The 60,948-nt window shown below is 31.7% G+C and overlaps 1 protein-coding gene across 2 annotated transcripts; it reads right to left on the bottom strand.

The window, feature by feature from the left end:
* Window positions 1-381: 381 nt before the first annotated feature.
* LOC118186948 (ornithine decarboxylase-like) lies at window positions 382-32,284 on the bottom strand. 2 transcript variants are annotated; one of them, XM_035357127.2, is made up of 12 exons: window positions 32,150-32,284; window positions 14,998-15,107; window positions 11,096-11,263; window positions 9,515-9,611; window positions 9,331-9,407; window positions 9,073-9,245; window positions 7,457-7,591; window positions 7,148-7,313; window positions 5,725-5,875; window positions 4,841-4,941; window positions 3,151-3,362; window positions 382-1,090 (listed from the first exon to the last, which is right to left on the bottom strand). In XM_035357127.2, the coding sequence occupies exons 3-12, from the start codon at window positions 11,180-11,182 to the stop codon at window positions 931-933; spliced, it is 1,359 nt and encodes a 452-aa protein (XP_035213018.2). In that variant the 5' UTR covers window positions 11,183-11,263; window positions 14,998-15,107; window positions 32,150-32,284; the 3' UTR covers window positions 382-930. The 2 variants fall into 2 exon arrangements, with proteins under 2 accessions (XP_035213018.2, XP_035213019.2); XM_035357128.2 differs by lacking the exon at window positions 32,150-32,284 and adding an exon at window positions 19,360-19,527.
* Between the last annotated feature and the right edge of the window lie 28,664 nt (window positions 32,285-60,948).

Below are 60,948 nucleotides of genomic sequence, written 5' to 3'. Positions count from 1 at the left end.
TCAAAATCATAAAGTGCTACAAGATGCTTTATTAATAAACCCTACTACTGTTCAGCATATTAAAAACTAAAAATATTATTAAAATCTAATTTTGAACAAAAAAGAGGAAAGTGACCAATACCTATTGAATAAATTGAAATTCACATTAAAAGTATACTTTGATCTTCAGCCAACTTCAATTTATGTCCTTTAATGCCATACTAAAAAAAATGGTATTGCTTTTTTTTTTTTTTTTTGCATTGAATTTCCATGAAATTTTTTGTTTTAATACAATTCAGAAGCAGAAATAACAATTCTTCCTTTATAATTATATTAATATATATGATATGTGATAATATAACTACACAGTTCTCACTGTCTAGTTAGTAATAAAGACAAAACTTTTGCATCAACAGCCTTAAATACTTTATTCAGCTTATTTAAGAGTACAGAACAAAGTGTGATGCTTTATAAATACACATAAAATTTATTTAAATAATGTACAAGTTCTTTGAAAAACAATAAGCAGTTTTGTGCCAGCCGCATTTGTCAAAAAAACATTTCCTGGAAACTTCCAAATGTTCTTTCCCATAAATCCCTAACCAGCACTTTTAAAAATAAAATTAGAAAGTTAATATGGAATGTTAAAAAACCTCAGGCTAGAGACCTACAACTTTAAAACTACACAATGTAAAGCCCCCATATAATTTGAGCTACCACCTCTGTAGGGAAATATTAAAAAAAAAAATGAAAGAAAGGATAACTTTATGTACAAATATCACCAAATGTAGCATTGAATAAATAATTCAGAAACAAAAAACTTATGGAGCAATTTTTAACATGACACATAAAAAATGTAAATTTAACAATGGGAAGCTAAGAAGATGTCAACAATTTAGCATATGTATTTGATAAGGTGGTAGCTAGAGGTATAAAATAACATGGGCCTAGTCAGGCAGACACAGATTCTGGATGAGGCAAGAGACAGATATCATTTCCATTGGTGATGTTCTCACAATCAGTGCTGATATTGGCATTGGAAAAATCAAGCACTTCATCCCCAAAAGCTTCCAGTAAATTGGACCAAGTTGGAAGTTGTTGTAAGTATGTCCTATAAGAAAGAAATTAAAACATTATTTCTGAAAATGAATTTTTAATAAAGTAAAAAGACAAAAAAATTTTTGTAAATCATTTCATGAAATAAACTGAACATTCATACGATGAACTCAGGAAATATAGAAAAAAATTGACATAGGATATTTAAACATAGGCTGCTTTTTAAAAAATGATATTTAAACATAGGCTGCTTTTTAAAAAATTTGAGATCTTGAATTTTAGACGGCATGCGTGTGAAGAAAGTGATGTTTAATAAATAAAGTTAAAAAGACAAATTAAAGTCAGTAGGAGCAAGAGCAGAGATTGTTAAACTGCAAGCTTAGAGAATAAAAATCCTTAACAAATACTCTGGTCTCCTTCCATTATTTATTTTATTTATTTATTTTTATATATTTATAAAATTTTCTTGTGCAGAATATTTAAGCTTCTCAGAAAGTAACTGATTCAAATTATTAAGTGCATTCATATTACCACAGTGATTTGAAAACTACCTCTGGAAATACGTTTCATGTACAATTCTAAAAATGAGGAAATTCATGTCAAGAAAGAAAAGCGCCTCCTACACTACGCTTCTGTTTCAGAATATTACGATTATGATGATTATTATTTTTACTTTTACATACTTTAAACTGACTGCTTAAACATTTAAAGATAATGAAATGAATATTAGTGTTATAGCTATTCTAAAATATGAAGCATATGAGGCAAAATTTGACAGCCACTGATTTAGTAATTAACTTTTAATTAACATTTCAGTGAATAATGTTCATCATGGATAAGGCAGCAGTGTTCCCAGATATAAATCAGTATTTATTTATCAACAACATAATTAGAAACAAAATTTCTTTTGTAAATTGCATGTCTCCTAATCACAATTCATGTTTAAACCACACTAGCCTAATTACAAGTTGCATTATAACAACAACTTACAAGACAGGAAAAAAAAAATCAGCTTTTTCAATATCTAAGAATTCCATTACTTTTAAATATAGCCAATATACATATGATGACTTGTTCTGCCTGAATTGATACTTTAAAGTATGGATTTAACATGGCCATAATATCCAGTAATTTACATATGGAGAACTTTTAATTCAAAATTTAACAAAAACCTTAAAAACAATATTTTAACAGTAATTAGATTACATTTAAAAATGTATACAACTTTAAACAAAAATATAATTTTGGCTTTTTCTTAGAAACATGCTACTACTTAATGCTATTTAAATATTTTATTAAAAAGTTAATACTTTCCATGGCCATTCCAAGTTATCAATTTTTAATGCTAATATTTAAATTACACAAAAGTACTAAGTACTAATAAACATATAACCTCATTATATGAAGTGAAATACTATAGGTGGCGATGACGCACCAAAAGAGTTTGTTAGGCCTTGTAACTCATCGTGAGCAGACACATATCTTGAAGCGACGAAAGGGCTAAAATCCTATGGCCCCACTCTTGAATATGCATACAGTATTGTGTATTATCATCATAATAAACAAATGTTGTGTGTGAACTTCGCGTTATCCTTGAAAAGTTACCGACCACAAAAGCATCTGGCAACTACACCTCTGGACACTTGGAGCTTTCATGATCGCTCACCTACACCTCAAAAGAACAGCTTTTTTTTTCTTTCTATAATATGATTTTAACACTTTTTTAATACAACATCTTTTCTTGAGGACTAACATTAGCAGGCATCAGAAAGCATAAATTAAAATTTCTTAAAAATCCAACTCCAAGTAATTTTACTTATGCAAAGTTTTCACTAAGTATAAATGTTTTAACCAGTTGCCTACCAAGTTTTTAAACTTAACTAATAAAGGATTTTGGTTTCCTTGAAAAAATTATTACATTGTTAAATTTTTTAATTTGGTGTCAAAAAATTGTTCCGCTACTATAGATATTGACTAGCATACTTGTCCATGACATGAAATGGAGAAATTTAATGGCGAGTACACTCATCCACAGTGGTCCATATGTTAAGGGACTGTAACAGAACTTAAAATTTAAAGGAAAATAATGGGCACTTTTTTTTAACCATAACTTACAAGACATGAACAGGAAGGATGCACTTCATGACAGGCTTCTGGAAACCATTGAAAGTTGATGCTGCACATATTGTATAAGCACCCATGTTCTCAAACATTAACCATTCTCCAACATTCATCAATGGCAAATGGCATGTCTCCAAGATACGATCCATACTATCACAAGTCGGTCCCCACAGACTGCTTTTCTTAATTGGTCGATTTTCAGAATCCTAAAATGGCACAAAACAATCAGTTAATTTCAGCAATGTATGTAATTTTTTTTTATAAATAAAACAATAAGGAAAAAATTTCACATTAAAAACCATACACATCTCATCTGAAGACCTCTAATTTTTATATTTTAACTTGAAAATTTTGGTTAGTCTTCAAAAGGTGCATGAAACAAAAGATAAAACATAAAACCACGATATATTTTTATTAAATTGATCAGCAAAAGTTTTTTTAGTCTTTGCTTCAGTTTGTTTTTAATATGAAGTTGAAAGCATGTTACATATTAGGCTCAAATTCTTAAATCGATGCTCTAAATCAGGTATAATGGGGAAACAAATACAAATAGTCTATATTATTAAACAATGGAAAATGTGTATATAGAGAGAAAACATTATTAAATGTGAAATATATATATATATACACACACACAAGTGCACAAAAGGCACTTGAGGAAGAGTACAATCTAGAGCATAGCAGAATATACTGATACGTTTACTAGCATTCACATGTCTAGTAAATAATTTTCTTAAACATGACATATCAAGTTAATTTTTGCTTATCAACCGAGTAGCTTTTATGTTTCCTGAAATATACATTAGATACAGTCTATTCTTGACATTTTATAACAAATAATACTGAGCATAAGATGTGTCATTCGAAAGAAAGTTACGTACACAATAAAGTTAATTACAATAACTACTATGCAGCAAATGCTTCAGTTTATTTTTATATGAATTTGAAAGCATGTTACGTATTAGGCTCAAATTCTTAAATCAATGCTCTAATCAGGTATAACAGGGAAACAAATACAAATAGTCTATATTATTAATTAATGGAAAATGTGTATATATAGAGAAAGCATTATTAAATGCGAAAACATATACAGAGAGAGAGAGACTGCATGTTAGTCCTCTATCTGAACATGTGCACTTTAAAGCCAAAATTTTAAATTTGCATTAATTTCATATTTTCTGCAAATATAATGACTTTTTGATTAATAAACACAGTGATTTAAAAAATCTATTGCCACTCAGTAAAGTGTAAGGATGTCTTAAATTTAATCAAGAAACTCAAAGGTTTAAAAGTTGTGGCACACAGCCTGAAATTAAAATGCTTTTAACCTGCACATGACAGTATGCTGCCATTCTGCAAAGTATAAGATTATTTTGTTTTTCTCTCAAATTTAATCTTTGTTATTGCACAGCTTATTAGAGACTTGAAAAGCAATAAATGCAGCTCTTTATCTGTTTTTTTAATTAGCAGTTGGACTCATTAAAATCATTATATATTTTTTCTTTTATATAATATTTTAAGCAGCTGGCCACATGAGTGGCAAGTAATAGGAAGTATTCAGAAAGAAGTACATATTTCATATCTACTGTACATACTTATGACTAAATAGAATAATATATTTTGCATAAACTAGAAATATTTACCTTTACTACATATGATACATTGAAAAGTATGATAAACTTACAATTAGAGGAATAGGCTGGACTTCAGCATGATCAAATATCAGGCAGTTGAAAGAGCCATACACGCCATCATTCACATAATACATGCAGGTAGGCTCATTAGCTAAAAAAAAAAAAAAAAAAAAATTATCCCTTATTATATTTCCCATTAGATATCTATAATTAAAACAAATCAAAGAATATGAAAATATGGTATAATTCAATAAGCTTCAGTAATTATTTAGATTTAAATATCATCAAGCTGATGTTTAAGTCTTTAAAAAATATTGAAATGACTTAATTTAAATGAATGACAAACTATTTTAATGCATTGCCTACTCCCGAACAGAAGTTCAAAATTTGCCTGCTACAAATCAGTATTCCTTTAACTATACCTGTAGCTTAAAAAAAGTCAGGATCCTCCCCTACAATGTATGAATATTTATATCTAATGCCTTATTACAATTTGATTTTCCATAAAGAAAATGGAAACTCATTAAATTATAATTAATCACTTAAAATCAGTTAAGAAGTCCACTAGATATGAAAACACACATATTACTGCTAAAATAATGTACATGATTTACTTTTACTGAAAAATTTTGATATATTAGGTTTCAAACTATGCTTAAAACTCTGATTTCTGGCAGTCTGAAAAGTTTTATATTATCAAATAAATAGAATTAAACAAAACCCTTTCTACTCAGATTAAAATAATTACAAAAATACATACAAGGGTATCTTCCTAAATTACAGGGAGGGAGGGGGAGAATGCTTACAATAAGCTACAGAATAAAAATATATCAATTATTTTCACAAATTTTAGACTTTCTTAATCTCATCAATAAAGAGCTTTATTTAAAGAACTAAGAGTTTAAAATAAAAGCATAGCTTCAGAAATACTTACTCTCTTCAGAGATAACTTCTCTTTTTGCAATGATGTTGGTACACAAGGTGAAGGCAGATGCAACAAAGTATCGACCTGGCTCAGCAATGATCCTGACGCCACATTCTGGTGGGAAATGCTCATCTAATGCTTGGTTTACAACAGCAGAAATCTGAGAAAGGAAAAAAAATATATATATAATAAAGACATGAATTATTCTCACAAAGAAATTAATACTGCATATACAGAGAATGAAACTAAGAAATAGCTAACATTAATTTTGCAATCTTTATAAAATTAGAAGCAAGCTGCTTATTAAACTCCAGAAATCAATGAAACCTCATACAATAATCAATAATACACATGCGTTGCATATGATAATCTACAACTAAAAAGAAAATGCTCATGATGTTTAAAGAGATAGCCATCTAAAATACCATGTTATAAAAACAAATTAAGATTCAAAATAACCCCTTAATAATAAATTAAGATTCAAAATAACCCCTTTTAACATAATAAAGGAGGCCCCGGAATATGTTGAAGCATAAATAAAAAAAAGGTTATGAATATAAGAAAAACGTCCTTTCGTGTACATTAAAAGAAGCTTACATTTAAATAACACATACTTGCAATATACTCTACATTATTTCTAAAACGATCGACAACTGAAATGATTTCACATTATGGGATTTTTATTTTAAAAATTTTAAGGAATTGTAAGTATGAAAGATTCTATGGCATAAAAAGTTGCATGCATACCAGTTCATAATACATTGAATGCACAAGTTTAATAATAGGCAAATAAAATTTATTCTTATCACAAGAAATAGAACACTGGATTTTTCCTCAAAGATATTCATACAATTTTACACAATATAATCAGTAGTTACACTTTAAACTACTAAAACATTAAGTAGAACACAATCCACAGCATAGAGAAAGCTAATCCGATCAACAATATAGCAGGCTAAGTAAACAACTGAGCTGAGATGTTTCTCACAGGCTTTTTAAAGCTTTCAATCGGCCACAAGAGAATTCTAGTAATTCCTTTACTTCTCATTATTTCTCGAAAGCAAAAGCGTAGAATTACAAGTTAAAGCTTACGGAGTAGTTAATTGCATTTATTCAATTTCAATATAAATTACGAGATGTCTATTAAATGCACGTGCTCGAATATTTTTACTTTTCCAGCATAGCTTTCTCTTAAAATAGGCCTTGTGTTTCATTGTAAGAGGAAATAAAAATTTTAATTATAATTCTACTAACATTAAGCTATCTAAATACAAAATTTGTAACAATATTAAATATTTTTAAATCTACACCTTGATCAACTTAGGATTTGTTTGAAATATGAACACTCAGCTTTTGATGATGACAATTTTATTACCTACAAATGGAGAAGTTTTACAGCACAAACGTTTCATATCAATATTGTGAAACTTACTTCCTCAAAAGAAATAAAGGGTCCTTTGGTTCCAGGAAAGCCACCACCAATATCCAAAAGCTCCATATTATACCCAATATCTGCTGCAATGTCAAACACATGTCTGCAAGAAGCAATTGCTGTTCTATATGCTGATGCATCTTGGCACCCACTTCCAACATGAAAACTAAGAAAACAAACAAAAATAAAATGTAGCTATCTAAAACTGTCCATAAATACAAGCTTGACACTAAAGACATCTGATACTGAATTTCATATTTTAATCCGATTTTTACAAAATTTATTAAAATGTAATATTTGGCATCATACCTTACACCTACAACATTCAGATCTAATTGTTTTGCAACTCCAAGAAGATGGGGAACTTCCTCGATATTACATCCAAACTTTTGCCCTAATTGGCATATGGCGCTGCTGTCATCCACCCTAATACGAATGACTAGTCTGAAAAAAAAAAAATAATAATAATAATAATAATAAATAAATAAAATAAAATGCTGCAAAATATCACATTAATATTAGAATTAAGAAATTTTCTCTATTAACTGCAAGTAAAGATTTCACAGCATTTAACAAACATTTATGAATATCAGAATGACTTAGATAAATCCTTCAGTAGCTTAAAAATTTGCCTCTTAAATCTAAAAGAATAACTAACCTATCTGATCATTACATAAAAGCAGGATATTTTAATATAAATTCTAATACTCTACCATTTTCCAAATTATTATATAATTACAAAGGCTATGTTCTGTGAACATTATTAAACGTTCTCTAATAGAAAGATTGCTGCTGTCCCCATTCAGGAAAAAACCTTAAATACAAAGTAGTAAATAGGAAAATTTCTAGAGAGACTGTCCCCCCCCCCAAAAAAATCAACTTATTATCAAAACAACTTAAGATTATCTCACATTTTAAATGTATTATACAAGCTGCATAGGAAATTTTAACCTGAAAATTGACGCAACCTACACAAGTGAGGTAACGGTATAGTAAACAGATTATGTCCGACCTAATGCAAACGACAACAATACCCCTAGTGGCGAAATTTGGAAGATAGGCATTGCAAATCAAAAAGAGCAAAATTTACAATTAGAAAGATTTAAAGCATCAGTTAATTAGTATGAAACGATATTTGGTCTATACGGATAAGATAAATTGTCGCCTGTATACCCGAAAATGTCTGCAATTGCTGCGAGACGATTCTACTCTGCATATTCAAATTTCGGAAATGTAGCAATGCGCAATCGCAGATTTTATCGCTGTATCGTACTCTGTTGTAACGTCTGCAAAAATTTAATTTCCAATGCATTTAAAATTTTCGTTTAAAAAGTACTGGCTCTCGCTTCATACAAACAGCATAATCTCAATGGCAGATGGTAACATTAACTTGATATCACTGTATGACAGTTTGCTTTTGCATTTTTTTTTTTTTTGTGTGTGTGTGTGATGTTATCAAACTGTATTGACATAAGCATGTATTTTATGCAGTAAAAAGGTGCATATTTCTTAATACCTATGGCTATTCTTTCAAATGTTTACACAAAATAAAACGCATTAACTGCGGACATCTTTGGGTATTAGGCAAGAATTTATCTTATCCGTATGAACCAAATCTCATTTCACACTAATTAACTGATGCTCTAAAATTTTTTAATTACAAATTTTACTCTATCTGCTTTCGTTTTGCAATGCCCACTTTCCAAATTTCACCACTGGAGGTGCTGCTGTTGTTTGCAACAGATCGGGCGTAGTCACTAGACAGCTGTAGCTCTATCCATTCGGAAGAATTTTCAGGTTAAAGGGATTTTCCTATACAACTTATATATACTGCCTTTATTAAATATATTGAGGCCATTATTTAATGAAAAACTGACGTTTTAAGCATAATCTATAATATCTTCACATATTTATATAAAACTTACTTGGCATTTGGATGGCGAACTTTAACTTTAGGCAGCTCCATTTCATTATCGAATGTCATCAGATCAACACCAACACTGGCTGCATACTTGATATAAGCACTAGTTTTGCAAGGATTGGCGTAAATGATTCGAGATGATTCTACTCCAATACTCAAAACACTTTCAATTTCAGCCTACAATATAAATTATGTTAGATATTTAATTTTGACAGAAGGAAATATAACTGCTGCTGAGAATAACAAAATACTGAAAACTTACTTTGCTAGCACAATCAAAGCCAGTACCCAGGGCAGCCAGCAGATGAAGCACTGCAGGAGCTTCATTGCATTTGACAGCTGAAAAAGGTACATTTTGTAAATATACAGAATGAGCTACAAGTTTTGAGACAGACAAGTAGAATATCACATGCATACACACATACATAAAGCAAATAAATTCTTACCATAAAAAGGCTCAATTCTAGGCATTTTTAGTTTCCAGAGTTTGTATTTGTAAACAATATCTGCCAGATCTGTCACAAAGAAGGGTTCCTCTTGATCCTAAAAGAAAAAAGTAAACATTAAATAAATGTCAGATGATTTGATGTATACACAGAAGCAGATACATAATTCTATATAGAATGAATTACTGCACTAGGAGGAAAAAATTTTCGGATTAAAAAAATTTCCATTGATAGCTTAACAATTATAGGATGTATCTGATGATATTTCAGAATTTTTTTAAGAAACTAACCATTATGATATGATTTTATTTGAATCCTATTACAAAGCAACTGAATGACCGAGGATTACAGCACGTGCTTGTAAAAGAATACACTAACACTTGCTAGTTAATTTTATTAACAAATCAACTATTTTACCTATACAAAAACACCATTTATTGAAACTAACTTTGATTAAAACAAGATAATTATTCTTTCAGTATTGCTTAATTTACTTTTTCTGTAAACTGAATGTACCTATTTGTATTAAAATTATATTTATGATTTCTAGACTAACAAAATAAAAAGGTTAAGCACATTGTTCAAAACATGTAATGCTACTTTATATTCTACAATTAAAACCCTTAACAAGTTACTATACTTCTTCTACATGGATGAGGAGAAATAAGAAATGTTTTTCAAATAACTATGGATAACACAAGTTGGCAACATTGCCTCGAGATAAATGTCATGTAGCAGCTGCAATTTTTGCTACTATTTTGCTAAGTTTATTTATGATTATTTGAATATAACCTGTTGACAGCAATTTATTGCTATGAAAAGCTTTCCTTAGTAAAGGCTAAAAATTAAAAACCCAGATATTTAGTGATCTACCGAGAGACAGGATGAAAAACCTGGAGTCTCCTGGTTACACTGCGAGAACTGGCAGCTATAAATTTAGTAAAAAAGAAGGGAAAAATGGAAGAGAGAAAAAGTTTGGGAAATCCTTGTATTGAACACATGAGGGAGAAAAGCCAACATGTGCCAATAAGGTACTGAAAATATATGGCATGGCTTTTAACAAGAAAGTACCATACCTTACTTCTGATACAAATTCTCTCACAATACAATATGGTGCCATGACATGATCATCATGTTTCCCAAACACTGTAGGTATATCAACTTTCTAATTTAAAGTACTATACAGTCCATAAGATTATGAGGATAATGTTACAGTGAGTAATGATACACTTCAGAGTAATGATGCACTTGAGAAAGTAATTCCAACAATGTATACAATGACTATCCTTTGAAAAACATTTTCAAGTTGTGAGAATCAACACAAAAATAAATAGTATGTAGATAAAAACTCCAAAAATTCATTAACAAAATGACTAGTCTAATTTCATTTCCCCCCTCCCCAACAAAAAAAAAAATCAAGTTTCTGCTTAGTTTCATACTATATGAAAAATTAAAGAACAATGGGCCTCTATAAATCTCAACTGAAAAAATTTAATATTCACAATTACATAAAATAGATTTCCAACTAAATCATATGCAAAATTTACCTTAAATTTTATGAGTAAAACTCTGGATACTTACTGTATGATTGACAATTTCTGTCACTACATCGAAGGCATTTTTGTCGGTGACGATTTCGACAGATGGGGTTCCCAAAGGAGATTTCATTTTTAATACACAGGAAAATTCACTTGAGAAGATACAGAAAATGCAGTAAAGTAATGGAAGATTCCAGGAAATGCTTTAAAGCTGTTGTGAATAAAATTTTTAAAATATGTAATGGAATGTTAAACATTACATATTACAAACTTATCTTTTTATCCAAAATTATTACAGCAAAAACTATGTAATTTTTTTAAAATTTCAACCTCTTTTTAATACTACATGGTAAGCATGTGCATGATATGTTACTAAAGAGAAAAACTTTTATTATATAGAATGCATTTTTAAATCAAAAAACAGAAAAAGGTCTAATATTTGAAGTTTTCAAAAGATCACATTTTAGAAGGTTTGTAGAAATCTTTAAAAACTAAAACTACTTATTCATAAATATAATAAATTTGCACCATTAAAAAAAGATGGCACAGAACATGCATCATGTTAAAAATCTGAATATGTACTGAAATTTTCTTAATGACGTACTAATTTAAATAATAGTCTACTCAGTTAAGATTGAGGGAATGAATAACTCTTGATATTAGAATCTTCACGGAGGAAAATATAAAAAAGACAGTCAAATCCTGATTACAAAATAGTCTTGTTTCAATTCCTCTTCATGATAAATCTGAACCATGAAGTCAGTACCAAATTGATCCAAATTTGAATGGAAATGAAATTCAATGACCATGAAGTCTGCTCCAAATTAATCCTAATTTAGTCCTGGATTTTCACTATTTTGCATTAATGTGCAAAAACATATGTAGGTCTCATCTAAGGCTAAAATAGCATTTTCCTCCAATTTCTACTTTTAACCTTTTTAATAGCAATTCATGTGCATATTATTGGTTCTCGTACGGCTGAAAAAATTTATCTAGAACAAATAGCGAAAGTGGAATCAAATGATTCTGAAGGGAGATGCAGTAAATGATATAGTAACCTCTGTTGAACAAATATAGATATGCAACATGCTCTCACCAAATAAAAAAAAAAAATCTTATGTGAGGCTTAGTACATTTACTTGTCATGTAAAAAGGTGTTTAAAATTTTAAAGAACTAGATATTTGAAATTTACTAAAAATTAATATCTTGTAATATATGAAGTTTAAACGGGATAAGTGTTAATGAAACCAACAACCAAAATTAATGGTTTGATTCAAAAAGCAAGTTTGATTCAAAAAGCAATCAGCCAAATATTGTGCCATTTACAAGTGCCTATAGTGCAAAAAGACTAATAAAATCAAATATTTTTATATGAGATTTAATAAATTTCATTGAAATTACTACTTTGTTTGTTTAATCAATTTATTTTTGAATTTTGATACTGTTGGTCTCTACAGGCAGACATGGTCCAAATGGAAAGTTCACTGTCGGACACCATGCTCAACTTCTTTCCTTTATTACTAAAGTAACAACTCTAACTTGGAAATTCACTAATTGGAAAACTTTTTTCACCCTTCAACATCATGATATAGCCTAAACATGGCTTCATATTTCATAAAAACTTTAATAATCACTTACGTTACATTATGGACTGGATGTTTATTTGGTATGTCTACTATTGTTTGTGCACTTATTAATTTGAATGTATCTGTCACCAATTTCCTTGCTTCTGCATATGATATATTTTTAGTTACTTTTACTGCCTGCAATTCCTTTCCTGATTTCAATTTAGGATACAGGTGATGATGTTTCCGATTTGGAAGATATAGATGACGTACTGGAAAATATCATTGCAATTGACATTCCAGGTTCATTAGAAAAACATGAAGGGAGGTGTTAATAAACAGGCTACGATCCCAAAGAAAAAGAAATTTAAAAAGGGAAAAAATTCATATCGAAGTGGAATAGAAAACATGCATTGTTCAACATGTTTAGACATAGAGATCGAAAATGCAATTAATGTAAAATATAAAGAGCGAAAGGTAAACCACCAGCAGAAGTTTTTTAAATGTTGTTTACAGATGATTTAGTAAAAATATATTAATATATATAAACATACAGTACAGGAAAGTAATAATAGTCACCAGTTTACACTCTCTCTGGAGACAAAAAATTTCTTGGGATTTTTAATGTTAACTGAATATTGTTTTTTACCTCAACAGCAGATATACTGGTCAGAAGACATAAATATTGGAATTGTATGAAAATGTATGACAAAAAATTGTTACACTGAAATAAAGAGAAACCTACATTTTGGTAACAATATAAATATACCAGTAATAAGTGGGAATAAGACAAAATATGCCCAATTTTGGATGAGCTAAATAAAACTTTTATGCAGTATTTTTATATCATCTGAATATCGATGAAAAAATGGTGCGTTATTATGGTCATCATTTTCTGAAGCAATTTATTAGATGCAAGCCTTTGGTTTCAAGCAATGGGCCACAGTGGTGTGACTGAATCCAGTTACTGCCAGTTTCCCAAGCCACTGGTGCAAGATAAGAGCAAGTTTTCCAAATGCACAACAAATTTTTGTTTGAGAATTACTTTACAGTGCATAAATTTGATTGTGATGCCATTCTCACACTTTTTGTGAATGATTGTAATGTTTTTTAACTTTTAAGACATGGTAGACAATTTCATTTCTTATGATATATAACCGAAAATCAGGATACCAAACAAAAAATTACTTTGTTAGGTTCATGAACATTCAGGAAAGTTGAATAAAGTTAAATATCATGTACACACCAAATCTGGTAATTTCACTGTTAGATAAGGATTTTTTTGCAGTAATGTACCTTACTATCATTGTTAGATATTATTCTAGCAATTTTTTTTAATAACTCGAATCAATGAGATCATGAAATATTTCTCAGTCCCATCTTCTTTATCATTATTATTTTTTAAAGCTGTTTATTTCAAAACGGGGAATACAGACTTCCTCTTATTTTCGTGACAGTAAAACGTTTCACTGGAATTAAATTGAAGATTCAACCACTCTTGGATAATTGTGATTATGGACAATACACAATGCCTACACACACAAAAAGGTACAATAAATTATACAATGCTTTCTCGAAAAAGGCAAGTTTTAATTTTCCTGCATCATATATAATTCTTGTTTGATAATTAAAAGTTGTATTTTAAATTTCTAAAATGTATTTTCTTTGGATATGTTGATTAATGTTTGCTGACTTATAATAAATAACAAGCTGGTAATATTTTTACAAAAGTTGCCAAAACTGGCAACTTACACCCAGCAAGTAATTTTTACTGAAAGGTCAAATGCTTCAACAACTTTTTCATAATAAAGAAGCAAAATAATACAGATTCAACAAAAATTCACTCAGTTTGGGGAAAATCCTCTCAATCTTTAACCAAACAACCTTGTTTTTAAACAGTATGGTCTGCAATTGAAATGCAATGTTAACAGTATAATGATATAACAGTTATAATAATTTGCCATTGTTAACAGTATAATCTGCAACTTAAATTTCAAGTGATAGCAATTTATCACTATTTTGTTATCAGGACCGGATTCAGAAATGTATGTATGCACGTATGGGTGTATGTGTTCATGTATATATATGTAGGTACATATGTATGTATGTGTATAAAAACACATATGCGCACTTACATGCATAAACACATGAATACATACATACATTTTTTAATTCGGTTCCAATAACAGAAGAGTACCTACATTACTTGTAAGCAATTTCTGGATCAATGTGCCCTTTTCTAGTAAAACACATTTTAATAATCCCAAAACTAAATATCAGTAAAATATTGAAATGTATACACAATAAGTTTACATAATTTATAATATAAATTATGGAACTTTTTGACACAAAGTGCAAAAATTTTTGCTGGTGTCTTACATGGCTAACACTCAGCTTCGTAGGTCTAGTCAGCTGGTATCCCAAGGTGGACCACCCTCGCACTCGTATGTTAGAAGGAAAACTACTGGGAACGTGAAGGCAAGCCTTCCCTAAAAACCAAAACAGGAAAGTCAGAGAAGCATATTTTACAGTAATATAGCATTAAAAATGATAAATATGATTTATGAATGTTAAGTTAGTAACAGTTAAACAGACTTATAAATTATTCACTGCAGCTTATTTTTTTTTTCATGAGAATGCAGAGTAATAAAAATGAGACATTCTGTAACTGTTAATACCAAATAAAAGAAATTATTTTTATTTAATAACCAATAAATACAATTAAAACTTAATATAAAACTCATTAAATGCTAATTATGCTTAGCAAAAGCTCCTGGTTAAAACACGAAATAGAATGAAGTGCACGCTCTGGCACATTGCATCGAACTAGCAAATTTTTAGAAAATATTCCCCCCCCCTAAAAAAATCAATCCTGTTAAAATGTAACACAAGTTTTAAATATATTTTTTATTTCAAGAAAACTAGAAAGAACGCACACTGTTCTTATAATTATTATTGAGCCATTATGTCATGGGATTAATTTTCTTATCAGATAGAGATTAAGGATTTAAAACATTTTATATATCCATCCTAAAAAATTCTGTAATTCTACCTGTAACTAACTACATTATAATTTGATACACATCCAAAAAACATCAATCAATCCTTTAACCAAATGTACAAAAAAAAAAAAAAAAAAAAAAAAAAAAAAAAAAAAAAACCAGTGCATTATGATGGGAAAATTAAAATGCTTAACATCAATATGTAAGCTAGTATAAAGTCATTATTTGAAGTGACAATTCCAAACTGTATGTTTTCAGTGACAGACATCAACAGATTAGTTCAGAACGTCATTTATTTTGATGGTTTTTCAAAAATTCTTATTTAACTTTTTTTAAGTTCAACAATATACCAGTATTTAAAGGTATTATTTTTAAGTTCAACAACATTAAACAACAAAATTAAGGCCAATAAGCTGGTCAAGAAAATGTTTCGAAGTTAGAAAACAGCAGCTCTTCATGCTTTACCTCGCAAATTTGTACTTAAGTACATCTACTGCCAATGAAATTTGGTGGAATTACTGTCAAACTTGTGTGGAGCATTCCATTGGAAATTTAAAAGAACAGATCACTTTTTATTATTAAATAATAAAGAATTTATATGCATATATGTTTCTTGCATTATGGGAAAATGGCACCACTTAGTGCCATAGAATTTTCAACACATGTTGTCCTCTACACAAAGGAAATTGCATACAAAACGTTAGTTTAATTAATTATGCAAGGCATTCTAATAAAATGAGAAAGCCAGTCAAAAGACTGAGTAGTAAAGTTAATCCGCACATGCTGGATCCAATGGATCTGCGCAATTAAACAAACTTCTCTTGATGAAAATTGTTAAGCTCTAAGCGTTGTCCTGTCTGAGATGTGATGTTTCCAAAGTTTTTTCACTTGGGCTTTGATTCAGAGTCTTGATTTTGATCAAATTTGTTTTTTTTAGATTCAGCGTGCCTATTCATATTACTATTACATATTTGATTTTTGATAGTTTAAAAAATGACAATAGATGGAGTTCTTGAGAATATTTTTAAATCTTAGATTATACTAGCTGGACTCATTAAAATATTATTTTTCTTTTTTATGATATGCATGGCAGGCCACTTATGTGTTTAGTTTAATCAAATGAACAAATACAAGTTATGGGGATAGCATATAAAAAATATGACATCAAGCTTCAAGATGATCTAAAAAATAAATGTATTACGGAGAAAACATAAATAACAACATATGAATTAAATTTCCTAAAGATTTAAATTGCAGAATAATGCTATTCTTTGTAAGTGCATTTTTATTTTGGTGAAAGTGCAGAATCGCCCACTGCTTGGCATGTTTTTCAAAATCGCCAACTTGGTGCGGTCTTGCGTCTTGTCTCCTGGATTTGCAACCTGTCCAGAAGACACTACGCAAGGCACGACATTTACAATGACGAAGAGTTAAAATATACAAAATAACAGTTGAAAACTGAAAATCCTTTAAAAACAGCTTAATAATTTTAAAAAACAAACATGGTTAAGAAAACATAGTAAGCTTCAAAAACACTAAATTGTTACAAAACACTGAAGAATTAAAATACATTCACAGGAAAAAGTGCAGAATCGCCCACTGCTTGGCACGTTTTTAAGAATTGCACATATTCGGTATCCATGTACACGTCCACCTATTTTCACTTAAAAAAAAAAATCCCAGAATTGCACAAAAATGTACACAGACATATTTTCACTTTAAAAGTCAAAGGAAATTGACAAAAATCCAATTCTTCTTACTCTTGTAAAAAGCGCCAAACAAATAAGTGGGCGATTCTGCACTTTAGCCTTTATTTTTGCAGGAGATAAAAACTTTATAAGAATAATAGGTTCAAGTGAAATATAAGATATATGTTAAACTTAGCAATTTTGTTATTAGGTAACGATTTTATTTTGTAACCTTATTTTCGCTGTCAGATAATACTGTAGCAAACTTTAACTTTGGGATTGTTGGATGCCAGTGCACATTGCTAAAATTGTACAGTTCATTAAAAATATTAATGAAAACAGATTGCTATGTATATGTAAAGAACAAATAAAAAATTGGATATATTTTTCAAAAAGCACAAGTTTGATTTTTTATTGCATCATGTAAATCTTGCATAATAATTCAAAGTTTTTATTTTAAATTATTAAAGAATGTTTCTTTTTGATATGTTGATGTTTGCCTATTTACAATAAATACAGATAATTGAGAGATCTCTTTAAAAAAGTGACCAAAGGTCAGTAACTTGTACCTGATATGTAAATTTTGTAATCATGTAACATAATCTAGCATTAGTCAACAGCACTAATACTTCCAATCATAAAATAACATGTTAAGCATCAATTTTTCTACTTTAAATTTCAATGACTGGTTTTGATAATTCAATTGCCAAGCATAAAACTTTAATGGGCTGCCACTAATTTGAAGCTTCAGCTTTAATAGTCACAGTAAGTAATTTGAGAAATAAGAATTTGCAATTTATGAGAAATTTTTCAGTCAATGTCAGGGAAGGGAAAAGTCTATGAATTTTAAGTTAGAAAAATTGTGATTTTTAGTAATGTGGATTTAATGGGTACTGTATTACATAATATTAAAATAACTGTGCAAAAAGAAATTATTTTTCAAACTGTTCATTTACGAGAAACAATTTTAACACACCTTTTTCCAAATGCACACAATATATCTAAAAATACTATAGCTGACAGACTCTGAAGAACAAGGTACTCTCTACACTAGTTCTAGGAATGAAAATTATATTAATATATTACAATAAACATTTGTTTTTTCCATATAGAGAAAATATTTTCCATTTAGATTCCTCAGCTAGTTTAATTTAATCATTAAATAGAAAATCATAATTTAATCATTTAAAATAGCAAATCAAGCATAAAAAAAACTCAAATTAAGATATTCCTCGATTCCGAAATGCACGTAAGAGATAGAATATACATGGAAATTACAGCAAATGAATACATGTAATGAAATCCGCATATACTTTTTGCACATCATTTATTGAATACTTTTTTTTCTTCTACATGTTTAATCACATTCAATACAAAAGTTAAATCAACCATTTGAGAAGAAATGACATTTCATTTCAACTTACAATAGAACGTGAAATAATTTTAGACTCAGACTTAAGAGTTGCCGTGTATCAAAATAAGAGCTGAGGAATTAAAAAATACTGAAATTCAGAACTTAAAAGAATACTGGTTAGCGATTAATCTCACAATTTACTGTGAATATTCAATCAGGTAGCAACAAGCACTTTTTCTGAAAGACACCATTGCACCTCCAAATAGAAGGTCACATGGCCATTAATCGGTTTATCAGCTATGTTGCAGATTTCAACCGAAAACTCTAAAACGACATTTCGAATACGCTGTATAAAATTATTGCTAATAAAAATAATTTACGACAGTTTCAGATTAATTCGGTTCGTTAACGTTATTTTCAGAAAAAAAAGAAAAAAAAAAAAAAGCAACTGATAGGAACATGATACTACGCCATACTTGGAGACGAACACTGTAAGTTCGAAAACAGAAATCGCATTTATGGACCACGTTAATCACGGCTAAAAATTCATAGCATTTTAGTATAAATTTTAATATGTTGAAAATTCAAGCAAAAGAAAGTTAAATTTCAGAAACTGCGCTTATAATAAAATACTGCTGAATTCAAAACAAATCTACACAGCTGGTAGTTTAAATGAAGATATAAAATAAACTCTTACCTGATGAGAAGCTTCCCACCCGTGGACTTCTAAAATATTTATTGGCGGAATGGTGAAAATTTTAAGAATCAACGCTAAAGAAAGAAAGGAGATCCAGGTTTGCAGCAACTACAAGTACACTTATATTGCTGCAAGAAACAAGCATCCAAAACACTCGGAAGAGGTACGTCACGCTCAGAACCGCGGATTTATATAGGATTCTGTTGCCAGTCGTCGAATGAGAATTCAAGGAGAAAAATGACGTCACTCAGCTTGGCATTTTCTGAGCCATTCATTGATTTCAGACAGTTGCTACTTAATCTCTGCATCCAACGTCATAGACATACTAGCCAATTGAAATATGAGTCAACTGTTTCATACTTGACAATCAATAGGGTTGATACCCATGTTTAAGTAATCCAGTCTTCAGAATTTATTTCCTCGAAAATTCTACTTGATATAACCTTCAGGAATATCATATTAATGAGTTGCATATTTCTCGAATTCCAAGTTTAATTGGTGTTATGACTTGATGACATTAACAATTACTTTCAGATGTATGCTTGCATCATATCTAAAGGTCTTACCTGGCAATAAGAAGTTTCCTTTTCATATCTTTAAATCTGATTAGTTATCCAAAGCACCATTTTTAATGTGCCTGGAGAAATATGTTAACGTTTTCCCCATAATTTTTCAGTCTGAAATATTTATTACTCTCTTTACATGAAAACACTGCAAACGGAACTCTCTGATACTCAAGATAAATATATAAAATCAAATTATTTTTGTCCTGCTGATATATTTAAAATTCCGTAGAACAGTTACAAATTACATCTCATATTTATTTATCAAAATTCAAAACTATCTAAAAGTTGATAAATCACATTATAAGCTGTAATTTTGTAACTTTCAACAAACTCCTCTCATAAAACAGTCTGCTTAAACCGTCATTGACATGTATGTCATACGCACATGATATTATTCCTGTTCTCATCTAAACAATTCGACATTAAGACTGACCTCCATAAAAAAAAGGTACTTAATGCAACTATTGAATCATATCGGCAATGTTCCAATAGTATGGCTCAAAAGAAAAACGGTGGGGAAAATCAATCAACGGTGAGTTAGCTGGGGACCTACTTTCTTTCTAATAAAATAGAGGTGTGCAAATATGGCCAAAATTTTCAAAAATGATTTTGCAAACAAATATTCAGGATTGGATCTTTACTGCAGTTTTAAAATTTATGCGTTTTAACAAAGTTCTTGTTGAGATCGTAGGTTTACTATTCTAATACGTGTATAGAGAAATAAATCTGAGATTCTGGAGTTACAATATTGTCACTTTATCGTTCATAGTGCTCTTTTGCATATAATCTGAACTTAAAATCTTGAATCGTGTTTTCTGAAGCTGCACCACGATTTGCCTGTAAAATGTGTTTCCTGTATTTAGAATTTTTAATCGGCTTTGACTGAATGAATGAATAGAGTTCATCCATCATTGGGAAAGTTTAATTATCATTGCAAGCGAACGATATCGAGATTACTCGAAATCATAAATCGGTGGATCATATCTAAAGTATTGTAACATATAATATACATTATCTTTTGGCTAAGGACATTTTAAAGAATATTCTAATCAGCAGCTAACCGCTATTTTTTAAAAAGGTAAATATAACTGGTTTATCTGCTGATCGGCGATGATGCCATCCACACCTCTTCTGAGTTTCAAAACTTTTGTTCCATTACCATGGCATGCAGAATGCTTGAGCATTCTCCAAAACTAAAACTATTTGTTTTTCAAGGCAAATATAGCTATTCTTCATTACATTTTACGTTTTCTGCTGTATCTCAGGGTATTAATAACAAGTTTCGCATTTTTCAGACTGCATATGGACAGATACAATGAAAGAAATATGATACCTTTTCAAAAATATCCTAAGCGAATATAATTGGAGTTGTGTACATCTAGCAAAATGTAGTTTTCCGCACTAATTGTTCTAAACAGGTTTTCCAGATCTAGAAGTCCTTATGAATATTAACGTGTTTAGGAAGATAACAGTAATCATTTTCAGTGCCATATTAGGTGAAATAGAGTACTTTGTGCCATGTATCCCAAATTGCCAAGACCGAAAGGAATTTTCTTTTTTTCCCCTTCTGCTCAATATAAAATTCAAACTTTTTAACTGAAATTTTTACTACAGTAAGCTACATCTTAAGAAACATTCTTAATTTAGATTGTTTTTTTTTATGTTAATTATCACGAATCTGATATGCATTTCGAAATCTACATAAATATATATTTTTTTTAATTTTATTTCTATTTTCTGTATTACTTTACTGCTCATGATATACATGGAAGTAGGTTTTTATATCAGATATAGTTTTAATCCAGCTACAAATTTTACATCATTCTGGATTTAAAAGATGTTATTTTGAAATTAAGGCATTTGGCAGATAATAAGAGCTTTAGAAATTTGGTATTAATTTGTAGCATTTTGGAAACAAGAGTACTGAATCGCTTGATTTCTACTAACTAATAAATTTTTTAATTGAATTAGTTCAGTTACTGATGATGAAAGCCTGTATAATAACAGATATAACAAATTAAAAGGACAGTAGACTAATAACATTTACTTACAGCAACAGTTCTTTTGAATTACCAAAAAAAAAAAAAAAAACGTTTCGTAAATGTATTCTTTTCGGGAAAAGCAATATATGTTTAAGAACTTATATAAGATATTTTAAAATTCTATAAGTTTTAATGTTATGAATTTCAATATAACTAAATATGATTACCTCCTAATTTCTAAATTTGAAAAAAAAGAAAAAATGATTCAACAACATTTAAGCGTATCAAACTATTAAGCACTGTAGGCAAATTCCTAAACTTTCGAACATTTGTGAAAAAAAATATATATAATACATAAATATTTAGATTAGACAAAATATATAAATATTTAGATCTTCTCTCTGCACTTTCCTGGTCACTCAAGATTTGGTTATGATCACCAAATCGGATCACAAGGTTTGGGTTTGGGACTCAGATTTTAGTGGGTCCACGAATCATTCTACAACTTCTCGTGACTTTGTTTTTCTCTCTTTAAAAGAACGAATGTGAACGATGGGGGATCTTCAATGATTGCTTCTCCTTAGGCTGTCTTAAACGGACCCTGCTCAGGATTAGTGCTTCCAGTTGAAGGAAGAATAGAGTAAAAAGAAACAAACACAGACGATCTTAGAGTTAGTTTAAATAATTCTCTAGGGTGCATTAAACATAGCGATTACTGGATAAAATTAAGAAATTGCGCTAAATGGCCTATATGGCATATTGAAAAGACCTCAGGACATCAAGAAATGATATTGGTGATTGAGATGTTACTGAAATTGTAACGATCACTTTCCTTATTTTAATCAAACGTCTCTTGTACGTCAAAATACATATTTTCTAAAATTTTGAGTTAAACTGTTTAACAGTTTTTTAGAGTATGCTTCGAAAGTTCAAATGAATAGAAACGAGATAAGTTTCGAATTTTCAAATCTAGAATTTCTCTTAAAATTGGAGAGGTTCAAGGGTTGGAATGTCCAATTGCTAGTGAAAGGCGCCAGGGCATCATTGCATCATGTTTTTAATGTATAAGGGAAAGTTCTATCTGAAAGTAATGACTTCAATGTTGCGAAGCGAACACATTTCGCATTTTGTTTTCAGTTCTTATTGTCTTTAGAAGTTATTCTTATCGTACATTGCAGAACATCAAGTATATGCATATCTCTGTGAGCTAGACATTTAAACCACTGAAAGGATACAGAAAACGAAAGACATGAATAAAAAATGTATTTTCTATAAAATAATACGGTACAGATTCCAATAATCTAGATTCAGAACTACTGAACTATTCCTGAATATACGCCAGAGTTTTCTCTGAACTGTTCTCTTACAAGAACTGTTCTGCATTTGCACACTGAAAAATTTATTCAACTGTTATTATTTATTTTCTATTAGATTGCTATTATTTTCACGACTTTTAAAAAAAGAAGTCTTACATTTCATGAATTAATTATATTTTATAATCTAGGTCAGCAAAATATATTATGTTGGATAGAGCATAATCACCCATCGACTAACGCTTTTTTTTTTTTTTTTTTTTTTTACATTGATTTGGTATCATTGATAATTAATCGATGTGAAAAAGGTGGTTAGAAAGCGCTATCGGTGAACAGCCAGAATTGTTTTTGGAAAGAAAAGCTACAATTCTCGAAATAAGAACTTGCTATTTTAAACAGATTTGAATTTTAGAATTTCCGAATTTTATGTTTTTATACCTCTATTGTAGTAAATTTATGTTATTATTGTTACAATTATCTCAGTTCTTAGGTTGAACTCAATAAAAAGTCTTCGATATATGGAACACTTATTTTCATTCATACTTCATATCGATTATTTGAGAAGCGTTTCATTCACAATTAAACTGAATATAAGTAAAATTCCCTTTATTTTGAAACCTTCTCGTCTACTAGAAATTTCGTATTTCTATTTTCGTATCTTCTTTCGTATTCGTATTTTGGTTTATGAGTTGTAAAAGAAATTTACCCTAAATTAAAAAAGTATTAAGAGTATATGCTCTAGGAAATCTTCATTAACTTCAGCACGTCTAATGGATTGAAAAATGCTTATATTTGGCTGATAACAATCTTAAGCACATATAATTTCTATTCTTAAATATATATCTATTAATAGATATCTTAAATATATATCTATATATCGAATTTCTTGAGAATCAATTATTAATTTCAAATATGACGATGTTTATTTATTGCTAGGTACAAATGTTATCTTTGTAGCTTCTTATCCCTGCTGACAATAAAACAATTAGCCTTACCATAATCTCCCTGATATTTTCTCTTTTATAGACAAGGTTTGTACTAAAATCTCTCATAACTCTTGCAGTTTTCTCATAACATAGAAAGTAAGCATAGGAAGAGGGACTTCAGTTAAAAAGAAAATAAACAATATATACCCTATTTTACCCTTAGTTTTTCGGCACAAGGTTCTGAAATAAAAAATAAAAAAAATTGTGTATTTTTCCACTTCCTCAATGTTTTCAGAGAACAATCTCCCCTGAATTTTAGAATGGACTTGCTTTTGTCTTCTTAACAAAGGACAAATCACCTGCGAAGATCACGTCAAACCTTTCCCTTCTAACTGTTGAATTTTATGCCAGTCTAATACATGAACCAACCCATGATAGCGAAGCGAACATGAAGTGACATTCAGTCCATGATTTCGCTGGGTCAACTGGACATTCACCTTTTTTAATTATTTATAGATTATTTCAGGCTCAAGTTGTAGCGCAGACAGCAATAAAAACTGGCGAAATTGGAGCTACAAAAGTAGAAGTGAAGATATCTTATTAAATAGTGCAATATGCATTCTCATTGAATGTAGGTTTCTTTTAAAGGAATAACATTGTGATAGTTAACTGCGATTTATCCATGACTACTTTTCATTTTTATATTTTAACTTTAATCACGTCCTTCGGATATTTTATTCGCAAAATGTTTCACTCTCGATTTTCGAAAAACGACAAAATTAATAAAATAAAGAGGGGATACGATGGGAAATAAGGTAATATATATTGACGCTACATATCTGTACAATATGAAACACAAAATTCTCTTAATATAGTATTTGCTTAGCTATTATCGAAAGAGAGTTTAATAAACGAGGTGTAATGAAATTTTGATTACTTAAAAAGAAAAGTACTATTTATTTTGTTAGAAAACATAAACTAGGGAAAAGTTAAAGGAATACCTAACCAAATTGAATTTTAATAATTCCCAAAATTCAAACTTGATTTGGATTTAATTTCAATATGATGCTGTTTAATATATTTTGATAGATTATGGCAAGAAAATTCCCAAGAACCAATACTTCTTGCGAGATTATTGATTCAAATTCATTAAAGAAGAAATTTTAGTACGAAAGTTTGATTTATTTGATTTATTATGGAAAAGCATGCGAAGTGTATCTGCTTAAGAGAAGGAATTTTTAAGAACTGGCTCGTATTCACGTTACACAGGGGGAAAACTACGAAAACGCCCATGCAGCCAGTCCGTCCGTCTAAAATCGAATCCAGGCAACGAGATATATACTGTTATATGAAGTCATTTGAATCCAGGTCAATCTACCACTATTCAGCGACTTTACTACTCGGCCGATGTTGACTTTGAATGTGAAGGAATGAGATACAAAACGTTTTTATCCATGGAGTTCGTATGATTAGTTGTGTAATGATTTTTCAATAAAAAAATCTGATATGGACACCACATTACTTTCTTGTACTTGTTCTTCTTCTTCTTCGATTAAATTGCACATATTTTTTGCTGCACTTTATATTTAAAATTATTTTCTCCAATTATTACTATAATTAACCGATCTGTCATAGAAAGTTGAAAAACGACGTAAATTGCAAATTTTGAAATTAAACATCCCAGTCAGTTTTTCTCGTATGGAAGTCAAACTTCTTGTCTTTTTATTTTTTCATAACGAATATGAAAGCTTTCGCAAATGTAAGTATAAGAACCGGGAAACCGGATTAAAAGTTAGATTTCGTTACTTGGCTAATTTTTTAGTCCAAAGGGGAAATTTGCCCTAAAGGACTATTATTTTCTTTTTGGCATTTTGCGTTGGTTTGGTATAAATGGGCCTACCAGCGGCCGAGCGGTAAAGTCGCTGAACACTGGTAGTTCGGTCCGAGGCTCGAATCCCGCGAACGGGCTGGCTGCATGGGCGTTTTAGTGGTTTTCCCGCATGTGTAACGTGCATACGAGCCAGTTTTCCTTAGAAAGTCCTCCACAATGGCATCCTTTCCCTTAGGCAGATAACCCTCGAGTCTTTTCCATAATCACATACACACATACACACGCTATAAATGCCCTATTCACTTTTCAAATTGTTGCCACCAAATAATATTATCGCCTGTATTATATTTAAAGAAATTAAATAATGAAGAGTCTACATAGATGTATGTATGTATCTCGCATTGTGATAAAACAACGGTAACTAGAGTCATCCAATTTTGAATAACGTACGTTTTCACCAGAATACGGGCATTTGAGAACCCAAATTTGGAATTTCTTTTATTATTCATTTCATATTTTGTAAAACTTTAATGAATTTTTGATTAACAATTTAAAAGCGAGCAATGGCAACACTGTACAGAGGAGTGGGGGGGGGGGACCTTTTTTTCTCCAGCGCGCTGAACTGTGTATAGGAAATTCTAAAGATATGTTCGTTTTAAAATTATTTTGCGATATTGCTGTTGAATTGAATTTTATAGTTTAAGTACGAAGAACATGATATTTAATAAATAACGATAACACACAAAACGTTAAAAAAAAAAGCCCCTTTGAACGTAATTTAAAATCTTAAAACTTTCAAATTTCTTTGAATTATTATAATTATTATTATTTATTTTGATATTGCCCAAACATGAATATTTTCCTCATTTGATACACTTATCTAATTGGAAGTATATAACTACGACCAACGAGGGAGAAAATAAAGGCCAGGGAAGGTCTTTTAAGCCGGCTAGAGGGGTCAAGTGTATCTACCTATATGTCACAAATAGAATTTAAAGTAGTCCGATATGCAAAATTTCAGCGTTCTTGAGGTATGGAAAATGCGTACGTACACTGCGAGAGGGGGAAAGAAAAGGGGGACAGTTCTATATCTCCCGTTCTACTGGGCCGATTGACGAAATTCAACTTGCGTTTTTCAAATCTCGAAAGCCCGACTTAGGATATGTATTAGATTTATATATAGCATTGTTCTAATATAGGTATTTTGACACAAAATCGGACTTTTTCTAAAATACCATACTTTTTTTTTTTTTTTTTCATATTTCGATTTTACGACTCAAATTACGCCAAACTACCAAGTTTTGTAAAAATAACACGAGTAAATTTTAAAAAATTAGCTCTCAAAATTTTAGCTCCTCGATGTTAATTGAGTTTGGTATATATTTATTAATCTCTCTTTTTCTTTATTAAATTTATTTGATTCTGCCTTTCACAGTTCGAAATTGAGGTTCCTTCCAAATATAACCACATACTTCCACATTTTTTTATGATTTATTTTTAAAATTTGTATTTTTAAACAATTTTTATAAACTTTTCAAAAAATTTTTTATTTATAATCTGAAAAATTTTTACCAGCATCTTAAAGTAGACGTATTTCTAAGCAGCATACCTGCAAAAAACTACAGTTTTTTATTAAAAATTTCTGAAGAAATATGCGAATTTATATATTGGTGCTTTTTGAAATTTGGCATATTAGTTGAAAGCGATAAAACATCAATGGGATTTAGACACTTTGCTAAGACTGTTTGGAAGTAGAAACGAAGTGACTTTTTTTTCCGCTGAAATGCGCAATGTAAAAACGTGGGAACGAGGTACCTTTTTTTCGGCTCCGGCATGATGGAAATGGAAAGGAAAATTGGTTGCCACATATTAAGAAGTTCGCCAAGTGAATTATTCTTGGCGAAAACTGAAAAATCGTGACAAGATAAATTTTTGAATTTCTGTAAATTTGAATCGTATAATCGATATATGAAAAAAAAAAATGGTACGTTATTTCAGAAAAAGTCCGATTTTCTGTCACAATACCTATGTTAGAGCAATGCTATACATAAATCTAATATATATTCCAATTCGTGCTTTCGAGATTTGAAAAACGCAATTTGAATTTCGTAAATCGGCTCAGTAGAACGAGAGATATAGAACTGTTCTTCCCCCCCTTTTTTTTTCGCAGTGTACATACTTAACAGATGTCACGATAAAGTCCATTTTGAATCCCTTGAATCCTTTTTACATTCTGTTTGAATAAAGAGTTCTTCATTCTGTATTTACCTACGTACAGATGTCACTCAAAAAACTAGTGAAAATGGATTCGGGAACTGTCAAATGGATATTTCCATTGAAATCTGAAGACGGAGATTTTTCGCGATAACAGTACTTCTTTTACTTCGTATAAGGAAGTAGAAAAGACTAGAATTTGAATCATTGCCTAAAACTGATAGCTTGTATTAATATGCAACGCTTTAAGAAAGGTTAGCTCATCAGAAGGAGATTTTCGAATGATTTTAATAGAGGATAATTTGAAAGACTGGTAAACTTATCAATAATATTTGGCGAGAAATAATACGTTAATTTCATACATTATTTTGGTTATTTGTTAGTTTGGAGAGTAGAAATAATAAATTATAAGTACTAAATTATTTAATTTCGAAGCATATTAAAATAAGGTTCAAAACATAATTTCACTTTATACAATATCCTTGAATGAGAAATGAAGATCAATTGAAATGACCTTTTTTGATGCTATAAAAACTTTTATGATTCAGTTTGTTACTTCTCATTTTTTTAAACGCTCAGTAGTGAAGTATAAAATTTAAACATTAGTTATTTTCCTGAATCTTTTACATGTATCATGCCGTTTAATTCCAATTTTGATTTCTTTGCTAAAGATAATAATTTTCCTTCAACTTCGTAATAAGCCTCTTCCGAAAAATAGAAAATGGCCTTTTCACGAATTTTTAAGCATTTTTTGGTAAATCAGACGACTATTTTTTAATGAATTAAGAGCTGGAAACTCGAATTTCTTAAAGCTGAACTTAAGTTGCGTAAGTACCGTTACAGCTAAGCATAGCACGAAATTCTTGAATAATGGAGAATTAAACAACGGTAAATATATCCTTGTCCTTCTTATTGTACGTATTAAGTTTAACCCAGGAAATGTATCTCCTTTTTCACAAAGAAATTTTAAAAATCGTATTTAGAATTGCGTATTTAGAATATGCGATGTCTACGATACAAAAGTGTGAAATTTTAGTTAAAAAAGCATAAAAAGAAAATATTTTTTATATCTTCTGTCATGGCCGACATGCATAGTGATTGCTATTCTAAGAAAAAGCATTGCGCAAAAAAAAAAAAAAAAATGCTATTTTGAGCCAGGATAAGTAGAGTTAAATGGCCTTATCTTTTGTTATTGACCGGAAGATATGTTGAATTGAAACGCGAAATAAATTGTACGCTGTATAGAATTACTACTTCCGTTTGTTACAATACTTTGGAAAAACGGAGAGTATTAATGATCTAGGATTAAGCAAACCACAAGTTTACTGATGCTCAGTTTAAGCTTGCTTTAAATAATTAAGATGATTTAGTTGGGAATTATTTTCATGCACGTTCTCTTCTTTTTTCGCCCTTAAAGTGCTAGTTAAATTATTAATTAGTGAAGTAGTAAATGTTACTAAATATACACTTCAGATAATAAATGCACATAAACTTTTGGGATTTTTATATTTTCTATCTTTTCCTAAAGCATTAAATGTGCAGTTAACGCTTGTTATAACGGCAGTCGCATATTAAAGAAAAAAGGGAGTTATAACTAATCGCTGCTAGAATGAAAATAACTTTATTATGCATTCATTTGTTGGAGTTGTTTTGCACCGGTTGTTATAATGGAAAGGGATCGATAACGAGTGGTCGTTGTAATTAGCATTAGTTGCATTTCTTACGCAACCAGTTAAATGTGCGCGCTCAGGTAATCATACTCTCTCATAACTTGTAATACTGCTTTCATCATTAGCACTTGATTACACGCATTGCACAAAACAATTTTACAATGTATAATAAAATAAAAAATACGTTACAAAAATTGTGCATACATATATTATTAAAATAGTAGTTCTGAATTATATTTCAATAGAAATCTTTCGGATAAAGGTAGAAATTTTTAAATAATTTTTCATGTTTTTTGTTCATTATATTTATACATAACGATCCCTTCTTACGTAACGTTACTTCTATATTTACACATAACGATCCCGTCTTACATAACGATTACTTCTTCTATATTTATACATAACTATTACTGAAATAACTATCATATAACGTAACAAATATTATCATTTAAAGTTCTCTAGTTCCTATTTTTCAGGCTCAAAGTTTTCAAAGGACTCTAGGAAGTTATGTTGACAAATTTTATATCGCCTGTCTTTCACAACACATAGAAGAACGTAGAAGTTGAAAATTCGAGGAAACAGGGTTTCAAAGAAAATGCTCTGAAATAACTATGGGAATATACATTAATTTACCGCTGAAAATGCAGGGAATACATAAATGTTTTATTTATTTATTTTTGAAGTTATAGAGGTATTTGAGATACACAGATTCCAATATATATAGAGAGAAAGAGAGTTTGCAACATTAAAATTCACTTAGTCATTTCATGATTGCAGATGCAATTAATTATCCAGGTAATTCGTTTTATTATTTTATTAAAAAAATATTGTTTGAGCTGGAGAAACTTGAAAGAGTATTTGTTCATCTTATCTTAACGCCTAAGCTGTTCATTAAATACACGCTGAATTAGTCTCACTAAGAATCACTATTAAAATTTATATTTCAAGAAAAGAGAGTATAAATAATAATAATGCACTACTACTAATAATAATGCAGTAAAAATAATTTTCACAAATAGCATATAAAACTGGAATAACAGGTAGACTTTTACTTCGAAATATTTTAACAATTTTTTATTTGTGAGTTTGGCAAAAGCATCAAATAGAAAAAAAGAAAGAGAAAAGGGGGACAGAGCGGACATCACATCTGTAAATTACCAGCGTATAAAAGACACAACGTAATTACAAAACTAATGACTGTACATTCTGCAGTGCTGCAAAATAAAACTGTTATGCGAAATGTCTAATCACTTTCTATTTTAAATTCCGGTAATTTCACTCTGAGTGCAAATTATTAATTTCGTTTAACAGCCAAACTTTCTTTGATAACTAATAAACTTATATATATAATAAGCCCCATATAATATAATAAACCACCTATAATATAATTAAGTTCATAGAAACACTTTTGACTAAGCTTAGGAAGAAAAGCCCACTTAGAAGAATGTTGAATGCTAGAAGCTCAAATCTTAAATCAGAAATCAATAACACCAATAAAAAAGACAATTTTAAACCGATTACTGGTCGTTTACACGATTTTACTTACTTGACAATTTGCTATATTATTATTATCATTTAGTTCCGATTACAATAAAATGGGAAAAGGATTACTTTTGGAAAATGTCCGACTATGTTGCCATTCTGTAACAGTAATTTTTCTCGTTTCCTTTTTCTCAACCAAACTTTTGTTTTTAAACTGTTCTTGGAAGATGATTATGCTAGTAATAATAATAACTTTGAAGCAATAAAAAGTGGTAAATTTCTTAAAATTAAAGAAAGAATGTAGCTTGATAAAGCTATCAAAAAGTAAAAAACAAATATGCTTCAATATTTAAGAAACCGATGTAGAATGGCAAAAGATTAGCACGATAAAATTAATTATTTCAAATAAACGTACATCTAAAGTGAGTTCGAGTTCTTGAAGTAACCAGTGTCACAAACGATAATAAAATAACATTAATAATAATAAAATCATATACATAATAATCCATATTTATTCCTTCTTTCTGAATGTATGACTTGATGCAAATTCGTCGCATGTATACAAAACTTTAAATTTATGCAGCAAGAAATCCTAAACTCCAATAGACTAGCATATTCTCACAATCAAGACTTTCATGATTATTGCAAATATATCTGCACACCTCCTACATAATTATTAATAAATTTCAAACTCTGGGATAACAAGTCTTGTTTTAGGCAATAGGAGATGTGTGAAGAACCATAATCATAAAGAAAACTTATTCCACGACTTCAAATAAATTACATTATTAATTTTTTCCACTTACGTTAAACCCGAAGTTTTCGTCGACAGAACACAAGTAGGAAAACCCCGCACTCTTTTCAAAACTGATACTTTGAAATTCCCTCCGAAACTTGCTTCATGCGTTCTTAGCGAATAAAAGTGTGCGTTTTGTGTTTCAAATTTATAGCTTTTATCGTGAAAAACCAAAGGTAGGGCGCTGCCTTTTATCTGGCCTAACAATAACAATGCTACTGCTGCTTCAAAAGATAACTTAAAGTGGTTTTCATACCTTATGAAGATTACTGAAACAGGACTTTATTGCCTCTTACGTAAGCGGGAGAAGTCCTTATTGATTCTGTTGAACTAAAAAATGATCTGAGCATGCGCAAATGTATACAAGATCAGGTGATGTAAAAGAAACAGGTATTTCACATCACATACAAATAATTTGCGGTGCCAAATATGATGCAAAATGTTTTGATGCAAAGTGTTAGAACCGGTAGTGGGAAAGTAAAATTGACAAAGAAGAAAAGTGCATAAAAACACATTTATTACTTTTTTTACAGAAAACTGTATTACAATTTAAGATAAATTTCAGTAACTTCTTATTTTTTAAGGGGAAAAAAATGATTTACTCAACTAAATTGATGCAAAAATTTTATACGAATACAGGAAATAATAATGTTCAGTCTTCCAAAGCAAAAATGAACACAAAATGCGGGTTACTAAATAAAATGAAATAATTGTGCACCATTTTTTTCCCAACGGGGAAAAAGCCATGTCTATCAAATTAGATCTACAGTAGTGATTATTTGCTAAGCAGAAAATATAGAATCGAAAATTAAACGAAGTAACAACTATATTTGCTGCAAAAACTTACAGAAATTCATCAAAGCTAGTTTACAATAACAGATACTAGAAAAGGAATGAGCAAATAAGTTTCGATGGCAGGAAAGTTTTCCAAAGTACCTATTAATGTGACATAAGATATCAACAATATCCAGAACACCAATGTTTTTCATTATCCTAATAATAAAATGAGTGAATGAGAGAGGAAAATTTGACAGCATTTAGAATATTAAGAAACAATTAGTTAAAAGAAGATTTGCATTTCAGTATTAGGAAAGTAAAATTCTATAATTACATAAACTATTTCAAATAAATATACAGAAAAGAATCTTACAAACGATTACAAAATTTGCTAATATTTATTTAAAGTGTTTTGGAGTTTCAGTATTACATGAAAAGAAAGATACCATCACAACATTCAGTTTTGCAATGGCATCTTAAAAACCATAAAATCAAAGATGATTTATTTCTCTAAAAGTGCATACTAGAGATGTTTTTGCAATAATGTAGTTTATAAAGTTCTTTACTACATGTATTGGTATTTTATACAAACTTTCCCTGTTCCAGTTAAATGTAATACCGTAACAAGTAGATAAGACTTAAAATTGATTTTGTTTTGGAGAGATCCCGTTTGCATTTAAATTTCAATATGAGCACTTTTTTCGGTGATTTCTGTGAGGGATTAAGATAAATTTATGTGGTGCATAAATATGTGATAATTTTAAATAAATTTCTTACATGTGAGAACGTAAACTTGATAAACAGATAATTTTAAATTCTCAGTTATTAGATAAACTAATTACCCATTTAAAGAATTTTCTTTTCATTTTATGTGTTAACTTGGATTATAACATGGACGGATATATAATAAGAGAACATTAGATTCCCAACAAAACATAAAATAACAATAAAAAATACTGTTCAAGCAAGATATGAGCTACATTATCAGCATTCCGTAAGGCCAATTAAATACGGAAGCCAATTAAAAATGATGCATAAGCTAGCAGAACTGCGATACGGATGATACAATCTCAATGAAATTTATGCAATTATCGAGTTCGCCATGAAAACTCCCATTAGAGCAATGAAAAGGAAGTTTCGTGAAACAAACGTAACTGAATGGCATAATAAATAGGAAGACCATTCGGGTGACTGATCATTCTATTTATTTAAAGAAACATTCACATTCAAATTTCTGCCAAAATTTTTTTAATATAAAATGAGTTTCAGATAGATGTTTGAATTAATTTTTTTCTAATTATGGATATTTTTCGAAGTATTTTAGTGAATTTTAATGTAACTTTTGGCGTATGTCTAATATTAATTTAGAATCCGCATCAGTGTTCAAGATATCGCATCACTTCACTATTGTTTCGCACTAATATCAACTTCTGGCCGCAAGAAGCTCTACAAGAAGTATAGACTCAAAAGAAGAAGGATGCTTAGTATTATTCCATATCTTGTAGTCTACGTCGTTACATATTATTTGATTTTTCTTCTTAAATAGCATCCATACGTTATACCATATCTTGTAGCATAAGCTTCTTTGATGGTGAATCAGGTGGGTCCTTAATATGATAGTACAGCCATGGATCTTTCATTCAGTTTTGATATATGCTGTTCATCGCATTCTTTATGAAAAATCTTATATTAGTTCTTGGCAATCCTTAATTCTGGGACAAATTGTATTATTTTCGCATTATTGTTAACTGAAGGTTTGGGGCAAAAGCAAGTGTCCTGTTGAATGTCAACAAGTGTCCTATCATTTTAAATTTTTATTTGTCCTGTCCTGACAAGTATCCTGTCATTTTAAAACAATGACTACTTGAAATTGAGTTTCGGGATTTATGAGGTAATGTGATTGTAAAAGTGAAAGTTTAGAAACTGAAAGCTTAGAATATAAACTTCCATCAGACTTTCACAGCTTAATTCATGAAATTGGGGGTTATTTGGCAGTTGTTCATAGTACTGTCTTCCATTGGGCTACTCGCTTTCGTGAAGAAAGCGTCAGGCGTACAAGATCTAAGCGCCAAAAAACCTGAAACAAAAACAGATGAAGGAAGCGTACAGATACAGCTGGTTGGAAAGCAAGAAAAGTGTTGAGAAACATGCAAGAAAACATCATACACAATTTTACTAGCTACAGCAACTTCACCAGCATCACGATATGTATTTTTACAGAAGCTACATATGAATGAAAACTTTGTGTCCACTGTGAAACTTTGTCGGGTCTTTTACTCTCGGTGCAATGTTTTTGAAACAGAGATCAAGTTATGAAAGCGAAATATATCCATCTCGAATAGTCTTTGTTGAACAAACGTGATTTAAAGACTTTCAGAATCAGTGGAATTGTTATAAATCCAGTCTGGAAGTTCTGCTCGCAACCTCAAAAATTTTGATATGCACAATCCATAGGTGAAGTAAATGATGATCCCTGCTTAAGATTACCAAAGAATCATAATGAAAGATAGAGCAGTATGCATAAATAAATGTGACGGCTTGTGAGTGTGTCGAGAAAATTACACTGAATTCACTTGTCTTGCTTAAGATGGGCAATTCATTTCGAACGCTAATGCACTTGTGTGTAGAAGGTTAAGACAAAACTGGTAAACCAAGTTTGAGCTGGAAGCTCTACCGAATGTGCCATAAAGTCTATACAAAAAACCACTGGATTTCAAATTCTTTCCAAATTGGAAGAGTACCTGCGTGGGCAGAACTTCTCTTTCCTCTATCAAAAAAATTTCTTCAACGGTCACTCAGGGTATTCCAGGACTGAATAAGAGTAAGAAATGAAATCTGTATGTGCCTTTTGGGCTGCCTTCGATGATCCGTATGCTTTGAAAGTAACATGGCCACAGTAGTAATTCGAATTATTAAGTTTTGTTATTAAGTTTGTGTTTTGCGAGCGGAAAATCGATTAAATTATTACACGCATAATGTGATTTAGAAAAATTAATGTACTGCTTTATAACTTATTTAAAGGTGCATTTAAGGGGTCAAAAGTCAAGTTAGAGTTTTGACCCCTAAAATGCACCTGGCAAGCCGCAGTTAGAGGGTCTAAGAGCCTTAGCTTTGCCATGCTTGGGCTGAACATTTATTTGATCGAATTAAACTTTCTAACATACAGAGGTACTAAGTTAACTCTGTCAAAAGGTCGCAAGCCGCAGTTAGAGGGTCTTAGAGCCTTAGCTTTGCCATGCTTGGGCTGAACATTTATTTGATCGGATTAAACTTTCTAACATACAGAGGTACTAAGTTAACTCTTTTAAAATACATCATGAAGAAAATTTACATGTATATTTGATTAAATTATTTACCCCATTCTGCCCATTCCATAGTACTTGTTAGTTTATTTAAAATGTATACCAATTTATCGGTTAGGAAAAATAAAATAAAAATAAAAGTATTTGGGGGAGGGCAGAGTGTCAAGGCGAAGCTAAATAACTTTTCCTGATCTATTTTGTAAGATAATCTTTGACAAACATGACATGAATCAAGTAATCAGTGTAATGAGTTTGGGATTCAGAACGGGCAACACAGATTTTGAATAATTTCATATAGAGTAAAAAATGATTTAGGAAGTTCAAATCATTAGTCTAAAACTATTAAGTTTGTTGAACATATTAAGAAATACACTAATACTGAAGATGTTAAATTTTGAGCAATGATTTGAGTCACATAATCGAGGTCTATATAATGACACTGCAGCCTAAGCGAGATCATTCAATAACAACTAAATACAGTTAATTAAGAAAAGCAGATATCATTAACTTTCCACAAGAATAAATTAAATGTCTTTATAGAAACGTTATCTTCAGTTAAGTAACCTGTTTTATCAGAAAATGAAATTAGGAAAACTATATAGAAATTCAGATGTTTTATTCTTGGCTACTAGAAAGGTATTACTTAAAAATTAATTCTGCTTCATCGCACAGCTGAATACCGTAAGATTAGAAATTCGAATATGATATGGTAGCTATATGTATCTAAATGTGTGTAATATTACTAGACACGATTCGTAGATAACAGTAAGGCCAAATGCCATTCGATATTAGATAAAAGCCAAAGGCCAAATGCCATTCGGTGGCTATTTGATAAAAATATGGCGTTGTAAATTTCCGTAAATATTTAAATCGTTTTTGATTTCGTTGTTCTTTATCTACATTTTTGTAATAATGTGTACTGTTTTATTTAGTTATTCATTTGTTGTTTGATTTTGGGCTGAAGATTTTAGGATTTATTTTGTTGTGGGCCCCATGTTACGCCCAAACGTTCCCTTTTATTTCTTCGTACCAATTTTTCTTTAGTCATATAACTCACATGTTGCAATCTTTCTTAACATCGAAATTTGTTTCCTATGGTATCCTTGATTTTCTTTCCTAAAGTATGATAAATCTGCCGTTGTGCCCTATCTCGAGATCAACATTGCTAAAAATTCTCGATTTTTCGGAGAAGGAATTGACATACTGAAATAGATCAAAAGCTTTCAGTCACTCGGATATATATGGTTTACTGCCACGCACTTTCTCATTGATATAATCTCAAAGGAAATAAATCACAAACAGAAAGGTAAGGTGCAAAATCAGACCACCTACAAACCTTAACCCTATAAAATAATGTGACCAAAAAAGGCCTTTCTTTGATAGTCTTTAGTGACTAATACTTTTCCTTTTCCACCATGATTCACATTACAATACAACTGTTGCTGCATTCACGTTACTGAGTCACCCCTTTTAGGAAATACCCTGATAAGAAAGATCTCTAATGCACCCATTCCTTCTCTGTTTCACATGTACTCAAATTGCATCCTCACTAAAATGGCGTCGTGAGCACAGTCAACACCTTCCCACGACTTAGAAGAGAAGGGTCCCTTATCTTGGGGTGATCGTCAACAAAACTCTTACATGGGCCCCCCACATTACATCTGTTATCCAAAAGTTTCGCGTTCGTAAAGCTAAACTATACCCTTTAATTGCTCGAAACAGTGTTTTATCAATTGACAACAAGTTACTCATTTATAAGTCCGTTCTCAGTCCATATATATGTTATGCTAGTCCAGTTTGGGCTTATACCAAAAAATGTAATAGGAAAAAATTACAAACTTGCCAAAATTCTGTTCTTAGGCAAATAGTTACAGCGGATTGGTATATCCGCAACAATAGAATTCATGAAGAACTGAGTATGGAGCAACTACGCTCACATTATTTAAACTTGCTAAAAGTTTTCGTGAAAGAAAAAACACAATTAACAACCCGGCCTTTAATGTTTGCAATTATGACTACAATGACCTAGCAAATATGGACAGGTCCAACTGAATGCATATATTATGTAATATTTATTATAATGCATTTACGGTTTATGTTAATCTTCTCTTATTGTATCTGCTATGCATTCTTTTAGTCTTACGTTCATAGAATTTATGTCTTACTTATCGGATTCAAATTACCAGTGTTCGCCTAACCCTTGCCGCATTCATTTTACATTGCTTAACATTTTAATTAGCATTTCCTAACTTCTCGCTTAAATATAAATTCTAAATTATTAATTTTAAAAACTTTACTATAAAACACAAATTATCTTAGATATCTTTTAGGTTATTTCATCATACCATTCGCAATTTGCAAACTATTCTACAAGGGGTAGAGCCTTGTCGCTCAGGTACCCTGGTGTATCACACACCGTGCCACGGAGAAGGGCTAGCTCATAGAGCTTTTGCCCCTGAAGCAGAAAGTGAGAAGTGATGACGTAGTCATGATGACACTGAGCGCGGAAATGTAATTCCCAACATAGAAATTAGCTTTTTAAATTTGAAGAACCAGAGTTTAAAATGAGCTGTGTGTGAAAAATAGCTAAAATTTGGTAGAGACAATGTTACTGCTCTATGCAATTCACACTGAACATTAAAACATTTAATAATACTTACCCAGTTTTAAAATAATAGATAAAATGCGCTCGCTACTCTTTTAACATAAAGTTTCGTTTATTTTGTAAGGATTATGTTAATTTTATTAACAGTTAAATTTTAAGTTAAAGTTCCTTTCTTGTCAAATTCTTAACTTCAACTTACTACTTTCGGCCAGAACGTAGTTTTGGAATCTTGTTGACTATTTAATGAGGAGGAGCGGTAGTTAAACCACGAAGTTACTTACTGAGTCAGAGAGAATCTTTGGCCACTCTCTCTCTCAAAGCTGCTATTACGCTTGGTCGTACTCAGGCCCTTGCTAAGCTTCGTAGTCAAATAAGTTAAGGGGCCAACTCGATTTGAACCTTGATAGCTTCGGCTATACTTCTTTAGTTAATCTTAGTTTTAGTTTAAATCTTAGTCTTTTAAGTTCAAGTCCAAGTGCAGGCTTGCTTGTACACTTCCAGGCGGAGTTTTGTTAAATCTTATTGGAATAACAAAGGGTTAGTTACCCTTCTATCTTGTTGTTTCTTGTCACCGAATTCAAGCGATTATCCGCTTATCAGTTCTTAGATTCTTCACTTCCAACATTAACTTAGAAATTCCAAAGTGAAGAACTTTACAATTTATTTTTTTAATACGTCTTTATTTATATAATAATTTCTTTATCTGCAAGCTACTAATTGAGAGAATTCTTATATTGCTTCTAAGATAACTATAATAACAGCTATTTAAAATTAATCGAAAAACAATCTTAGATTGCATGCTTTTAAACATAGGACATATGTGGCAAGATTTCTGCTTCTAAGGTTAATTTTGTTTGCTTAATTTTATATTGGCATATTTCTTTTCCGATTCAATATATTAATAAGTATTTTTTAACTAATTTTGTTACTTACATCTATATTACATTTTTCAAAAATGAGAGTTTAGGAAGTAAGTCTTTTTATGCTAATGTGCGCCGTTCATCTGATGCGTCTTTGTAAAAATATGCTTTTTCCAAATTCTCCGATCTGTGTTGCTTTTTTTTTTTTTTTCTAAATTTCGCTATTTGAGATTTTAATTTCTGAAGTTCTGATACAAATTTCTTTCTACCAAACATTCTAAAATTTTTCTTTTCTCTATTTTTTAATATTTTAATACAATTTTCTAAGGATATTATTTTGTTCTTCAAATTATTAATTTATTCTTGTTTATCTTTATACTTAGCGCATTCATGGATATTTGCACTGTCTATTATGAGTTTTATTTCAAAATCATTCACATTTGAGTTATTATTGTCATCATGAATTTAGTCTTTGGCCTCAAAATGAATTCTTTGGGCTTAATTCGTATAATGTTTCAAAAGCACTTTGCATTTATTTAAATGTCTCCGGTTTCTTGGTGTTATTTCGTTTACTGTACACGGTAAAGTTACTTTCGGCACAGTACTATTTATTTTTTAACAGTTCCTTTTCTGGCTATCCAAACAAGCGATTTTTAATATCGTCTTCATAAACACTGCATAGAAAATGTTCGCTGCGAATTCTTCTCCTCTTCACATTGATAGAATCTTGTCTTTGACATTTATGTATCCATTCCTTTATCAAAAGCAAATTATCCTTTGGGAAAACATGAAATACAATATCTCTTCCTTTCGTATTTCTATTAGTGTTACGGTACGTTGCCACAGCGCAAAAAGCCATATTACATAAACGATAGTTTACAATCTAAGAATTTAATAGGTAAACTGACTAAAACTATATACATACAAATTATTTTTAATATCTACATTGTTAGGAAACAAATATATATGATTAAAATTAATTTGGGATATGCCACCTCCAGAAAATCGCCTCGCAGCTTTGCGAAATCAGAGTAGGTGCATCCCAGTGACGTAATATTACTGCCGGGTTAACTCCCCCACTAGGCTCGCGTCGGCGAGGAGTCGAACAAAGGAATGAACTAGGAACAAAGAAATGCACCTTTCTATTTATCACTGACACCTTCCTACGAGGCTATTGGCAGGGTTGTCAGACATCTGACTTAAGTTTAGGCTTTTTCAGGATCAAATCTTTCTCCGATGTTAGAGATATCTGGTCAGTGACGTCACTTTAGTGTGATAGAAGTGAGATAAACCTTGCTTTGGAACAGGCACCCTGGTGTCTCAAACACCATTCTACAGAGAGAGGATGCCAACGTCACCGCACTGACTGACCTTGGCTGAGAAGAGCAGACTTGCAGTACAATAAGCTTGAGATATACAGTACAATAAGCATCGTAGCATTTTATAGAGTGAAGAAATACTTATTTGTTCTAAGCATAATTACTTATCCTAAAATCTGAAGAGAGTTTAAGTGAGTAACGAGTTTCTGATTGGCTGCATTAGTTCATCATTTTATAAATAAAAAAAGTCCTAGATGTAGGATGTGTTAAGTGCAAGTGTGAACTCAATTTCTAGATTTAATGAATGAACTGTAAATAGTGTAAATAGTACTGAAAGTAACTGTGATATGATTTTATACCAATACTTCACTGTGATGTGAAATTCAAATTCTCACTAGTATGCTGATAGTTATTCTCAAATTGCTGTAATTCCTCATCTATGCCGCTATACCAACCGTAGGGAAAAGAAGTATTAAAAGTACGTTAGGTAACCTGTTTCGAGGCCTTGTAAAAAATTTTTCCAATATTTCATTGACACTGATGAACCTTTAAGGGTTTAGCCCTAGCCATTATGTTTTTTTGTAAAATTGTCACAGCTCGAACAGCTCCAGATGCTTATCATTACATGCAATATGCATTTGTTAAGTTTTGCCTTTATTTGGCGCGGCGTGACCGCCTTATTAAAATTTAGTATGCCAACGCCTAAGGGCAATTTCTCAAAAGAAGCAGTTAACCCTTTGAAGAGCACCGGTATATAATATATGCCGGTTGTTTGTCAATTTTTTAACCTCGGAAAAAATGCTAATTTCTCTACACCAAAAGCTATAATTATAAGTTTCTAGTGTTTCCTTTCGATTTTAAATGGCAGCACCACCCTATGAATGCTCAATATTTTTCAGTTATGAAATTAATATACCTCGTTCCAAGGTATCATGTTTGAAGATTGATAAATTCTATTGGAGGAAAAGAAAAAATTCAAAATCTGTAAATATATGACGTACATATGCTGAACCTTTTATATTTACTGCATTTCAATCAAAACTGATAATTAAAACAAGATTATGTATACATTTTTAATACCGGTATATAATATATACCGGCGCCCCTACTGAGGGTACCTTGCCAATAGATGGCAGCACTAGGCTTCTCCTTCTCTACTGTGTGAGATGACAGCATTTCTTTACATTATAATAGTTTATGATGCAATAATTTGTTTAAGATTAACTTACAACCTGTTTAGGATTCAGTATTATGTTGTTCATGAAGGGATGGGGAGTTTACTGACCCTGCACTAGGACTGAATGCAAGTATATTTGTTTCTTTTTATTCTTTTTTTTACTCTGCCCAAGTTTCATTCGTCTCTGTTTATCTAAAATTTTAACTTCAGCACTTCACCCTTTCCCAAGAGTAAGACTCATCGATTTCAAAACTGCCATCTGGGGTCAAAATTTTACACAATTGTAGGGGTTAAATGTGGCATATTAGCCCCCAAAAGACACCCGTTGCTTCGTGTTTTCCAAAATCCTGGAATCCAACGAAAATGAAAGGAGGTGACTGACAACTAATTTGGCATTTGGGAGTCACGCCTTCTTCCCTTTGTGTGTTGTGATAAGATCACACAAAGAGTAAGCTCACTTAAAAATACGGGAAATGGAAGTGCATTGAAGGTCCATATCTTAGTGTAACCACAAAAACTGCTGATTTGAAAGCATGCTTTTATTCTTATCGTCTTTGTTAATTTCAGATGAAAGACTAGGGAACGCAAGAGGAATTTAGGGTTAGGTTACAAATAGGTTTTTTTGAAATAAATTTCACAGTTGGTGAAATGAGGGAAAATATTTCTAAGACCCGTTTTAGATACAAATTAGAATTTATCCAAAAATTGTAAAGGAGCCCCTAGGAGTCCAAAGGGGTTGAAAATCGAAATAAGAGCTTTGAGGTGTATAAAATAATAAAGTTGTTTAATGGCGTTTCTTCCTGAACAAAAAGATATATTACGACCTATATTTACAAAAAATAAAAAAAGGGGTCCTTACGGTCCTCGATAATCTAAAGTGTGTGGAATGAAGGAAAAAAAAGGGAAAATGGCATTGCAAGGACACAAGATATTCAAGATATTGAAAACAAAATTGCATAGGTTCTCCAGCATGCCCTCTGTGAAAATGGTGTTGATGGCTAGAATTTTTGTTTCTGTTCTAATCATGCATATTTTTCACCAGATAATTCTTCTGGAGTTGATTCACCTGGAAAATGCATAGAAATTCTACTCCTTACAAAATATTCTTGAAACTAATCAGCATTCTTAATATCTGAAATTAAGACAGCCGTATATTTTCAATGTTTAAAGATTTAGAATAACATTCTTGTTTTTGCTGTTGATGAAATTTTGTTTAGCACTGACATTTCGTCACACATTTCATCCATATCTATTGAGTTATACACTAGCGTATTGTTGAAATTTGCAGTCTCTTCTAAATCAGTCCACATTAGAATTAGCCAATTAAATCCAATTACAATCACCCTATCCATTAAATTATTCAACTAAATTTTTGTGCCCCGTCAGTGTTTCTTTTCTAAGGCTGAAAGTAATTTATACTGACTTCACAGAATTGTCAGATGTTCCGAACTAAACAAAATGGAAGGAAAGTTACTCTTAAGTCTCAGTCACACCCCGCATGTAATTACAAATTCTAATCTGTTCAGGCTAATCCCGGACGCCTGATAATTATACGGAGGAAAAAGAATAAATTTCATTTATTAGAGTACCGTATTTGCAAACATTTAGGTGTTTTTGTTATCCTATTTGAAAGTACTTAAATTAAAACCTGTTTACTGCCTGGACCCACATAGCCTGGGTTTACGGCTAAGAGTATTCCAATTATCCTTTATTGTCTCTTAAACCTTCCTCCTTAAGGTGGTCTACTACAGTAGCATTACAATACTAAAAGTTTGTTTACACTTAGAATACACCAGTGTTCAGTGATTTAACCGCTCGACCGCGGGTGAGCCTAATTGCTGAAGGAAACTGGCTCGTATTCATGTTACACAGGGGGAAACAAGCCATGCAGCCAGCTGGTTCACCTGAGATCGAACCGAAACCAGGTCGAATTTCCAGTAATCAATATTCTTAACTACTCGGCCACTGGCGGCGCGTGGCAGAAATAGGAGCCACAGATACTGTAGTGAGCAGCAAAAACCTCTAATACTGCCCCTGGTTACTAGTAAGATTATATATTGGTAATCATCCATCTACAGCAATGAAATTTCGGAGCATAATTGGGAAGTCAAATGCGACATTCCGATAAACGTGATATATATAAAGATGGAAAAAATTTTAAAAAAGGAAACTTACTATGCAAATACACGTATTCATTAGTAAACATTTTATACAATTTATTCTTAATTTAGCTTTTATGAATTCTCAGAGAATTATCTCATTGGAGTATTTTTTCCTCCTCTGGTAATCCAATATAATTGGGTAAATTTATGTACTGTAATATTTTTGCCTGTTATGTATATAGGTTTTTTTTTTTTTTTTTCGTTCAAAGTTAGACAAAAACTGAATGTACGTTACGCTGAAATGACTTTGTCCAGAAAGTAAGCCGCTTGGATAGAATCAGATGTCGGGTTTCATTTTTAGAAGACATGAGATCACTTTCTGTAAAAGTAATGTTATGAAATTTTGAATTTGAAATTATGATACTTCGTTTCCAGTAGCGCAGAATGATAAAGATTTAATGAGAACACAGCAAAACAGCTTTTTTAGAAACGCTGTTTTAATTTTGCTATTTTGTTTTTTTATGGTAGGTCAAGGAAAAAGGTAGGCTGCTAAATACGGTAAGGGCACCTTGCTCTGTTTCATATATAGCGAATCCGCTCTGAAATGAAGGGCGAAGCGGAAAAGTAGCTGAACACTAGTAGTTCGGTTCGAGTTTCGAATCCCGCGAAGAGACTGGCTGCATGCGCGCTTTCGTGGTTTTCCCATGTGTAAGGTGTATAGGAACCAGTTTCCCTTAGTAAGTCTTCCATGAAGGCATCCTTTCCCTTAGGCAGATAGATCGTATCGATGTTTACGTTATCAAAAGTACTGATTATTTTCAAAAATGGCCATCCTAGAAAGGTGATTGCCAAAAAGTATTCACTACGCTTATTTATACGCTATGCATAAATATACTCTTATTAATTATAATAACATATATAAATTACTAATTCTTAAAACAAATTCAAATTTCAATACTCTGTTTTCCATTTGTTCCTCTTCAATGAAACAGATTCATACACAGCAAATCCAAATGCATCTCTACAGGAAGATGATAAACCAGCTCAGCACGTAATTAGAGTTACATCCGGAAAAGAGTATATATACATATAAATACATAATATATATATTTTGCGTATCGTTTTTTCCGGATGTATATATAATATATATCATTTTACTTTACTAAAATATAATATTCAATTTTGTAATTTACGAATTTCTTTCCCCTTATCATGTATTATCAGCTTGTACTTTATAAACCTGATACCCCTTCAATTATCAGCTGTATTTTATAAACCTGAAACATAGAAACGCAATTTGATTTTATGCATTTCAGTAACAAGTGAGATCTTGAAACTGATTGTTCATTATAACACTTAATGTACGAGGGCTATCCAGAAAGTAGATTACGTTTTGGAATAAAAAAATAAACAAAGTATAGGAAACAAATTTTATTATATACAGATGAAAGCCACACTCAAATACTACTTTTCTACATAGTCACCATACAAATTAAGGCATTTATCGTAGCGATGTACGAGCTTGGAAATTCCTTCGTCGAAAAATTCGGCCGCCTGCGCCTTCAACCACTTCGTTACCTCTTCTTGCCTTCCATCTTGCACAAAACTTGTGGTAACCAAGCTTTTCGCTGATGATTTCGTGCAACAAACTTCGCGAAATTTGTGGAAAACTCAAAGAAAGTTCCGTTATTGTGAAATTTCGATTTTCACGGACTTTAGCATCGACTTTTTCGAGAAGTTCGGCGGTCACTATGCTGGGTCTCCCACTTCGATCTTCGTCGTGAACATTGGTTCGGCCATTTTGAAATCTTATGACCCACTGACGCACTCCACCTTCAGTGATAATGTTGTCCCCATACACTTCACGAAGCTGCCGATAGATTTCTATCGGTTTACAGTTTTTTGCAGTCAGAAACCTTATTACTGAGCGCACCTCGCAGCTCGCGGGATTTTCAATTAACGCAGACATTTCAAACCGTCACAGTATCTGAACGGAGCACAGCACGAACCTCTCACTAGCACGGCTAGATGCAGACTGAGCTGCGCAACGCTCTGACCCCAAGATGGTCGCGCTAGCCCCGCCCCTAGCGGACACAGACGGAAACGTAATCTACTTCCTGGATGGCCCTCGTAGTTTTCATTCAAAGCAGAACTCGGATAATGTGCCGCAAATTATTTTCACACTAAGTTTTTTGTGCAAATAATACGTCCTGCGAGTGTTTTTGTAATAAAATGCATGTTAGTAATTGATTTCTAATTTTCGTTGCATCTTGATATTGCTGCCAAAGATATTCGATCAAGAATAGTATCTTTTACTATGTTTATGTGTATGGATACGTAGACTATTTCTGCGTACACTAGAAAGATTATTTGATAATAATTTATCCCCTTTTGAATTAAAAAAATATAGCTAGGAGTGTTATACGATTTTATAATACAAGTAAAAAATATATATAAAGCTTTGCAAAGTACTTACACATATTTATGGAATATTATGGATGGATGAGTAAATGGAATATTATGTGCATGCTATATATGTATACACATATCATCAAGTATAAAATTATTTAAATATAATATTTATGTCGCGATGAAATTACCGAAACGCTTAAAAATCCAGTATTTTTAAAAACCGTTTTCTTCCGCAGAATAACGGCAAATTATAAAACATTACGCAACAATAAAATCACTGCCATCAGCGATGCTTCTTCAGAATGCTTCCAGGACACACAGAGGCCGAGTGGTAAAGTCACCGAACACTGCTAGTGCGATCTGGGGTTCGAATCTCGGCGAACGGGGTGGATGAATGGGCGTTTTCTTGGTTTTTCCCCACGTGTAACGTGTATACGAGCTAGTTTCCCTTAGAAAGTCATTCAGGAAGGCATCCATCCTCTTAGCCCTCGAGTGTTTTGCCATTATGAAATAAACCAAACCAGAATGCTTCTACTGATATCAGTCATACTGAATCTACGGCTTGACAGAAAGCCGTTTTCTGTCAATCAGCTAGCTGTTCTTGGATTAGTATGATAATATCATCTACGGTAATAAACATTAACTATGATATCTGAAAAAAAAAAAAAAAAAAAAAAAAAAAAACCCCTCTGATTTAAGGAAAAATTACTTTAGTAGAATAGAAACAATTCTCAGGAGACCGTTTTGGGATGACGGTATTTTAGTGTTCAGAGTTTTGTCTACTTCTAGAAATTTCGAATTTCCGAAAAAGTCTGTAATCAGCTAGTTTTAGACCAAAAGAAACATATAAATTGGAAAAAAAGACTGATTCTAGATATTTGTATCATTTTTGTACAAAATAATTTTTCAGATAAAAACCAAACCAGAATGCTTCTACTGATATCAGTCATACTGAATCTACGGCTTGACAGAAAGCCGTTTTCTGTCAATCAGCTAGCTGAACTGAATGTCAGCACAAATTTCAAGACTGTCAATTCTCAGTTCATTCATGTTTGGTAATTTGCTGTTTTTAGCCATTCGTAGAATTATCTTTGGTTTGAGCATTATTCTATAAATAATTCCATCTTCTGAAGAAATGCATCAACGCTTGCAAAAATTCTATTCCAAAGTGATAAATAACTAAACTCTAAACAGGAGGAGAAACGAGCCGGCATCTAATTTAGTACTGCGGTATTAAACTCCTTTTTGGACTTAGTCGCATATATTTGATACATTTCGAATCTTTTCGAGAAGGTACTGATAGCCATTAAATACACGAAACACAAAAAACAAAAATTAATATCTTCAGAAATGCTGTAAATCACTTGCGAACAAGTTAAAATGAATGGCCACTTTTGCAAAACCTTACGCCTATTAGATTTGCAATTTTGGGAAGTACTGATAAATACTTTGCAGCAGAAGCAAAATCTTACCTCAGGGACACGAAACTCGGGTTAGTTCTCCTCATAAAACGTTTGAAATGATTCCAGAAGGTAATCGTGTCTTAAAGGCGGGGGGTTAGAATAGAAAACATTTTACCGGTTTGGGTATGGATTGCAAATGAAAATAATCACGCTTTTTAATTTTGTTTGTCAACAAGATATTTTATTCTTTTTCGGTTCAAGAAATCTGTCTAATTTCCTTTCCTTTTATTCCCACAAAGTAATCGTTTATTTCCTTCTTAAAAAGTCTAAAACTTGTTCCTCAATAAAAAAGACAACGATAGATGCTGATTAAATTTCATTTTAGACTTAATTGTTGTACGAATAAAGCAGGTTCTGACAGAAAATCGACCTACATTAAGTGGGAAGGATAATCAATTTCCAAAGGAAGGAAAAAAAATAATAATTAAGTTTTAAATTCAGAAAATAGCTTCTTGAATTACATAAGTATGAACGACTGAAAGCTGAATTGCATTGCATAGTCGGTTTTTTTTTTAACAGTTAGTGAAACGTAGAGATGGTGAAAATGTTAAATTGTTTTTAAAGAAATCTTTAAAAATTAGTTTCGTTATGACTACAAATGCGTACTATTATTTATTTCAAATCTTACTCGATCACATATATCTCCTTTTCAAGGAAATGTAATACAGAATATAAAAAGACTTTCAAGGTTATTATTTTAGGGTTCAAAAAATGGACAATTTCATCCCACCTGAAGATAAATACGGCCTTTATTTAAGCTAACTAGCCTGAAACTAATAAGCTAAAATTTTGTCTGCTGAATACTTTGAGAATAACCATATAAAAATTATCACTCAGATATTTTACTTTATTCATTTTCCCTGGTATATTGTCGAAAAATAAGGAAAGCAATGTATAAGTAGAAAGACTATGTAGGTTTGCATTATATTTGCCATAAATCGATTTTCATACACAAATTTGTAAAGTCATAAGAAAATTTGCTTAGGTATAACGTCTAAGTTTTTAATACGTTCATTATGTAAGGCATTCCCTCCCCTTTACCACATGCCTTCGCAGTGTAATTGGAAGCATGTCCCGCTGGCAAGCGAGAGACCCATTACTCGAACCCTAAAAAACGACATTGCGGGTTTTTCATATTTCCTTTTCCCAAAACAAAAATATGATGAATGATAATTCATCACCACTAAGGTTTAGTAACTGGTTCCCCCTTCTCAATCGCTCTTTAAGTGGAGAGGAATGTAAAGTATTTTGTCTCTCCTTACAGCGTTCCTTCCTTGAGTAACTGAAAGCTCTGTAACTAACCCAATGTTGGAGTTCCGGAAGGATCTTGTTGAAGACCAGTGCTTTATCTTTTTAATACCGCTGACTTTACCAGCAATAATCTGACTAACAACATGATTCTGGTTTGCTACGTACATGATACTACGGTAGCAGTTAGTCCAATTCAACCCAAAAGATCCTTGGGTTGGAGCCTTCAAGACTATGCTAAATATTGAGGACTGATGCACTAAATGGAGGATCTCGATCAACTCATCCAAATCTAAGTTTCTCTCGATCAGACGTATAAGAATACAAAATGTTGCCGTCTAGCATTTATATCTTTTTGCACAAGTACCAAGAACAGAAAAAGTTAACTATCTGGGGATTGTACTCTGTCAGCGGCTAACCTGGAACCTTATCAGTTACGTAGCTACGAAGACAAGTGCTGCTGCCAATCAACTGTATATTCTTCTAGGGAAAAATCTGGTTCAAATCCTTGATAGAAAGATGCAAATCTGTATTGCAATTATCAGACCCACTATGAGTTATGTTTCTCCTGCAAGAGCGGCAGCCTCAAAAACAAATATTAACAAGCTGCAAGTGATGCAGGACAAAATAATAAGAATGATCGCTAGTTCTTTTATACTAGGAACACTAATTCTTTTATACTAAGGACAAACTTCTCCATGATGATCTTAAGGTTGAAACCACGGATACCAATTTGCATCGGATCAATGAAAATTTTTCTAAGAAAGGGCAAAGCAGTAACCAGAGGGAAATTTAGTGATTCGATTGGATTTATATTGTTACGAAATGTCCAGCCGCGGTAAAATAAAATAGCTTCTCCGCAAAGCGTGTTTAGGTTTAATGACAAAGAAAAGCAGGTTGTCAGATTTGGCCCGAAATCGCCCATTTGACGACATTTGGTGACAAAACTGGCGATATGCCATAGACGGAGCGAAGACAGTGGGCATATATTTTTGTATTTAAGGATTTGAGTACCAATTTTTTTTTCAATTTATAGTTTTATATTAATTTTTCGTAATCTGATGGTAGCCTCCTTTCCTTGGGAATTTTTCTTGCGCCATTCTGATCTGAAGTCTGCTTATAGGATTATTGCTCACCTTTTTCTTGCCTTCTTGTGTTTTTCCCATTGTGGGAACCCATTTGAATGGTTACATATGAATTGTGTCCTTAGGGAGCACAGCTTTCGACAGTCAATACTTCATGGCTATTAAAGCAAAAGCAACTTGCATTCAAATATTTAAACATTGTAACCGAAAGCATGTCCAGCTGGCGATCGGAAAGTTTACATTTTGAATCCCGGCAACAGGATTTCGTGGTTTTTTTTTTTTTTTTTTTTTTTTTTTTGTGTGTGTGTGTGTGTGTGTGTGTTTTCTTTTCCTAAATAAACCTAAAGACTCTACAGTGGTGCCGCAAATAAATATCTGATGTGGGTACCACATGACTTCCTTGTACAGCCTGTTAAGTTACACACATTTTTTGCTGAACTTCATTTAAACTCATTTCCTCGAATTATTGCAACTTAATTAAGCGATCCCTCAAGGCAAGTTGATAAGGACATCAAAAATTGCTGCAAACTACACTCGTTACGTCAGATTTTGACTGTACATCTCATTTAAAATTGTTCTGCTTATCTTTTTTACATGCATTTCTTTGCATATAAAACACTATTACTTCTTTCACTTTATCTTTGTTCACAGACGCAGCTTAAATGGAGTAAAGGTACACGTCACTGCTTTTCGGTTTACACGTCACTGCTTTTCGGTTTGCGGATTACTTAGTAAAATAAAGATAGCAGTTACACCTCAGTGCAGTTCGTTAGTTCACAAAATATTTATTATGAAATTCTACCAAGAATTGAATTTTTAAATAATAGTCTTGTCATCTCTTTTCCCAGTTTAGTTACATGTAAATGCTCAAATAAGTTAATTGCACGCTAATTAGAATTAGTGCCAAAACAGTGATTGCGAAATTTAGAGTAGTTTGAATTTGTCATTTGTTCTCTTTATTACGTAAACGAAACGTTCTTAACGCACCGTGTCCAGATTCAGATTAGCATGATATCGCATTGCTCAAGCTTGAGGCACAACCGAGTAAACTCAGTAACGGGTAGATTTGGGGGGGGGGATATCAAGAGTTTACAAATTTCAGACAATTTAGAAGAAACTAAAAGGACTATTTTATCTGTTAACATAAAACCAATAGAAATTCATGGAGATATAGCCATTTGTTTAGTAATAATAATAATAAAAAAATCCGAAAGGGCTCATATTTGAACGATTGCCTGAAAGGGCTCTTTTACAGTTTAATGCGGTTTATCAGCAGAGATTATAGATAGAGATGGCTCAGGTGGAATAGCGAAACATTTTATAGGATACTATACGAATATGCATTTCGACTAATATGGCAGCGTTATATATGTTCTGTATATTTAAAAAATGAAAAAATAGGATGAGGAAAATTTGACAAAAAGGGGGAAAAAATATGATAGAATCTTTAATCAAAATTCAGTTTTTAACTTGGTTCTCATTTACATCGTATTGTTAACGTACGTACAATATATTGGATTGTATTCAGAAGAAGTGTCTTTTATTACTGATCTTGTAAAATTATTCTTTTCCTAAATTCCCTTTTCAATGGAAGATTTGCTTACTCCTCTTACACCAGTTATAATTTTTCGAACTAGAAGTGGTGTTAAACTCGAAACTCACTTTTTATCCGCATTACTTTTGTGTTCGAATCACTTTTCAAAATGTTGCTACCGAATGCTATCGCTATGTATTATTTAAAACAAAAATTAAATGATGAAGTAGCTTATGTATGCACATTTGCATATTCTCCGCACTGTGGGAAAACGACATCATTAAAGCCACCACAATTTCTAATACATGTAGTCCTCCGACCGAAAATGGACACCTCAAAAGTAGAAATTTTAATTTCGAATTTGTTTTTGATTTATTATCATATTCTGTACAAATTTAACTGAATTTTGCTTAATAAACTGGACAATTTGAAGGTGAGAAGTGGCAACATTATTTTCGAATTAAAATATTTTTATCTCCAGGGCGCATGACTGTTGCCATTAGTCAAAATTTAAGATCTTTCAGTTTTAATCGAGGAGGTTAGAATAGACCTCCTTGGTTTTAATCCACAGATCCGGCTACTGTAAAGCAATGTGTTGCCACTGCCTTAAATAGGATACGTATTATCTTCACGCACCAACGTGTTGCCATTCGGTAAAGATACTTAACTTTCAAATTTAATCTTTGTGTTACTGAATAGCAGACCAAGTGATTGAAAAGCAAGACATTCAGTACTTATAAATGTTTTTCCCTGTTTGTAATCTGATCTACTTAAATAAAAATGCATTTAAATAACCCCTAACACTCTATCGAGAATTCTAAACATATACTGATTTTAAATTTTTTGTGATTTTCGCTTGAATTATATGTGGCGTAAGTGCGAAGAAGGCGATGCTTAATAATAAAGTTAAATGATTTTTAAAAAAATATATGTGTTAGGAGGGGTGATCCAAGAGCAGATTGGTAACCCGTGATGCTCAGCGAAAGCTTGAAAAACCTTAACAAATCCTCCAGTGCGACGTTCAAAACTGAATCCTTTCAGATTTTCTTCTTTTTATTTTTTCTTATAGTTCTCCTTCCCTCACCAAAAGGCATTAACAATGGTTTTTACCCGTTTAAGCATACTTTGGGGTCCTCACCTAGTCAAAACAAACTTTATCGTTACTACACACAAGCGCAAATGTGGTTATCGCATTTAAAGAAAACTTTTAATGTTAATTAAAGCAGTTGATCAACAACGTTACACGTTCATTCAATATGAGTTGAAAAAACCTGACGGGTGGAAAAATACTTGCGTTTAGGTTATAATTTGAAACTATTACCTCTTTTCTGTATGTGAAGGGACTCTTAATTGCTAAGCTATCTAAGCTGGCGGCCGGCTTCAGGCATTTTCTTCTACAAGAAGAAACTCTTAACTAAACGACAGGATTTGTTATCACAAGCACTTTATGGCCATACTCTTATCTGTCGTATTATTCATCCTGCGATGTGTATAGTTCCGAGGCTTTTAAAAAGCGAATCAGTCGAGCATAAATACTATTGAGATGGTAAATATGTTAATAGCCTTTTCTATGGGTTGGCTACACCGCTTTGCGAAATTTATTTATCAGTTATTGTAATTGCTTAATTAGGAGTCTTGTACTCATAAGAATTCATTGTCTTCTAATTCTGTTCATTTTTTTATATCTTTTTCAGACGAAATAAAATCAGGTGGACAGATTTGAACATTGACTTCATATTCTGCTGTTCGCATTTAACCGAGCGAAGAAGGAACGGAGGAAACAATTTCCTCCGTTCCTTCTTCGCCATTACTGACAGTTTGGTAAGGAAATAATTCTTCTGGTTTTGGAAAAAGCGATTTAATTTATCTTGTGATCCACATTCAGGAAGACCGTCAGATACTGAAAAAGATTGCTTAAATCAGTGTCTTTGCGAGCATTCGCATCAAACAACACCAGAATGAGCACAAATTCTAGAAAGTGACATTCTCCACACTATTCGCCATTTCTATTCGATGGGTCAGATATAATCCCTAACAAAACTATGTAATGTGCCACTGAACTAGTATCGGGAAAGAGCTATTAATAAACAATATATTTGTGTACATGAAATTATTTTTCTTTCGAGCACTACTTAAAAATGAATTTTCACCTCAACTACTTAACAACCAATAAAACGGCAATAGTTCTTCATCTGGCTCAGCTGAAAATTTCTTCTAGGCCCAGTTGCAACTCTATCTTATTCTTCGTTTCTTGACAGAAGTTGTAAAAGCATTGGTATTCATCCATTAAAGAGAGGAGTCTGAAAACATTTCTCATATTGTTTTCATGAAGTCTTATCTTGGGTTGGATTTAATAATTGATTAAAGCCTTTTAAACCTGCTTGCTAAAGGGCGGTTGGCATCATCAAGGATATTCTCTGGGACTATGGCCCAAACTTTTAAGTCCCACGAGGAAGCCATAAAAATCCTCCACAACTGCTTACACATAAACTGGGAACCGAAGCCGGCGTGTATTACTAGTGTTTACTGCTGTAAACCATCTTGCCTCTAATCGGTGAAATAAATACAAGAAGGGCAAGCTATCTTGTAGTAATTGTGCAAACCAATGGTAAAACAATAATTGGCCAATCGTAAAACAATGGTAAGCAGTAATTAAGTGCAAATGCAAGACATCTTGGAGTAATAGATAAAAATCCAGCTCCTGTATGAAGATAACTTCAGCTAAATGAAGTCGATGTATTTTGAAGTACAATTTAATCATTACGAACTTCCTGAGAAGAACATTAACGATGTTCAGGAACGTGCACGAACTCAGTTAATACACAATAATTTAATATGTTCATTATAATGTAGATTTTTTTGTGGCAACAGTGATGTTTTGTTATATATTACTTTGAGCGTGATAACGCATGGAATGTTATTCTTTTTGTAATGTTTAGAATGCTAAATAAATAAGTTCGTTGTTAATTAAAAATGTTTTCTCTGCCAAATATATTACCATTCGTCCGAAGTTATTAAATAAGTCAAGAAATTGATTAATTTCAAACAAACATATTACACTTAGAACAGCTTATTACTCTCGATATTTACAAAATAAAAATTGTTTTATTCTTGGAAATGGCAAATCCATGAAATCAAATAGCATTCTGATTTTCTGGGAAATAAACACTAAATTCTCACGCTTCAGGAATGTGTTTCAGAAATGCAAAGTAAATTGGCATTGGTAACAAATTACCCAAACGGAATAAAACTGATACTTTTTATCTTTCTTTCTATTCTTATTTCAAGTGCATTAGCGTTGAAAGGAATTAGTTATGCCACATTTTTGTCAATGAGTCAGATTTTAGCTAAGTGGAGAGTTCAGATACTTAGAGTAAATAAGTAACTAAGCCTTTACAAGTGCTTAACGAATCCGAACTTATTTCATTTAAAACTTTTATCTCTCTTTGCCTTGTTACTTTTAAGTTTACTATAATTTTAAAACAAAATAAAATGTGAGCAATAATAATAAAAAAATCATAGGCAATGTATTATATTTACTTGCAAACAGATGCCTGTAAATCAATAACAACTAATAAATGCACGCGGTTTTAAAGATGCGCATAGCGGAGAAGAAATGTTGCATTTAATTTTGAATATTTACGAAATAGTTCCAGTTGTGTAAATGAATTGTTTATATTCAAACTGTCTTGTAACATTTTGAGAAACGTATAAACAGTCAAATTTAGAAATTACAGTCAACTGCCAGTTTCCCAAAGAAAGTTCAGAGAATATGTTCCTACTTGAAGCAAAGTTACATCTAATTTGATGGCAGTTAGAAAACACAGGAAGTAGGAGTAACCCATACTATAATTAACGAAAAAGTGTCATTGTTTATCTACATGTTTTTCCAGCCAGTCTAATTAAGGGAAAAGAAGTTCTGAATGGTAAAAAAGGAATTTAAAGGTTTCTCAAAAGGGTCTCTTAAGGTTTTTTACGCTCTCACTGAGCTTGCAGTCTACAGGTCTGCAACTGCATTCACTTCTGTTAACCCATTTCTTTTCTTTAATTTTCCTATCTCTTTAAGCGTCGTTTTCTTCTCACATAAGCCATATACAATTCAACAACAAAATCACAAAAATCTTAAAAGCAGCATAGCAGCATTTGTTCAGAATTCTCAATGAAATGTAAAGGGTTGGCATAAATGTTTTCAGCCTTTTCTCAGCTCATCGTTTCAATGTTGAGTTTTCTAAGTAAAACGGCTTACATTATTTTTGACGATTTATTATCAGCGTTTTGTGTATTAACTTTATTTATTAAATAACGCGTTCTCCGTACTTACGCCACATACAGTTCAATTCAACAGCAAAATTACAAAATATTTATAAAGTATTTTCTGCCTCTTTTCCACATGTCTTCACGGCATAACTGGAAGCACACTCGACGCGTGTTGAGAAGGTCCGGAGTTCAAATGCCGGCTAGAGCATTGCACATTTTCACGATCCTACATCGATGATATAACCTAATGACTCTAAATATTTAAAAACAGCATATTTTTTTAATTTCCGATTGACACTCTCTCGCACTGGAGATAAAAATATTTTATTCCGTGCAGTGTTGCTACTGTTTGCCTTCAAATCATTGAGCTTGTTGATAAAAAAAATCATGAAAGTTTTTCAAAATATGAAATAGATAATAAATATATATATAATATCATTCTGTGAAAATATTGAATATTTTTAATTAGACAGATCATGAAGTAAAGATATTTACATTATTTAAATCAATCCGATTCAAATATGGCCTAACTCTTTAAGTCAGGTCCCGATTCATTCGTTAAGAAGCTGAAGAGTTAAATCAAACAAAGCGTATCATTGCCTTACTTAACAGCAAGTTAAAATTCAATGAGTGAATTAACAGCAAGACAATATTCTTTTACTAAAATTGCAGAAGCCTCAAGAGGAGGTGGATTAATTAATGGCTTTTCAGTATATGTATTTCTAGAAAGTTTTAGTCACAGAAGAAAACATTTGAAACAAAATTTGTTAGAATTATAGCATTTTCCCTGTGTACTTTGCGATATAAGTGCACGTCCAACGCCTTAGTTGCTGAAGAATCCTTCTTTCAAATTCCGATATGGACACAGTTAATGTCCCGTTTCTTACTTCGGAAGCCAGTAATTTGTATAATTACCACCGAATGAAAATGTGACGGAACAGAATTCCTCATCTTCTGGATCTTCATTCGCCCTTTAAGTGGAAAAGCATGCAACCATTTGCCGTAATGTTGTCATGTTAGCAACTAGAAAATCCCTGGTTCAAATATGAAGAAGGACGCAGTTGTGGTCCAGTTATTAAGACCGCTGAATACTAAGAGTTTGACCTGGGTTTGATCGCAGGCGAACTTCCCGGCTACAAGGCTGCTTTTCGTGTTTTTACATATGTGGTACGAGCCAGTTTTCTTTTGAAAATCCTCAACAAAGGCATCCCTCCCTTAAGGCAGACAGCCCTTCTGCCCTTTGCTGTATTTAAATAACCTAATGTAACCACTTGTAAAGGAGCGCACATGTATCATTTTATTTGTGACCATTGCTTCCCATGAAACAACAGCACCTTGGCTTCGTATAAATACATATCCATTTGTCAAGAGGTACCACACTATTTTATGCACTCACTAGGATTTTCACCACATAGGTTCATGGCGCAAGAACGGTGCTTTTTAATTAGACGTCAACTCTTATTTCAGATTTCATAATCACAGTGTTCATGATACTCCATATCCAAACGGATAAACTTATACCCTGTCTCTTCCAGATAAAATTTGTTGCTAGATTTTGCTGTTGCTCATCTTCTAGCACTGGTATATCTTTGGAATAAAGTCTGTCATAGTTCTTCTCGAGATTTGTTGGGAAAACTCATTCTATTAAGTTTGCTGGAGCAGGTGACGTGAAAAATTTGCAAAGCTTTCTCCGAAACTCAAACTGTGGACTTCTCAATTGCTAACCAGACGTGCTTTCCACTTACATCCAGAAGGCAAACGGTAAAGAAGACGAAAAATTTTATCCTCCACTTAGAAGTCGACTGGGGAGGACAGGACCACTCACCAAATACTGTCGGTGAAGAATTATCGTCCACCGCCTTTTAGTTTGGACGGCACTTGTAGAATCGTTAGGATAAGTCCAACAGGAAATGTGAGAAATCAGCAATGCCCTCGTCGGAATTCGAACTCTAAACCTCCCGACTCCCAACCGGCCATGCTTTCCAATTATGCTATGAAAGTGCATGGTATAGAGGAGAAAAATCTTACACTTTTGAATTCATTGAAAGGAAGACTTTCTAATTATTAATTATTTTGATGAATTGCATAAGGTAGCACGAAGAAACTAACACGAAGAAAGGAGCTCTACTCTGTTGATCATCAGGTATATTCCTCATATGAATCCTTCTCTAAATTTGTAGGGTCCCAGGTCCGACTTGAGAAGTAGAGAACCTGGAGGAGGGGCGGGAGGGGATATGGAGAATGGTGAATTAAGATGCTTGCTCCTGTGATAGTGACAGTTCCTGTGATCCTTTCTAGAACAAAATTCATCTCAGTATGTTTATTATTTCATTTCAGAGTGGACTCATTCTTATAGGTATTTGTCGTATTAACACTACAAATTTAAATTTAGTAGAATTCTGCAATATAATTATCCTTTTCTTCTCCGGTTGATATGCTTTATCATTTCTTTTTAAGTTATGCTGATTTTTTCCCCTTACCTCTACGCTAGAGGGGAATAGAGAGCTCAAAGCAAAATTATTTTACCAGGTATATCTCTCAAAACTTCTACCTGTCCTAAGACAGAATTAAAATACACTGTTACTAAGTAAAATCGTTGAAGTAATCCTAAAGGAGATAATGACAATTGAACTAAAACTAAATTAATAGATTCTTATCTATTAATTTAGTTAATATAATTAATAGATGAGAATCTATCAATTTAGTTTTAGCTCAATTGATAGATTATTGAGTTTTATTTAAGTTTAATATTCATTAAGCAAATAATATTTATTAAGTTTTAATGTTTATTAAGCAATCTAATTTAGTTTATCTTACTAATCTTAGATCAAATCTAATATCCTAAATCCTGTTGCAGTAACAAGAATAAAGCGGAATTTTGTTAAGCTGTTGTAAGAAACAGAAAGAACGCGAGGGAGAAAATGGCATACATTTTAACGTTTATTCCGTCATTTCCTTTTGCATATTATCTCTTGCCATTTTATCTAAATGAACATATAAGTGGCTGGCAGTAAAAATCACGGGAAATAACATAGCTTGACAATGGGTTTTATACTTGACAATGAAATCGGCTGGTTGCCTGGGTTATTTTCCCGAAACTTTACCAGTGGTATCTATATATGTCAAACGATAACATATTATCTGTTACTTTTCCTTTGGGCATGCATCTGGTCGCAAAATATCCACACAAAGAAATTTTCAACTGCATGTTTACTTTGGACAATATCAAAGAAACTATAAGAGTCATAAATCAACTTAAAGCATTATCTCCCTTATCTATTAATAGTTTCACTTCATAGTTATTCGATGGATGAGGAGTATGATATTTTGATTGTCCATTTGAAGAAGAAAATTGGTAGGATGGTTTACGGAGGGACATAATCACTCTTATATAAAATATAAGAGTGACTTATATAAAAGAAACAAGCAACTGTCACGAATGCACATCATGTTAGGAAATAGGTGATTATTAATTATTTAAGTACGCTTAGTACTATTACATACTCAAAATCAAAATTTCTGCTGTACTGTTTCAGTAATGCATCTGTGAATAATATTAAACTTTTCGGGCGAAGAGTTGTAAGGTTCCTTTATGTTAGTTTAACCAATTATTGTGAGTTAGATCTTTACTGTCACTTCTCCTTTCCGTTCTCTGCCAGAATGCAAATTATTTCGAGAAATTCCCTCACGCGTAACGTGTATACGAGGCAGTTTTCTAGGCAGATAGCCTCCGGATGCTTTGCCATAATCAGATCAACCAAAAACATTTACTCTGAGCTCTAAAGGTCGTTTTTTAAGGTCTTTGAAATCTACTAGATATAGGAATGCAGTGCGAGATTGAATCTCTAGCAGGCCCCAGATAAAATTTAAATAAGGAATCCCTTTTACAAAAGTTGCTTGTAATAAAATCTTAAATTATGTCATTTATTTTTTTCATTAATAAGAGAAACACCAACACTAATGCAATAAAACTTGTAAAATAAAATAGTTCCTTGCATAAAAAACATATATACATAAAAATGTACATAATTACAATCATTACAATCAGTCTTTCACATTAGTCTTGAAAAAAATCTAAATTTTTCGTTTTTAGATTTTCATTGCAGAAAATTTATCAATAAACTTAGCAATCTTAGATGTTCAAATTTTCCTTTTCATTCACCAAGTACTGCTAACGAACGACCTTAGCCTTTCCTGGCGTGCCGAATTTTTTAAGCAATTTAAAATACTTTTAACCCAGAGAAAAATTTTCTCTTTTGTTACATTACGCATAGGCATAATTAAATTAAAACGAAATTTCAATATTAGGACAAGGAAATGCAATCTTGTTATTTTCTATGAACTATTACGTATTACTCAAGCTTCTCAAATTTTGTTTAAGCTCTAATGAAACAATTTCCTGTCAGCTCACTTGTTATAATAGCAACTGTAGCTACTAAAGGACAAAGAGCTCAAAATGACAACAGTGAAAATATAAGTATACTATGCAGATTTGGAAAAATCGAGTATAAATAATTTACGTATAATATATATATATACTAGTAGTACAGCACTAGCACTGAGTTTTATAATATATATACTAGTAGTACAGCACTAGCACTGGTTTAGTGATATATCAATGAATATGATGGCGTTTACTTGTACTACTTACAAATAATAACATAATTA

The sequence above is a fragment of the Stegodyphus dumicola genome, chromosome 7, assembly GCF_044657685.1.
Source record: "Stegodyphus dumicola isolate Sdum_Otavi_A_Nest chromosome 7, ASM4465768v1".
Lineage (NCBI taxonomy): Eukaryota > Metazoa > Arthropoda > Arachnida > Araneae > Eresidae > Stegodyphus > Stegodyphus dumicola.
This window is presented reverse-complemented; position numbering and strand designations above follow the sequence as displayed.

Excerpts from the sequence above, each read along its gene's own strand:
- LOC118186948 (XM_035357127.2), bottom strand. The coding sequence starts at position 11,182 with ATGAAATCTCCTTTGGGAACCCCATCTGTCGAAATCGTCACCGACAAA. Across the intron at positions 9,246-9,330 it reads GCTTTGATTGTGCTAGCAAA|GCTGAAATTGAAAGTGTTTT; the intron begins GTAAGTTTTCAG and ends TTTATATTGTAG. Across the intron at positions 7,314-7,456 it reads CTGAATGTTGTAGGTGTAAG|TTTTCATGTTGGAAGTGGGT; the intron begins GTATGATGCCAA and ends TTGTTTTCTTAG.